The 72089-nt window shown below is 40.5% G+C and overlaps 1 protein-coding gene across 1 annotated transcript; it reads right to left on the bottom strand.

Annotated features, from left to right (window-relative positions):
• Window positions 1-37827: 37827 nt before the first annotated feature.
• Window positions 37828-48370, bottom strand: LOC148037120 (uncharacterized). Its single transcript, XM_087676054.1, has 4 exons — window positions 47577-48370; window positions 46570-47092; window positions 46200-46413; window positions 37828-38632 (listed from the first exon to the last, which is right to left on the bottom strand). Exons 2-4 carry the CDS (start codon window positions 46588-46590, stop codon window positions 38361-38363), a joined length of 507 nt encoding a protein of 168 aa, XP_087532180.1. The 5' UTR covers window positions 46591-47092; window positions 47577-48370; the 3' UTR covers window positions 37828-38360.
• Window positions 48371-72089: the final 23719 nt, after the last annotated feature.

The following is a 72089-nucleotide window of genomic DNA, read 5'->3' as shown; positions in this document are numbered from 1 at the left end:
GCTTGATCTAACTGATGCTTTCTTACAAACTCCATCATAAGGAATATGACATTCATAGGTAATAAAGCATCTTGACCATATACTAACTGAAAAGGGGTGAATTCTATACTTGTTTTTTGCATTGTTCTACAAGTCCACAAAGCTTGATGTAGATAATTGTCCCAATCTTTAGGATGATCTTCCACCAGCTTAAAGAGAATGTTCTGTAATGTTCCATTGAATGGTTCCACTAGTCCATTGCACTGAGGGTAATAAGGAGTAGCAAATCTGTGTTTCAAGTTTAGTTTCCCTGTTAATTCTCTCAATAGCTTATTTCTAAAGCCAGGACCTTGATCAATAACTATTTCTAGTGGTATTCCAAATCTGCAACATATGTCCTCCATGAGGAATTGAGTTACATCCTCTTTCTTGCAATTCCTTGTAGCCTTAGCTTCAGGCCATTTGGTCATATAATCAAATGTAGTAATGATGTAAGAATTTCCTATTTTTATACCAAACAAAGGTCCAATAAAATCCAAAACCCATTTCTCAAATGGTCCATAGGCAACAACAGCTTTAGCAGGTTTTGGAATTAGTACCCTTTTTACATAGGATTGACAAGCATGACAATTTTTACACCAATGAGCAACATCAGCACACTTAGACTAGGCCAATTAAGTCCTGCTAATAAAATTTTCCTTTTGGTAAGCTCAAAACCAAAATGACCACTACATGCTTCCTCATGATAGGAAGATAAACAAGCAGGAATCTTGGAACTATGTAGCACCCTTCTTGGTACATTATCAATCCCCTTCATGTACAACTGATCATTTATGAGCACATATGCCCTGGCCTTTTTGATAATGGCATACCTTTGTATTTATCAACCAATGAATTTAACTCCCCAGTTTTTAGAAACTCTTCAATCCCCTCCCTGCCCTCATATCTAGGATTATCCACTCTCATTGCTGCAACATACTGGGAAATAGCATTTTCAGCCAATTCATGAGCTCTATGGTTGTTCTCCCTATCAATATACCAAATTTTAAATTTTTGCAGCTGCCTCATGAGACCTTTTATCTTAAACACCCATTCCTTCAAAATATATTTATTGGCTTTCCACATATTTTGAACCTATCTGACCACCAACATAGCATCTTCTTTTGCAACTATCTTCATGTATCCTAGCTGGATACATTTTTTTAGGCGAGCATGTAAACTCGCATATTTAGCTTCATTGTTACTTTGTATCTCTTTACTCTCTTGACTTCTAGAAAAGACTTCTTGATTTTTAGCATCCATAATGACAAAACCGAGTCCTCCCTTTTTTAGCACTCTTCTGTAACTGCCATCAAAAAACAAGGTAGCATCTTTATCCTTCATCTCCTCATGAATTTGTGGATGCGGAATCAACTTCCGGCTTATAACAGTTGCACTTTCAATAGCTTCTTTATAAGTCAGGATATCAGCTAAGCTAGCTCTTATAGTATCCTCCTTCAAACATGTAAATTCAAATTCTTGCAAAGCCAGCAACCACTTAACTCTTGGAGCATTTTTAGCAAATTGCAAAACTTGTGGAAGCAACTGGGAACCAGTAAGTACTATAAATGGTTTTTGAATCAAGTATGATTTCCATCTTTTAATTGCATATACCAGTCCCCATACAAACAATTCTTCTTCCATCCAACTTTTTCAGTCGCTCCAATGGATCTGCTTATATAAAACACTGGCCTCATATAAGACATCCCTTTTCCCTTCCGCATTAAAATGGCTCCCACTGCATTTTTCCCAACACTGATATTAATAAAGAAAGGTTCGTCCCAGTTTGGAGACATAAGAACTGGAAAAGTGCTTAACTTTTGTTTAATTTGTAAGAATGCATCTTCTTCAACTTGCATCCAAACTAAAGGATCCCTTTGAGTTGCTTTCTGTAAAGGATATACATATTCAACCAGCATATGGAATGACCTTGATAGATACCTCAATTTTTTAGCAAAGTTCATCAGCTCTTTTACAATCTTTGGAGAATCCATAAGAAGTAAAGCCTCAACTTTACTGGGCTCAGGTGAAATACCATTAACAGACACTTCATGACCCAAGAATATCACTCTAGTTATTGATATCTTACATTTATCACGGTTCAACTGATCACCATCCTCATCAAGTCTGTAAAAAACTTCATCAAGTTTTTTAGAGTGTAATGCCCTTGATTTGTACACAAAAAAGTCATCCATAAACACCCACAAAGATTTTCCAATGAAAGGGGAAAATACCCAACTAACCCATCTTGAAAAGCTAGTGTATGCATTCATCAGACCAAAAGGCATCACTCTATAACAGAAGCATCCCCGTGGGGTAATGAACATTGTTTTCTTCTGATCTTCTTCCACTATTCTGATTTGGAAATATCTAGAGTATCCATCGCACACATTGTGAAATTCATGACTAGTCACTTGATCCAAGATCACATCCTAAAATAGAAGAGGATAGTAGTCCCTCTTTGTAGCTCCATTAAGAGGCTTGAAATCAACACATACTCTCCACTTTCCATTCTTCTTCGGTCCGATTACAACAGGAGACACCCATTCTGCATCATCAATAGGATAGATAAATTCAGCATCAAGCAACTTCTGAATTTCAACTTTAAGTACATTTTCTTGAAATGTACCAAGTCTCCTAGGTTTTTGAGCCACTGGTTTATACCCTTCTTTCAATTTGATATGGTGCATAATGCTGTTAGTACCCCTCTGGTGGTGATATTCTATAGCAAATAGTTTTGGGTATTTCTGAAAAATGGCTGAATATTCATCTCTTTCATCATTAGTCAAGTCATTTCCTAGCATATTCATAAGCTTAGGCAGTCCAACATTCATTTTAGGTTGCTGATCACATGTTTCCTTCATGAAGTCTGTACTTTTTGCAGTAATATTTACCACTTCTTCCTCTATTTTTGAACCCTGGATTGACAACTCAAAGAGGTCAGCATCCCTAGAAAGTAGGCTAGCTTCCCATTCTCTATCTTCCTCATGAAGGCTGGAATTTTCTGAATCACTTCCAACATCACTTTCATGTCCACTTTGAATGACGGGCCCTGTTTTCATGTCAAAGATCACCCTCTTATGAACTGGCTTCTGTAGATAGAGTTCCAATTGACCTCTATACCAATCTTGTCTGGATCTCATACCAATCCACCACGGTCGTCCCAAAATGAGAGGATATGCCCCAAGTTTTGCAGCCATAACATGGAAATCCAAACATGCTCTTTGGCATCCAATGTTGTTCTCCAAGTTCTCAATGACTCCTAAACATTTCACCTTTGAGCTATTTGCCATTTTAACCTTAAATAGTGACATCCCTGTCACTTTAAGATGCATTTGTAACATTTCTTCTTCAGTGATTACACAAACTTGAGCACCACCATCAACATAAACTTGATCAATTTTCATTTCATGTATCCATGCGTCCATGACAAGTATAATGTCTTTCACATCAGATAGGTATACCACTCCAACATGCCCAGTTTGGGTTTTTCCTTTCCTGATGCTAACCAAACCATGCCATTGCCTCCTCAGAGATGAGTTCATCTGCAATAGATGACCATATGTAGCATCAGTCTTTTTACTTTTTAAGTCTTCAAGCAAGTTGTAAGGAACTTGATTGACTCCCAAAACAAAGTCCCCCATTTGAATCTTCCTTCATGGTCTAGCTTTCCTGCTGGTCTCTGGATCGTTTGCAACCTATTCTCCCTTTTGAAACCTTGTTGCCCTTTGAGTTTCAATTTCAGTATCCCTCTCTCTGACTCTCTTGTTAGCAAAAAATTCTACATTTAACCCATCATCAGACATGCTGGTTTCAATCAAATTCATACCCAATGTGCCTTCACCAAGTCTTCTTTACAACTGTTGCCTAGCTGGTTCAAGTGGCCTTTGTTCCTATTGAGATCTAGCATCTTGCCTAGCATTCCCTTATGGCATGGGATACATCTCCCCTCTTGTTCTTCTTGGATAAGGGCAATCAAGATCAATATGACCTTTCTCCCTGCAACTAAAGCATTCAAAGTTTTCCCATCTATTCCTTGGAGGTCCTCTAAATCTAGGTTGCATTTGAGGCTACCTTGCCTGCAATAGGCTCATATTCAAATTCAGATTTGCCAATTTTTCCTGTAATTTATTAATCACATCATCATGAGGTTTCCTATGGCCTTGTTGAGTCCCATTCTTTGCTCTTTCAAATGCCCCATGAAGATTTACAACTTGTTGTCCAGCATATCCTGCAACATTGTCAACTTGATTAGGCCGTAAAAATGCATGCACAACAATACCTCTTGATTGATCCGACCTCAATTATATTTTCCTTTGCTTTTCTTTGGCTATTTTGACTGCATCTTCATACGTATCAGGGTCTTTGATCAAAACCTTTTCTCTAATTTCAAATTTGAGTAATGAAACAAACTTGTTCTTTTTCAAGAACATCATGGGAGGTTGCTCCATACTCTGTGCAATTTCTATCCATTTTGCTTCAAATCTTGGAGCAAATTTAGACACTTCCTCATTTTCTCCCTAAAACATATTTTCCAAATATTTCCATAAACTCTCAGGAGTTTGCTTAGTTGCAAACCTTGTAAGTAACTCATTTTTTACTTCATTCCAATTTTCCCTTGTCTCTTCATTCAGTGAGTTCCACCATAATCTTGCAGAGCCTTCAAGAAGCGTGCTGATCATTCGAAGCTTATATGCATGAGTGTCCCTTCGATCTTGGTAAGCCATCCACGCCAATCTCTTGATAAACTGATTAGCGTCCTCATTTTCAATACCAAAGAAGGATTCATATCCAAAAGCCACCATGCTTGAGTTTGTGTACAGGTTGGCATCCAAACCTTACAATTCCCAAGTGATAAGATCAGCAAGATACTTCAACACGGGAGATCCTTAGTGTGGGAACCAATCTATGGTAGGTGAATTGGGTAGTCGGCCTCTAACAACCCCCAAGACAACACCATAGGATAAAGACAGAGGATCTCACCTCAACAAAACCCATGAGACAGCACCACTGAGCACATGATCCGAAATTCCTGATCACTCACTCATTGAGATTTCAACTCAACACTTAAATAGTTTAAGACTTCAAGCTCAGATTTTACCACTTTTAAAGAGAATCTAATGCTGAAACAACCATGGTAGAGACTCTGACAACATGAGCTTTTAGATTCACACAACTCCTATTTTTAAGGGATGGCAACCCCACACAACAAACTGCTCCACAAAGCATGATTGCTTCAAACAGTACAAAATCAGTTGTGTAGACCCTCTCTATTCTTCTTTCCTCAGAGCACACATAAATACAAACCAAATACACAGGTAATCAAAGCTTTATACGATAAATTTTCATGTCCATTCAACTGCTACAAGCATTTCACTGCTGTAGACATTCCATTACTGCATTAAAACCAAGTTTACACTGATATATCAATGGATAATCATGATGACTTCCATGGGAAACTAAGTTGGTGCTCTAGAAGCTGTTGAATTCACTTGTTTCCTCATAGAGCACAGAAATTGCCTCATGAAGCATTACACAAAACTGTTCATAACTTTCTAACCAGACATTGGATCACCAAGCTTCAAAAAGGAAAGTTTTAGCTCTCTTTCCAATCTATAATTCTTCAGAACAACTTCAGAGTCAAATTCCTTGATTTGTTACCTTGAAACAGCTCTACACAATCTGCAGTCATAAATTCCTACATGTACTTCTATACATCAAACACAAATACTATGTTCCAAAAGTACAATCTTGCATTGATGAAGAGTCATGGGACACCTGCCCATAATACATATTCCGTGCCTCATAGCTAGTTTTTTCAGATGTGGAGACCCTTCACCTCCATTCTTCTCTGTCGACGGGAAGCCTCACTCAAAAACTAACAAACATCACTCTCATCATGAAGAAGAAGAGCCCTCTGTTGACTTTCACTCATATCTATACACCAGAACCGATCTGCAAACTTTCTTCCCCACAAAGCAATACAAGAAAATAAGACAAAAGGAAGACTCTTACTACCATCATGTGAAAACTAAGAACTCGCATGAGCCCATTGACTTCCGTAGCTCTGCCATCCTGCTCCTCAACTCAAATAACTTCAGCTTCCCAGTCTCTTTCTTTTAGAAAATTTGTTCTTCTTCTTTTGAGCTTCAGATTTCTCCCTTGTTCTCCCCTCTCTCTCTCTCTCTCTCTCTCTCTCTCTCTCTCTCTCTCTCTCTCTCTCTCTCTCTCTCTCTCTCTCTCTCTCTCTCTGTGGTTGTGTTGAACACTTCTCTTCTCTCTCTTTTTCCCAAAAAACCTACTCATGTTTTTTCTTTTTCCCTTAAATTTTCAAGTTTCCCCTTGCTTCCTCTTAATTGCTAGATGGCAAGCATGCCCCTTGCCACGTAAAATTCCACTCATGGACTCAAAATAAAAAATAAGAACACATTTTATTATCTTTCTACATGAAGCACGTGTCTCAAAACTAAAATATCTCAACCACGTGTTGAACATGCATGAGACCACTTGGGATTTCCATTTATCAACCCAACTCCCGCTACGAGTACATGTTAGAAAGATAGAAAATGGATATTTGCATGTGTTACCCCACGATTTCATGAAGCATCATGTCCCTGGTTGCTCATTTTCACTCACCACCATCACCCTCTAAATCATTGCTCTCATCATCCTTATTGCTATATTGCTCCTACTCATGCTACTTTTCACTATGATCCACATCACACCCTGCTTTGCTTTCTGTCTCTCTAGCCATCTTATTAGGGTGTTGTTCCTACAAATGCAAAAGATTAAAGCTTATAATAACTTACTTTCAATGCATTTAGCAAAAGAGACAATCTAAGCCTTTCTCTAACCTCCTCTTATTTTCTATTGCCCTATGTTTGACCATGGCTCTCTTGTTGTGGAAAGCACCTTTTTTATTATTTCTCAAGCCCAATGGTTTCTAAATCCCATATGTGGGGGATTAGGATACTTTTCATGCACTATAGAAATGGTTGCGTACAACAATGCATTCGGATCTTGGTTTTTGAAGGTTGAAAAGCAAGCTCTATAGTTTTCCCATGCTACAATGCTCAAATAGCCCAATACCTTTCCCACATAACCTTGGAGGATCGCACTTCTTATTGCTATAGCCAGATGGCCTCACATCCTTATGACTTCCATCGAGCACAGGTGGACCTTGGGCATGCTGCATCTTCTTCATATGAGATGTCTTCCCTTTCCTTTGTCCACTCTGCAACTGCTTAGCCATAGGAACCATGCTTTTACTAAAAAGAATAGCATCTACTCGAAAGCATGATTCATCACTAAATTGAAAAGGCTTCTCAAGAGCCTTACTAGTAGCACAACTAGAACCACTCATAGCACACTTATCCATACTCATAGGCTCGATGGTCCTATCAATGCCACCATCACAACTACCTGTCATGGGAGCATTGCAAGCCTTGAAGGGACTTCTTGGGCTTGGAATATTTTTATCTCCATGGGATATATTATCCCTACTATTTCCATTTTTTGCTTGGAGATTTTGGCTACCAAGGTTCCCCTCATAGGCTATCTCGGTATCAACAAGCGAGCTATCTCCTTGTAGAAATGGTTGGAAGCTAGGATGCACTTGTATTGAGTGGGAAAAACTCCAAAAGTTTCCTCAACATCTCTGAATATGTCCCTCATAATCAATGGCATGCATCTTTTCTTCCGTTAATGACTTAGGGTTCTGCATTTCCACTTGGATTTGCACGTTAATCTCTAAGCCACTCAAAAAGAGCTCACATAGCACATCACCTGGCAATGTAGTAGCTCTTCTTGGCCAAAGCCTCAGAATATCATCAAAGGATCTAGCATATTCTTTAACAGAAGGATAGGACTCTTGCCTAATCTGCATCAGCTGCCCTAAAACTTGGGTCATATGCACCTTCTTCTCATATTCATCTAAAAATCGATCACTCAACTCCTCAAAGGATTTAATAGACCCCCTTGGGAGGCTCCAATACCATTTTCTAGCCTCTCCCTTTAGGGTACTTGAGAATACGAGCATCCGATGAATATCATCATACCCACTTGCAAGGCAAGTTAGGCCGTATTCTCGTAAATGCACCATTGGATCCTCATTAACCAACCCATTAAACACTTGGAGATCCCTAAAAGGAGGAGGGCATTTAGTCCTTTCCTTCAGGATTAGCACTGGGCCATTAAAACCCTCGTATTCCTCTTGACCTAGTACCAGCGTATTAGGGTCTTTAATTTCATCCACTTCCGCCTTTACTAGTGTTGAAATGTCATTGCCTCCATGAACTTTCCTTTCCGCCAACTCATAAAGTGGTTTAGGGAGGCATATAGCTCCTAGCATGTCATTCTGATCCTTTCTTAGAGGATCTTCTATATCTTGCCCCTTCCTAGGTAGTTCCATGATGGCTTTATCTAGGAGCTTCTACCCCTCATCAAAAGGATACTTATCCTTAGCACTTAGGACCTAGGGACCGTGCCTTTTAAGCAACGGCTTTCCCTTTAAAGCCTAGGGCTTCTAACATCCTTGTGATACCTAAAATCTTGGCACAATGACCCACCACATGGGATGTTTCATCCATAATTTCACTCCATTGTATGCCAAGTTTTTTCCATGGCACTATGGATTTAGCTTCCAACATACTTGTTCCATGGCCTCTAGGTTGATGGATGGTTATACATGATTTCTCTTGGGTAGAGACCACACCAAGGCGAACCTCGGCCTATGCCATTGCATTAGAGGATTGGGTAACTATTAGCTATATATAATTAGTCTATATATAGCATCCATGGTCCCCTCTATATATTCCAACTATGTGTGCTCACTTGATGCACTTCTAGGGTTCCACTTCCGGTGTCTCGTGTCTCTCTTCTCCTCTCTCTTCCTCAGTTCCTTGTCTCCCTCGCGTACTGTTCAACATGGTATCAGAGAGAGGTTTCACAATTACGCAAAGGTCTATGTCTCAGTAGTCAAAAGCACGTGAAACAATGCATGTTTTCTCTTTATCGAGCGCAGTCCTTCAAGGACTTTGATGCCCGGAGCATGGCTACAGTCTGCTTCTGGCTCTGGATGAAGCTCGAAGAGGAAGTCACCTCCAACCGTGGTGAGAAGCGATCTCTTCTCCAAGACGTCCTCATGACGTTCGACCGCATTTGTGTGTGCAGGAAAGGTGATCTGCCTCTTCCACCCTTTGCATCCCATGTTATTCCATCTCAGGTGAATGCCCTTTTCTCCTCCACTTGTGGAATTCCCTAACAAACCCACCTCTCGCAGGGTCCATTCAAGCCTATGGCTTGCGCCTTTACTCCTCGAACAACAAAAAGGGGGGGGGATTGCGATAAAACGGTGCCTCAGACTGCAAAGCAGGGGGTCAGAGCGGCAATAATGGCAAGAGGAGTGAAGGATCGCAGCTCTGCTGTGTTGAACTGAAAGATATTGAAAAGCTAGAGTATGTGTCGACTACCTCAAGGACGCGGTGCTTGACCAGGTTTTGCAGAGCTCCATCCCCCTTTCGCTCCCAAACGTGACCAAGTCCATCGGAATCCCTTTTGGCGGACAAATGCTCATCGCCATCACGAATGTCACCCTCATTCGGCTCATTGTGCCTGAGCTTGTCGTCTCCCTTGGCAATACCAGTGTAGCCATGCGGGCCTCTAATGTCCAAGTTGACTTGACTCTAGATTGGAGATACTCGTATAGCAACATATGGCTTTCTCAACCCTTGTCCGATGATGCAAGTGAAGCTGACATCCAGGTGCTTGGGATGCAGGCAAGGTTCTCAACAAATATCAAAGAGGAAGGAGGATCATTGCAATTCACCATTCTTCAATGTGGGACTTACATTCAAGATCTGAATGTGCAATTGCATGGTGGTAGTTCCTGGTTTTATCAATGGTATGATGTCTCAACCATTTTTTGACCTGTTTTCTGTAGTTGTTTCTTCAAACAGGGCAATGTACTGTTTTCTAGTTACATGTATTAGTTTACATTTTACGAATCTCCCATACTTATGTCCTTATGCAGCTGAAGTACTTATAGCTAGTACAGTGGGTTTGTGGCTAACTCTCTGAATAGGCGTGCAATTTGAATGAACATCGAAACATTTGGTTCACAAGCCTAAAGTCAAAGATCCAAGATCCAAGTGAGTTGTCATATCAGGGGCTTTGGCCACATCAGGGTTAATCAGTGACAATAGAAGCAGTTGGATGCAAGAGTAAATGCAAATAAATTATTGAGTTTGGCAGCTGAATTTTTGAAGATTATGTCGGCTATGTCATTTGTATTCAATCCAAGGTATAAGAGCTTTATCGTGCTCCTACAATTACGGACTCAAGGCTACTCGACAAGATACTGGAAGATTAGGCAGCAGATAGGCGTTTTTTTGGAGCATTTTTTATCAAAGACTCCCCATGACAGTGTTCCAGGGTCCCTTCATCATGGATAGTGGAGGTTGTGCACATGAGCCTGACCTGACCCACATCAAGTCACAATTATTGTGTACTAAATGCTCATGTGATGTCTGACCCACATCAAGTCACAATTATCGTGTTAAATTCTCATGTGATGTCTGACGATTCAGAAAAGTCGGTGAGGATGATAGTGAACCAAGGTGGTTGCATGCATTGAGAATGCCCATATGATCACACAGAAAGTAGAAATTATAATCTTGTGCTTGTGTGCTCGAAACAAAACACACTATTTTGGTAGTTACCAAATTGTAGGAGTTGTTGATATTTTTGATTTTGAGGTCCCAAAGATGGCCAAATATTTTCATAGTTTGTGGCGGATTTTGATTGATATGGACTGTAAAAAAATTGACTATCATTTTGAATACCGGGGTTAGAAAGGACCATGGTTTTGCCCATGAGTCGCAATACAGACTTTCCAGCAGCATAGAGAATAGCTGGCCCTGTAGATGCATCCCTGCTCGATAAGGGGATTTCAGTTAAGGATGATTGATCTTAGGCTGTGACATCTAGAGATGCAAAAGATGCAGATTTATGATCATTCAAAGCTGCTTGCATCCATAGTGGAAGTTTTGGTGTTGAGTACCGTTCAGGCTGCATGATACACTTAAAAGTTACACATATATACTTCTGATTTGGTTGCATATTTCAAGCATAGTTAAAAGTAAAAATAACATGTGCCTTTTCATAAGGAGCTTCTTTGTTCACTGGTATATGATCTCTAACCTGAGTAGCTATGTGATGTGTTGCTGAATTTTGGACCTTGCACTATCTCTTTGCACAAGAGATACACACATTATAGCTTATTTTATTCACAGTTCCCAATAAGCATGTGATTAGAAAAATCCATGACATACCTGCTAGAACCGATTCTTCTTTTCTAGAGTGTGAAGCAAGGTGCTTAATTCCAAAACCTGGACTGGCAGAAGCATGGGCCTTGGAATATATCTCTCGGGACATTCCCTGGGAAAATTTGTTTGCTGAGATTGTTCTAGCAAATAGTTTCTGTTAGGCATCCATGATTGCCGCTGACAAGAAACCAAACCATTGTAATTTATTACTGCATGAGAGTACGCTCACATGGGGAATGTAGAAACTGGACACATAGCTCAGAAGCTCCTAGTTCATTGATAAGTTATAGGGAGCTGCTTTATACAAGCAACTGTATGAATATGGCACTCTGTGCAAGGGAAGGTGATCCGCCTATTCCTCCCGATTCGGAGGCTTACATGAAGCGAAGAGATGAACTATTGAAGCTAGAGATGCACCTTCTAGTGGAGCTAGGGTTTGTCTGCCACATGGAGCACCTTCATAAGCTTCTTCTCAGCTACCTCAACCTTCTTCGCATGAACGGGGTGCAGGAGTTTTGTCAAGAGGCTTGGAACATGGAATTGCATTTAACAAGGCAGTACTTATAGGTGTTGTTATAGTTGCCACTTGCTCAACACATCAGAGTGAAGATTCGATGGAGAAAATCCCCCACAACCAAAGTGAAGACAGATAAAGCTCTAGCATAAAGCGTGATTCCCTTAGGCACAACAATGGATCAAGGAAAAGGTACCACAGCTGTGGATCAAGGAAAATTTGATTTTTGGCTCTTCATGCTACGTTTCATATCATTTCATCTATATTACAGCTAATGCGTTGAAATTATTCCACGCTTTGTTTATAAGAAATGTTTCAAGCTGATGGAATGATATTTCATGTCATTCTTATTCCAGTTGTTGAAATGTTCCAGTTGATGTTTCATTATTATTCCAGTTGTTGAGTTGTTCCAGCTGATGTTTCATTCCTTATTCTAGTTGTTGAGTTATTCGAGCTCATGTTTCGTTCCTTATTATTCCAGCTATTGAGTTGTTCCAGCTGATGTTTCGTTCTCCATCCTCCATAGCTTCCGCCTCTGCCATGCTCTAGATCCCGCTCATTCCGACATGGTATCAGAGCGCAGCTGAGCATGGCTTATCTCTTCTCTGCTCTCTCTCAGTTCCTCTTCAACTCTGGCCACCACAGTTCCAGCCCATGACTTCATCTCTCAACTCTACCTTCACTTGAGCTTCCATGGCAACCATAGCCAGGATCACCGTGTCAGCTTGAAGCTCTTATATCTCACTCCATAGGTCAAATCTCCTGGAGCTTCCTTCTGGAAAATTGTTTCCTTGCTTCCAGAGCTTCTTCTTAACACATCAATCACTAACTTTGGGGAAGCATAGCTTCAGCATTGTGAAAATTCTCAATCTCTGCCCTGTGTCTGCCATAGCCAGATAGGACCTACCTCATTTGGAGCTTCCATAACTCCTCAATCAGGCCAGTTCAGCTCCTGCTTCCTTCTAGGAGATTGTTCTCCTGCTCAATGCACTCCACCCTGGCACATCAATCGATCACATTGTTGTGCCCTGACATCGGCATTGCAGAAATCGTCGCCTCCTGTCCTGATCTGCACCGTTTCTGATTAAGCTCTCTGTGCGCGCCGTACTGCCCGTGATCTGGTCGATTGCTATGGGGATTTGATAGCCCTTGAAGTAAGCTTCATTTTCATAAAAAAACTTTTGAAAATGATCAAGTATTGAGTTCACAGCAGCAGCTGAAAAACCAGGCCCCTGTCTCAAAAACCCTAATTCCACCATAGCCAAAATCTCCCAAGCTCATTTTTCTTTCATTTTCTCTCTCTTGACACTCAACCCAAGCCTCTGCCACTCTGATCCACTATGTTACTAAAGTTCCCAGCAAGAAAAAGATTCAAGAAGATAAGCATCAACAAAATCAAAGCATCAAGAATCATCATCAAGTTCAACCATAGTATCTTTTGATACTACATAGTGTGTTTTCACACTGCCATTGGTTGTGTCTTTTGACACATTAGATTTCAACTCTGTGCTCAAAAGTTTCAGAGATTTTAAGCTGATCTCATCATGGAAATGCCAAGCATGAAGTCTCTTGGGTGGTTACCTGTCATAAAGAGTAACATTACTCTTGTTGCCCATTTACATTGCATGCAAGACTCGGCTATCTTACTTGCAGAAAGACATGGAGTTGTCTACATCAAAGTTCAATCAATGAATCCATCAGAAGATTTTGAAGACATTTCCATTGCCTCAAAGATGATACCTTTTCTTGAGGGGGACGTGGACATGAAGATTGAAGCTGCAAGCAAAGCCAAAGAAGAAGCAGACCAAAAAGACCATGAAGAAGAGAAGAAGGACAAGAAGAAGATCTGCCATGAAGACCAAAAGACCACATCATTCAAAGCTAAAGAACCAAAGATGAAAGACAATAAGATTTTCCATGCTGACAAAGAGAAAGCATATGCTGAAAAAGACCACAAGGGCCTATCGGCCCTTGTCTCTCATTTTCTGTTTTAAAAGCATTGTATCTGCCTTAATGTTCCTTTCATAAGCTTGTAAAAACTCCTCATGTAGCCTTGTATTATAGCCTCTGTACACTTTGTGAGGCCCCTGTTACAGCCTCTGGATGTCCACCATGTTTATGGTACCCACACTTAGCCTTTTTTGTGACAGCCTTTGGTGTTTTGCCATGTTTGTGGTATGCCCACACTTTGCAGGTGTTGCTCTCACTAAAGCCTCTACACACTTTGTACTTTCAGGTTGTGATTGAGGAGGGGTGTTGAGAATCTACCAATCACACCCTATGTATGCCCCTTTGTATGGAACAGCTAGGCTAGGGAGATACAGTTCATTCTAGGAAGAGAGACAGATCCCATAGGCACAGTGGATGTAGTGTGCTACCAAGCAATCCTATATAATGATGTACTTGACTATCACTTTCATATGATGATAATGCAATAGTACTTGTCTCTTTCTGTGAAGTGTCTGTGTCATTGTCAGTCCTACACAAGATTGTGTTTATGAGTTCAAGTCTCAATCTTGAAACCTAATTCACTTGTGTAACAGTTGTCTACATTGTCAATGTCAACATGAGTAATATCTTCATCTTCCATCCTCCATAGCTTCTGCCTCTGCCATGCTCTAGATCCCGCTCATTCCGACAAAAGTTTGGTAGCTAAAATTGGTAATCAACTAATGACTATTCTAGAGCAAAAAAAGCCTCTTTGGACCTCAATGCTTGATTCCACGTATGTGGGCCCTACCTCCCCTAACGGTGCAATCAATTGTAATGTGAAGAGAACTAAAGAGGGTGAAGAGAGAAGAGAGGAGAAAAAATATTGTAAAAAGGAGGGGGAAGCTTAAGTCCATGTGGAATTGGCAAATATAAATATGTACATTATATGAACATCATGTGATATTTGGTAAATTATACATTTGGTCTTCAATTCTTGATAGTTGGGGTCCTACAAATGGGAGCATTCTTTCAGTCCATATAGGCTACACTTGGTTGCATTAATGCAAGGTAAAATATTTTTCAAAATTGTGTGCTATTTATAGTCCAAACTAGGCCAAAAATAGCTAATCTTCAACAGAGATGCCATCTTTGAGATAGGAAAAGTACTCCAAAATAGATATTGGTCTCCATGAAGCTTGTTTGAAGGGTAATCCCTACCATTTAATCAAATATTCTTTGACTGACCAAGCTCTAATACTTTTTTCTCATCCCAATGGCTTCCTCATGAGTGTACTAAATAATGCCTTCTTCATCCATGGGTGGTAGCTCTTTCACATTGTCCTTGGGAGACCGAATAAAATATTTTTGCTAACTCACATAAAAGAAATCATGAATCTTTGTGGAAAAAGTGAGTTGAATTCAATAAGCCAAGTCACCCACTCTCTTGACTATCTTATATGGCCCATAATAGCAGTGTGCCAACTTATTCCTAGAGCCATCCTTGAGTGTGGAGTAGCTTGACTTGGGTACTTTTAGGAGTACAAACTCACCTTGTTTAAACTCAAGGGATTTCCTTTTCTCATCAGCATAGAGGTTCATATGTTCTTTGACTTTTTTGAGATTCACTTTACATTAATAAAGTTGGGCATGTCTGTAGTCGAATTATTTTCTCCCATGAGGATTTAACTTCTCACTGAATATGACCATAGAAAGGGGCACTCTATAGTCTTACAAGGCCTCAAAGGGGAGCACTCAAATGCTAGAATGACTATCTTTATTGTAGGAAATTTGAGGAAAATGGAGCCATGAATCCCTCACATGTTGTGCATCATGATAAAAATATCTCAAGTAGGTCTCAATCCACTTATTGACCTTCTCAGTTGTTGAGATGTCAAACTCTACATGAGCTGCCATCCACTACATGCCTTGGTGATGTGATATGATATTGCTCACTAGCATGTTAGGTGATTGACACATGAGGATATGATAGTGATTCTATAGCTGACTACACCCATGTATTCTACCCTTGGTAAAGGCACATTCATTCTGCCACCTCTTCTTTCCTTAGCATGTTCACACTTAGTGACAGTGTGTATATACATTGTGGTACTTTCATATTAGTCTTTTATCATGTTCTAGACTTAGTTATTTTGAGTGGAAGAATGAGAAGAAGATTCTAACCATGTCTCTATGTGTGATCAAGTCTTCAGCATTTTTGTGTGTGTACTTTTGGTTTCTTCACCTCTCTCCACTCTCGTTTTCATGGTATCAAAGCCAAGGCTCAAACTTCAGTTTGAGGCTCACTAGCTAATATTACAACATTATATAGAAATGAGGTTCCAACTTAAGATTGAGCCTCACTTGCTAGTATTAAACTAGCATATGGAGTTGAGGTTCAACACATTTAGGATTACTTGTAGAGAGCCTTATATTTATGTTTGCAAAGATTACTTTGTTGCACGCATTAAGAAGAGTAAGGAAAAAACATGTATACATTCATTCCTAAGCTTTAGCAAAGAGCCAAAAGAGTACCTTCCAAGATTCAAAGTCTCTCTAGATTTGGTTCACATAAGGTGGAGGTTTAGAAGGACGTCCATTTGCATTCCATTATGCTCGTGATTGCATCACCTGATCGAGAAAGGGCTCCTTTTGCATTGACTTGGCAATAGATATGTTCACATCTTTGGAGATTTCTTATGAGATCTTGTGAGGGAAATTGTGAATCATCTTAGATCTCCTACACTTGAATTGATGATGCAATTGAGGAATCACCTTTGGAAGATTTACATTGTGCAACCATTTTGAAGCACTAATGGAGTGCTGACCAAATATTATCCAATAGTCAACCTTATTTATATCTTCTTTGGCAAGTTTTTCAAGGGGAAGTTTAATATCACTATCAAAGGGCATCAATATTGCCAAAACATATTCTTTATTTGTGTCTTCAATTAGATCTAGTGTTATAATCTTAACCCAATCTACATTTAATCTTCTATTTTTATAGTTTGAAGGAGTGGGGAAACATCTCATCACATGAATGCAAAAGACATCATCTACACCAAAAGGATAATAAGCTTGCTTGATTTCTAAGGAATTCATTGCCTTGTTATCTTCATTTGAAGTCTCCACTATTAGTAACTCCTCATCAGAAACCTCAACATCTTTTGACCCACTTGTACTTTTGGCTCTTTGTCTCTTTGATAAATTCTCTTTGACCTGATATTTTGAATCACTTGCACTCTTGGATTTTTTCCTACTTCATAACTTTTCTTGAACATGTTTAATACTAGAAACACCCTTTGCATTTCTCTTCTTAATCGTGAGCACTTGCACCTCTTGCTCTTGGGAGCCTACTTTTCCATCACCTTCAATTTCACTTGCATGAGGGACTTTAGGCACCTTGTTTTCTTCACCTTCTTCATCATGCTTTGAAGAGACTGTAGTAGTCGCATTTTCTTTGCCTTTCTTCTCCACATCCTTCTTAGCTTGAGTCTTTGTGGTCTTCTTGTTGGGAAGAGCATTCTTTTTTTAAAGATCTGAGGCCCACTTTTCTTGCTTCACTACTTTCACTAGGTCTTCCAAACTATTGACCCTTGAATCTTCTTCATCGAAGAAGTTAGTGATTTTCAATCATAACTTTACTATAGAATATTTCTTCCCTTGTCTACTACCACTCATGTATGTTGGACTGAAAGTGTCCAATGATAAACAAAATTTTTTTGCTCTTGTGGTCTCTCCTACTCGTAATACACAACATGTAAAGCATGGGATTTCTTTCCCATCCACGTCATCTTTGGCAGCAATAACAATCCCCATATCTCCATATATCATATCACATTGAGAAGGTAGAGATGAAGGTCACCTTTGAAGTTTCCAATGACATCATAGCTATCCACAAACCACTTCATTTCTTCTTCTTTAGTCAATTCATAAGTTTTATCCACCTTGATTCTAGGAGCAATGCTTTTGATTTAACACACTGTTTGAAGATCATCCAATGTAAAGACTTCTCCACGTAGCCATTCTATTGCTTCTCCAATCCATTCTTGTGAAAAGAAAGGAGTATTTCAAGTTGTACAAATAATATTGTCTATGAAAACTTTCTAATTGAATTGGAAATCTAAAAATAGAAAACTTCAATGAAGGCTACAACTCATGAGGAGCTTAAGTTCAAGCATTATCTGTATGCGGTAGGTTTATCTAGTATTAAGATTTAGCCTCACTTTCTAGTTCTACCGTTGCACATGAAGATGAGGTTTGAACCTCACTTACTACATCTACACTAGCATGTAGAGGTAAGGCTCAAACTCACATTCGAGCCTCACTTGCAACCTCTAGTGTAGCACACGGAGCTAAGGCTCAATCACCCTCACTTCAAGAGGGAGGTGAGGCCCAATCTCAAGTTCATGCCTTAATTCCTAGAGTAACACAAGAACATAAAAATAATCCTTGATGGAGGCTCACTTTCTAGCTCTACCCTCATGAATGTCAGGCTCAAGCTTAAGTTTGAGCCTCACTTGCTAGCTCTATACTAGAATAGGAGGTAAGGCTTGAACCTAAGCTCTGAACATGACTTAATTTCTCTATACTAGTAGAGGGAATGGATTCCCAAACTTAAGTTCATGCCTTAGTAGCTAGAGCTACACTAGCACATGAAGGGAACACTATGCCGAGGATCACTTTTTGGCTCTACCCTTGACCATGAATGTGTTTGAGTCTCACTTCTTATGGGTACCCTAGCATATGGAGGTAAGTCTTTGAGCCTCACTTGTTGATTCTACACTTGCACATGAAGTTGAGGTTTGACTAGCCTCATTTACTGGTTTTACACTAACAATTAAAGGTAAGGCTTTAACTTAGGTGGCTCACTTACTAGGGTTCCACTAGCATATGGAGTGAGGCTTGAACTTTGACTTGCAATTATAAACTAGTTAGATTGGTAGATTCAAAGTTAGGTTTTATATTTGGGCTAGTTTGATCCCTTAATAGCTACAATTTGTTGTTGAGGACCATACATAGACTCAAGCCACACTTGATATTGAGCCTCACTTTCCAATTTATGTTACCTTAATAGAGGACAACACATGAGTTTGAGCTAGTATAGAGATGCTAAAACTCCCAAACCTCACTCAAAAGTGTAAGGATACTAGTTGTCATTTGCTAAAAGGTAGTTATATAGTGTGGAAGCTTCACAATATAATCCCAATTCTATGTTATCATAAATACTGGAGGAGTCGAGGAGATAAAACATTGAAGACAAGCAATCACCATCAAGAAAAAACAGCACACACTATGTCCAACCAAGTGAGTTATTCTAGCTTGTTACTTTTGAATAGTTATTTGTTAAGTTAAGTTGTTGATAAAACTCATTTTTCTTAATACTATTAAATGAAAACTTAGATTTGAGATTAGTGACTTGTCATGTTGTGGCCTGCTACTAGAGCAATAGTATTAGGTTATTATGAACTTGAAAAAGAAGGCTAGAAAGCGATAACAAAGATTAGGGAGAGATGAGAGAGGAGGGAAAGTGATTAGGAATGATTAGTTATATATTAGTAATATATTAAAAATAATTAGTGATAGATTAGGAAGAAGAGAGATAGATATATTTTGGAGTAGAGAGAAGATGAAGAGAGATAGAACGAGACAGATGGAGAGATATACATAGGTTGGAGAAAGGAGAGAGACAGACACACAAATTCGTGACAATGTTGGAGGAGAGAGATGGATGGAGAGAGATAGACGTAGGTTGGAGGAAGGACAAAGAGGGACACAAGTTAGTGAAAAAGTTGGAGGAAGGAGAGTGACGGATGTAGGCAGACTAGGTTGGAGAAGTGAAGCCAGTCATTAATTAAAAATTCAAATAAGGGGGGAGAGACAGAGACGGGTAGATGCAAATAAGGTTGGAGGAGGCAAAGGCAATGCTAAACTAGCTCAAGGCACTACTCTTGTGCATTGAGAGAAAGAAAGGAAAAGAAAATGGAAAATGGAAAAGGGAAAAGGGAAAAGAAAATAGCATTAAAACTCCCACATGTTGGAAAAATTGAAGAGAGAAAATGATAATGGCAACTAATGGGTTCTTAACACATCCTTAATTTCCATGTGTCTCTATGATTTGACATCATGATCTCATGGATCCTTGACATGTCATTAACTGCTCCATGATTTGGCATCATGATCTCGAATTTTCCATATTTATTTATTTATTTATTTAGACTAAAGAGATAGTAATTTTGATGCTATCTAAAACACATTATAGAACGCTATCACTGAGAGCGGAATTTAGGTGACGGGAAGTGCTTAAAAATAGCTAAAAATTATGAATATCAAGGGAAAAATATTCAATGTCAAAGGCGGCGGCTCGATCTAGGACGATTTTAAGCGCCAAAGTGCTTTAAAGGCGCCCGAGCGACACTTGTTGATTTTTCATAATTTTTCAGAAAGTCGTGCAGGTTGACACGAGCTACTGGCCAATGCGGGATGCTAAGCCGGACGCCCAGGATTTTTCAGAGCTTGATTCCGAGACCGGACGGGGGAATAGCCACAAAGTGGTCAAGATTTGAAAAGGTGGACCAAAGTTTGGCCAAATGGGTAAGTGACCCTTGGGGCCCAAAATGAAATGCCACATGAAATGCAACAACCAAATCGTGGAGAGAGAAGAGATGAGGAAACGTGGCCTGTAGGCGCCGAAAAATGTGCCCTCTTGTTGATCATGCATCATGCAGCCTGCAAGTAACCCCTGTCAATCATCATTGCCCCTCATTCCCCTCTGGATGCTGACTCTATCGCCGCCCTTCGCCCGTCGAATGATACCCTCTTTGAAGATCTCTGATTTCAGTCTTTCTCTCTCCTCCTTCTCTCTCTTCTAAAGGCAAGTTCATGTGGGAAGAAGAAGGAAGAAGAAAGAATGATGGAGGCTTGTCCGGCATGGATCGGATTGCTCCACGGGCTGGAAATGGTGATTGGTGATTGTGCTGGACATGAAGTGCTGCTGATTTCCAAATTTACAGCCATGGACATGAAACCCGAAACACGCAAATAAGCGGTAATTCAAAATTTTCAAAGGAAATTTGAGATTCTATAGCTTTTGATTGATGAAATGTTGTTCATGTGGGATAAAAAGTGTTCATGTTGCTGTTTTCTATGAGTTCTTGCTGGTCATAATCAAAAAATCAGAAAAATATGTATTTTGTGGTTCAAAATAATATGCTAAAACACGTAAAACATGAAAAATCAAGGAAAAATGAGGGTTTTTGTCATAAAAATGGGAAAGTAAATAGGAACATCAACTAAACTTTCATTTTTCTGCAAGAAGGAACTAAGGGCCATAGCCCATAACCTGTTCTTAATTTTTAGTAATTAAATAATGCAGGAAAATAAGGGAGAATACAAGAAAAGGGTGGAAAAACCCTAAAAAATAGGGGGAAAATACATTTTAGGTTCCGAAAAATAAGGATAAATAAGAGCAATGTTTGTGAATGTTTGTGGGGACTGAAGCATGAGGATTTGCCTCAGTTCAACCCCACCTTCTTGTTCTAGTGTGTCTTTTTCCGTTTTCTACACATAAAATGATGTCAAAATACCCTATAAACCTATCCAACGATGCAATACTTAAACGGGGAAGGGTAGAGAAGTTGAAATATGTCTAAATGCCGTGTAAAATTATGGGAAAGTTGCTAATTTCTATGCATAGCATTTAGGACGGATGATAATTAAAATTAAGAGCTTAGTAGCACAAGGATCACCTCGGTGCTAGGCCCATGCAACGAAGCACGAACGGTAGTTGGAAACCATTAAAAGAATGTTTTGCACTTGTGCACAATACTGTTTTGCTAAATGTTTGAGCACTAGGCATCCACCAAATACATGGAGCATGAAAAAGAATTTAAAAGTATCAGTGATCAGCTCCTGGACGTGCATTGCAATTGGTTTATGAGGACATGACCTACGATGAGAGGCAGTGAGATACCCATGCTGTAGGTAGATGCGGGTCCCAGAGGGGAAATCAAGTAAGGACAATGGTACATTCCTGGACACGCTTATTTGGTACCTTGAGCGGCTTTTGTGCGAAATGTCTATATGTTGAGCGATGCATCGAGGGGCCAATCCCCAAGGTGTAGGAGAGTCACAGAGGGTTGACGACATTCAGCTGTAGGAGGAACCCCATGTGTATGTGATTCGAGCCTGTTGGCTATGTGAAAGGGACTCCCTCTGAGGAGTAATATTGGGTTAGGATTAGTTGGACTACAACGTATTACAAACGCAATGTTTAGGAAGCCAGAGATTTTGATAGACACTCCTGGCCGCGAGGCCGAGGGGTTGTCTTGTGCGTAGTGACGAGGTCCAGCTAGTGCATGAGCCAGTGCCGGCCCGTTTTTAGGTCCATCAATCACCATGTACAATTTAAAAAAATTATTATGAGAAATTGGTTTGTCATAGCCACGCTCGAGGTCCACCTATAAGAAATCATCTATGTAACATGTGTTCAAAGGATATTAAGAAATACTCTTTTTTTACATACTATAAGGCCTCAAAATGATACCTTTTACTTGATTAAACTTACAATTTTTTTTCAAATTGTAATTAAAACCCCCCTTTTGTAAATAAAAGCCTATAAATTTTAGTAAATATAATACCCTTTCTTTTGAACTCACTTATATCTTACATGCTCTATAAGGTGGACTCACTGGGTAGCCATATACTATGATACACATCCAATGTTAGTAGTCCATTATTGAAAATGCCACGCAAATCTAGTTTGCTATAAACTTTTATCATTTAGGTGATACTTTCAGGCTCGAAATCAAGTTCGAGTAATGAGCAAAGCCCATGGTTATCTTGGATGGAACTAGAGTTTGGGCCGAGAGGCCTTTCAATAACCCAACCCAAACATAAGTTGGAGCTTCAAAGTGAATTGCATGAACATATATTGCTCAAAATCTACAACCATTCTCTACAAAGTAGTGCCACCATTCTCTAAGCCTCCATCTAAAGTTTGAGCAATACCTATCAACTACTAGGGTTATACTTGGTTCTATCTACTTTCTTGAAAAGTACCATGCAACTCTTGTAGGCCATAGATTCTCAATCCTTAAATAGAATTAAATCTCAAACTTGAATTCAAGCCTCTCAATGAATCTCATTCATATCCTACCTACTAAGAATATATTATGAGCCTCAAAGAGGTCTTTAAACCAACCAATAGGCTTAAGAACTTCAAAGAGAAGTATGATTGTACCCTACACAAACTTGATAACCATTCTCTAGAAATAGATGCAAATTTGTGACCATTGTCTGAGGCTCAACCTAAAGTTCAAGCTATGAACCTTGAAGCCATAACCCTCCTATGAGGCTCAAACAAAAGTTTGAGCCTCAATGCAATTTATGGCTAACAATCAATGCAATTTGATTTTGAAACCTCATGTTGAGGTGCCATGCTATAATCAATAAGCTAAAATGGAAATTTTAGTGCATGCAATTCTATTAATGAGATTCACTCATTTCTCTTTGGTTTTTTCAAGGTTTGAAGAGTCTAAAACAAGCCGATTTAGTGTTTCTTGTTGATGGTTATTCAAGAAGAATGGCACATGGGGCTGTTCATTCTCTTGATCCATCTCAAAGATGTAGATTTCAATTGATCAGTGCAACATGTGTGGCCACACATGTTCTAGAGAGCTTTGATGATACATTCTTGATTCCATTTATGATCATGGATGCAAGAAATATATCTCAAGCAGTTGGAAGCATTATCAAATGGGCATTGAATGGCATTGTCATTGACAAAGACAAAGTTGGTACAAGAGACAAAAAAATTTAGGAACAAAAGATGATGCCTTCATAGATAGAGAGAGTTGGAAAGAAAGAGTCATCCTATGGGATGACAATAGATCGATAAAACTTGGCGAAGGTGTGGTTTGTTGGTCCACCCATATGAGACCATCAAATGTAGTGAACTAGGGAAGAGTAACTTGGGTGTCATTGTTGAAGGATCATTGGAACCATCAAAACCAAGTGAAATGGACGTGTTAAATTTGAATTTAGTTAGATGACCTATTAGTCAAATCACTTTTGAGAATGGTAAACCCTTGAGAGACACGAAATCATGTTCTACTATTCATAGCATTGAAGATAAAAGGATGGAAGAAAATATTGATCTTTTTGAGAACCTAGATGGTTTTAGTGATGAAGATAAAGATGATGCCATTTTTGACAATATTATTGAAACAGTGAGCGACAATACAAAAGTAGGTTTTTCTTTTCAAAATGAGGATGTCATGGAGATTAGTGACTATGATAGCATAGATGGGACACCAAAGAAACAAAGTTATGCGCATAAAAAGTAAGGGTTCAAAAAAACAAATAGGAACCTTGCATTTGATAAAAGATGTGATATTAACACCATATTGGGGAATATGGGAGTTTCCCAGAAGTTTGGGACATGTGGTCAAATCTTTGGATTTGTCATAAATTGAACACTATAACTCCAAATCGAGCGGTCTATAGCTCAATAGATTCCATTTTTCAAGTGCTTTCCAATGATAGGTCACATCATATGGTTTTGAGAAACTTATGGCCATATTATCCTTGTACCACCTTTTTAGTATTCAGAAAAGGGAATTGGGAGATTTCGAAACTCACTAATATTGTGTTTATTGCAAACATCCATCAAGTTGTAACAATTGATTGTTGTAAACACAAATGTTGCCAAATTGGAGATAGATTCAAAATCATAAAAGCGAGGTCAAACTTCTAGAGACAAAGCTATTCTAGTTTATGCACATGTATACTAGATTGTATAAGCATGGCCTACGAAATCACCAAGAGGAGACTACTTTGATTTTACAATTGATGGAAAAATAAAATTATAATAAAGCATGGTATGTAATGCATGGCATAGGGAAATCAACATTCTACAAGCTCAAAAAAAATTTCATAGATGGTGTAAGGAATGTGTGGCATGTGAACACTAGAATAATTAGGAAGGGTATGACACATGTGGAGATGGCAAAATTGCTCATACTGGGTTACATTGATAATAATACAGGTCAAATACCATACAAGTCAAGAATGTCTATGCATGGGAGTTGTAAAACACAATGGGTGCTACCATCAATGTTCAAACTGGTTGATATTTTGCATAAAGTGAATGACAGTTTTTTGCTCACACTCAACTACAAAAGACTATCACAACCAACTTTCTCAAGGTCGTGGAACACTGTCTTCAAGACAATCTCTTTATCATAAAATAGTACGTTCTCTAAATGTGACATTTGCACATCAATAAAAGTCAAGCTAAATTCAACTACGAATCAAGAGGAGCATGCCACATACTTTGCACAAAGGAGAGCACACATGTTGCAACAAATGAGCTATAGAAATCTATACTATGCATAGAGGAGCTCGTAAAAAATGTACCCGAACAAGTTCTTGTGCATTATACATGATAAAATGGACCAAAATAAGATTGCTATACCACAAATCAAACCAATTCCCAAATCACTAGATGTTGTTGAGAGGCTTCCAATATCCTTGATATGAATGCTCAGACATGGACACTGACAAATTGTTTATGGTCACTTTGCATTGGGCTTATGGCAAGTGATCCCAACTTCACAATTGCATCTCTCTCAAAATGCATGAGGAATTTGGAAAGAAAGGAGAAACACATGTATGGTTACTTAAGCTAAAAAAACTCATATATTTCATCTCAAACAAATCTTATTGATTGTGTTTTGTCTACTACAGTGCTTTATCACCACATGAAAGTCACAAAGAAGGAAAACAAGTATTGCAATCTACAAAGTGCAACCAATGATGCCAATCTAGATGTAAGCACAAATGAGGACATACAAAATAATGTGTTTGGATAGGAAAATGTATGCCCCCATGTACAATCAAGCTTGGTTACTATTGCAAATGTATAAGAATGAGAGCCCTTTGAATCAAGGAACCCCTTAGTAGGTTTGACCACAGTAGTGCCCTTCATTTTCATCAAGTGCTCCTTCTAGAATGTCTTTTTTTTGAAGCTCTAGAGTTACACATGTGTGCATATACTCCTTGGCCAAAAGTCACGAAATAAAGTATGCTCCCTTGCTCTAACTATTTACATATCTTGAATCACATTCTCCCAATATGTGAGCACTGGTTTGATCTAAATAACATAGTTAGATTTCTCTAAGTTTGTCTTGCAAGTGGTCTTTCCACCAATTGACATACCTTTTTAAGCCTTCCATAAGCTTCTCATTCTCTTTAACATACTCAAAGGGTGGCAATACTTTTGGCACACCTTTAGGAAGCTTGGGTTTCCCTTGGTCATTTCGTTTCCATAGCTTTAAACCACTTTTTACTGAGGAATACTTTGTATTGCATTAGAGGTATACCATCATTCATGTAGAATCTAAATTGCAATGGCTTTGAATGACCCACTAGTATTTCTAATCCATCATGTAGACACCCATTTACAAATTCATTGAAATGTGTCACCCTTTATAAGAGAAATGGTGTTGGATGCATGCTAACACACTCATTACAGATATTCATCAAATGTGGGAATGTAAAGGTTGTTTTTTTCCTAAGATTTTCAAAAAAGAAACTGAATAATGCATTAATGTCCTTGTGAGTTTGACCAACCAAATTCAAGCTACACCATGTCAAACACCCCTCATGCAACCAATAGTGATAGATAGGAAAATATATATCGCGATTCTTTTTATAAAAGCCAAAATTGTCAAGTTGTAGTGACTTTGCCCTTGTACAACATTGCAATGCAAACTATCCAATATGGCTAGGGGTGACAACAACTAGTGTTTATCAAAACAAAGAGTCGGTAAACTACTTGAGAGTTAAGATATAGTATTGGGCACAAATTTCAAAGAGAACAAATGCCAATGATGTGGAGATTTATAGGAATTGTTGAAACAAGTATCCAGGAGAGAAAAAAAATAATCCATAGCATTGGGAAGACATTAGCTACATCATTTGGGAATGGAAGACCAAGGGTGGAAGACAACTTAACAAAGTAAAGATTCCAAAGTTTGTAATGCTCAAGGCCAAAGAGAATCTAAAATCGAATCAGATTGAGGTTCCATCAAATGTAAGCACTGATGATTGACTAGCCTTGAGGAGGAATGATTGATTAGGCTTGCTTAGAAATGCATGCATGCAAGCTTATAGCAATTTTTATAGAAAATTGTGGAAAATATAATCTTTGAGTAATGTCATGGAATTTCCTTTGCAATTTGTTGAGGAATTTCATGCCATCTAAACTTGGTTTCCTGTTCAAGAAGTTGTCATAGTCACTCGCTTAATTAGTACGTCTCATGTCAAGTTAAAGGAGTGTGTATGGCCATTTATGTGAGCTACTCTAGGGTGTGTAAAAAGTTCATCATGGGTGTGTGTGTGTGTGTGCATGCATGCGCATGCTACAATGTGCATACAAATGCTAGTTTACAATGTTGAGACAAACAATAGTAGTTCAATTAAACACATTAATATCTACTAAACAAAGTGTCACAAACTCCTTATGTGCAACAACATGGCACAATGAAACCTCTCATCAACAACTTGTAACACACAAAATTGTCCCAATTTTGTGAAATTTTTCCACAATTTGTAATGTGTTCACCTGTCCTCTTCGAGACACGTCTTAGCAGTCCATCGGAAAGGAGATCTAGAAAGCTTCGCCCGGCACTCCCATGGAATGTTACGGGGTTTGCGATCCAAGACTTTTTGCGTCTGCCACGTAGCGGAAGTATTCTGGCCGTTCCCACTTAGGACTGACCTGAATCGGGGTTTCCCCTACTGGTTTCTTCCTAAACGGCAACTAGCATCGAACCCCGAGTGAACTACTTTACGCAGAAATGCCAGGGCCAAAGTGGATTCATGTTGCACTTGGTTCAAGGAGAATGGGAAACGAGAGGGATGCAAGGCTGGACCTCACTGCCATAAGGCATAGTCCCATTCCATTCCCCTAAAACAGCATAAACCGGGATTATTGTATCCTAGACTCTAGGTCAGTGCCCTTGCTATTCATTTCCTTTGAACGATCTTCTTGCTATCCATTATGATTGAGAAAAGTTCCCGGCCAACCGAGACCACCCATCCATAGGATGGACCCATGGCCACATCCATGGCACTTTCCTCAAGTTGTTTTAGTTGACTAATTACCTGCCACATTTAGTTTAATATGCATCAAGCAGCTTCCTTAATTAGCCTGTTAGGGACCGATTCCTTCACGTAATCTTAGCACTTGACATAGAAAAGCAATGTCAAACAAGTTCCTTTTCAATAGGTTATCATATTTATCCTTGGAATACATTTATAAAGTCCATCGCGTAGGCTTTTATCCATAATCCGCCCGAAGGCTATCCAGCAATCCACATGGATTACTAATCCAAGTTTCCGCCCGTAGACTAGTATGCGGGCCTCAAGATCCAATCGTGAGTCACATTGGCCTCTATGCAAGGCCCGGAAGGTTAGGGATTTATAGCCAAAGCCCCCCCGGCACCCAAGCGTCCTCCTGCTCCAAGTAGCGCTGTCAAGCGTTTTTGTGAAAACTGAAAAACCCTAGTCAAACTGTAGTTAGGTTTGATTTTTGCTAGCTTAGTTGTTTGCGTGACAGTTTGTTTTGTTATTTCGTAGTTGAATTTCTTGTGTTTGTCTAGCTTAGGATTTGTTTCTATCATTTTGTTTGATTTGTTGAGTGTGAAACTTGATAGCCTTGGTCGAGCTTGGTATTTTTTTAAACAGAATGAAGCTTGTGTTTGTCAATAGCTACCGAAACTTGAGAAACAAGGTATGTTTTTTTGTTGAGACTCTTGCACATCACAGGGGATAATGGATTTACAAGCACTTCACGTTGTACTTGTTGAAGCACTGCACTCGAGGGTCATCTCCTGTTCTTATCAAATACTTTCATGCCATGGGTTGGGATTATGCACGCTTTGCACCATCATTGAGCACTAGCACGGCATGAGGTCCGCTGCAATTATATGCAGTAAATTTTAGATGCACGCGCACATGCGAGAGCACCTATTATTGAGCACGCACATTTTTTACACACACCATTTGGGATCTTCATCACGAAGCTAGGAACCTCTGGTTGAGAATGTAACGTGGTTGGAGAGTTCGAGGGTCGTGAAGGACACCATCAATTGTGAGAAGGGTTGTTCATGTTTGGTCAACATCTTGAGGACCACCATTTTCTAAAGTGATGTGAGATTATGGGCAAGTGGAGCGGAGTATATCATATCTTCTTATAAGAGTTGAGAGGTGAGGATAAGGAATTTTAAATTAATAAGGAATTTTGTTTGCATTTTGCATGACACACGATCACATCTAGATAGGCTAGGCACGATTCTTCAATGCATACATTATTTTTGTGTGTAGCATGGATTGATTGATTGCATATCATGGATGCAACATTGCATATTTTTCCAAATCATGAATGGTTGAGCACAAAGTTCTATTTCATACCATATTCCTGCTAGGGCACACTGCATAAAAAACAGGTTCATATCCAGAGAATGTTTATTTTGAAGACTCAAGGATCGAAGGAAAAGATCGTACGCTTTACATCGTCAGCGAGTATTTCTTGAAGAGAAAGAGGACATGTGTGGTGAAAGTGTGTGCAATTACAATAACAATAGGCTAAGGAAGGGAATAAGTCATCCAAGATAAAAGATGGAGAAAAATGATGCGATTTACGAATATCAGTATTTTTACCTGATTTTGATGGATTTTTGTAATTCTACCCGCATTGGCTTGTCGAACAGATGCGTTCCAATTGTTTTGAGTATGTGAACAACTATATTCGGAGTTCAAAGGACGAAGTTATGATCCAAACAAGTTGTAAACATGCATAAAGCAGAAAAAATGAAAATAGCGAAAAGCAGTAGAAAAGCAAAAGCCAAAAGCTGAAAGCAAAAGCCTTATGTGTGTGAGTGTGGATAGAAAACTATATAAGGAGAGGACATTGAAGAGTTAAGGGCCTTCCCCCTCATGTACAATTTTATTTTATGAGAGAGGAGAGAGGAGGGTCGCATGCTAGAGTGAGCTCTTGTCATGCCAATTTGGAAGTTGGAGCTTTTGGGTGTCAAAGCGCCGAGCATTGGCTCAAGGTTGTTAAGGTACGAAAATATATCTCACTTGGTTTGTTTCGAATTTTTGGTATTTTCATTATGTGGTTATGTGATGCTCTACCCGCATACAGGTTTTTGATTTTTGAGTTATAAGAGGCATTGTGTTTTGTTTTGTTTTTATACGTGGCTTGTGGTGTTTTATCGAATATTTGAAAATTTCAAATTGAGTTGTGCATATGACAAAGCCAATTACCCCAACCGGCACTCCTTAACGTCTCGTTATCCGGTTGTGAGTGAGGCTTGCTCTCGATCACCGCTCGCGTAACAACGCTCAATAGAGAGACCTCTCGCGGGGGGTTCGGTCCACCTTCCTGGCGCGGTTGACAACCCCCTTGGTTAGGGTCAGGTAGACAATCGGGGGTAACTGAGGCTGCCTTTCCCTTCAGGCCTTCAACCTGAAGCATTAGATATCTTTTCATCCTTTAATTCCTTGAGCAAACAAAGCAAACAGTGTTCTCTAAACTGTTACAAGCATAATCATTTCCAGTGGTCATTAATTTGGCCAATTGCTAAGGATTGAATCCTTCTCTCCGAATGCATCTAGCATTTGATCCGGGATCAATTGCGACTTGGCAAGATCCCCAAGGGATAGATTGTTAACCCTTATGTCCTTAGGTTAGGGTTGTACCCTATTAACCCAATTTAATCAATACCTTAAGTTTTATTAACAGAAAATATGTTGCTCCAAATTATTGATTGGTCCTTTGCTTCTAAGCAAATATCTAATCCCCTTATCTTGGTCACTTTTCCTAAGAAACGTGCTATATCAGGACGACTACTCATCCTCTTGCAAGATAAACTTGCACAAGAATCTGCCAATCTCATTCCAAGGAATTGGCCATTCCCTTGTGATCAAATCACAAGATCATGCGACTTTGCAACTTGTTGCACAAGTGTTGCATCTAATCCATGGGACTATTTTACCCAACGAATAGTGTCTTCTAATCACGAAATCATGATTAGATAGGAAACAAGGTTTAGGGTGTCTTCATATCCAATCCACTTCCGATTGCATTAGGCCAACTTCGTCGGTCCTAGGGTTCCAACTCAATCCAAGTTTCATCTTTTTAATCAAGTGATCCTTAGGGTAGAAACCATAGATCGTTTCTTGCAAGTATGTCCTATTGTCCCTACATTCCGTGAATGTGGGCAATTCTTTAGGGTATGAGAGTTTCAACTTGGCAATAAGAGCAACTAGGTTACGCCATCAACGTACTAAACCCTAGTTACCACTTGGGATATGTTGCATCGATTTAACCAATCTTAAGCGAGTCCTCTGTGGTTTAGGTGTTTAGGGTAAAACAATGTACTTGTCTATTCCTAAAGATATTGTCTTGATCAAAGAGGGAAAAACTAGTTGCATTATGATATCATTCTCATAAGCACATGATTCATTGCCTACATATGATTAGATTTACAACCCCTAATTTTCCTGATTAAGATTAAAGTGTATGTTAAGTTACGGCATAATTCCTATTGATCCTTCTAAAACATGTATTCAAATTCCTACGATTGTTAGCAATCTTCTTTAATGAATCATTGCAAAGAAAGAGATGTCTAGTAATGCAACATGTAATTTTGTCTTTCCATACATAATTGAAGTGTACAACAATAATTTCAACTTTGTAATGATGATTATTACTTGATCCAAATTCGTTACTTTGCAATGCATAAAAACAATTTGCTAAGAATGCATAGACGTCTTATGTTCTTCTTTCATTCATTTCTTTGAGAAATACAAATGATCGATTCTTCAATTGTGAGTTATTTCCTTTAAGATAGCCAATTAACCATGCATAATTGTAATATTACGACGTAAATCAAAAATAGGAAGAAAACCTGGACTTGTGGGTTCGGTGAAATGTCCACATGAATGTTAGGAGATGATCCTCCTACGTTTTCACCTTGTGCCTTTCTAGGGGCCATCGAGAATTTGACCTTCTTGCCTTGGCCACAGACTTATGATCTTGGCCCGTCTCCCTCGTACGTGAAATTCCCTTTTCGGTACAGCTTCCTTGACCGAAGCACCGTCTTTCGGAATCGGACTTTAGAAGGCCTTAGGGTTCGGAGCCTGGGTCTTCTTTGTTTTAAAAACAATACCAGGGGGTTTAAGGAAATTATGGGGAAAATCGAGTGGAAAGGGTTTAGAGAAACCCCTCTTCTTCTTACAAGAATCGGGGGTGAAGAATTTTGCTTGTGGTGCCTTCTATGGGAAAGGGACTTGAAAATTCTGGGTTCTGAATGAACTTATGGAGATCAATATGAAGGCTTAATTCCCGGGGAATGCAAGGGGAAAAAGGGACTTTAAATCCTGGTTACAATGGACTTAATAGGGTCTCCAACGGATAGGGGCTTTAATCCGAGGTTAATAGGGAATTATAAGAGTCGCAATGGGAAGGGGTTTAAGAGAAACCCAGGGTAAAATGGGCTTGTGTGGGATGCAAGGGGGGAAATGGAGCTTAATTCCGGGGTTGTAAAAACCCGCTTGTGAAGGATACAATGTGGGGAAGGGGGCTTATGGAAGTCCACAGGAAGGGGGGCTTTAAAAAGGCCCCTTAGAAGCTTCCAAGAAGCTTCTTGGAAGCTTCTCTGGCTGTCAGTAATCCACATGGAGGAAGAGGAGATGATTTTTGATGACGTCTTGTTGGCGGCAGGAAGCGAAATGATGGCAGCGATGGCTCATACTTCAAGCAGCGGCTCCTCTAGCATGGCGGCAGCTGGCGCAGCACCTCGGTAGCATCAATCCTCCCTCCTCTCAAGACAACGGCAGCGTAGTTGTACTTCTTACCTCTCCCCTGTCAGCATCACTAGTCCTCTCTTCCTTACTCCCCCCCCCCACAGGGGGTTTTTATAGGTGAAGGGAGGGGGACCTTCCCTCCCCACGCGGCCTGATGCATGGCCTGATCCCCCCCCACATCGTCTAGCTATAGTGCTTAATCATCAGTGCCTTACTCCCTCTCCTCTAGCACGGCCTTCAGCTGGGGGAAAAAGAAGGGATAATATAATATTTTTGATTTTTCATCCCCTTAATATCCTTTTATCCTCCTCCCAAGAGGAGGTTCACATGTAAATATGTGGGTTTTTTTAAACCTTAGTCTCGATTTTTGCCAATGGAGGGTCATGTTGTGTACAACATAAAGATCGCACCGTTCATATCTTCAATGCTGGAATTGTCATTGCATGAGACTCACGCGGGCTCGTAATATTTTTCAATAGAAATATTACAAAATTCCTAAATATGTCTTTGAGTGATTTTTTCCCATCTATTATCATTGCCTTGAGATTATTTCTAGATGATAAATTTTCTAGATAACAAGTGTGAGGAGTATTATGATGATTAATTACATTTAATCATTTTAAAAAATAAGTGAGTGTTAATGATGCCAAGAGGCATATTCCACGGTGAATTTCGTGAGACCATGGTGGATTCCGTGAGGTTTTGCGCTGGATTCTGTAAAACTATATTTATCTGCCGAGGCTCATATACAAGGTGGATTCCTTCTGCTAGAAGTTGACGAGGACGCCTGTCCTTTTTAGGCGTCATGCTAATTTAATATGCACGTGGGTGATCCCATGGCAAGTGATTTTGCAAAATACATATTTAAATTAATGGACGTATGAGTTTAGAGTGCACTGGTATTGATTTAAGGTTAGGACATAGTTCCAACCTATTTATTTATTTTGTAGGTGAAGACTACTAAGTATTCACTTTTGTCGGTTTAATTTTATTATTTTCTAACAATTGTGAATGCTTCAGTTAATGTGTAGATCAAGCAGTGGTGGCATTGCGAAGCACTGGGCGATAGCGTGTATTCAAATTACTTAGAAGAAATTATAATTTTTGATGGGAACATGTCTTATCATTAAAGACGTGGCGCTAATATTTATTTAGGCACGCTTATTTATTGAAGCGCTTGATAAATATTTTTTATTTTTTATGCGCATGGACGAATGGTTTATATATTTCATTATGGGACATTGTATTTGGGCACAGCCCGACTTTTGGGCTGTCCAACTGCTTTATTCTTTATTTGAACAAAAGAAAACACAAAAACTAAAGAATGCTAATTATAAACTTGGGCTCTTTTTCAGCTTTGAGATCAATAAATTTATAAATACATGCCTTCTAAAGTGCTCACACAAGGCATGGGGGGAGATTGTACCCAATTGGTCTCTTTTCTTCATGTTGTGCAAATCTATCTTCTTGCTTTTTGAGAGTAAGTAGAGTTCTTTTGTTCTTGGGGACCTTTTGGCACTTGACACGCATGCATCGAGCATCCGATTTGCACTCCAGTGGTATCAGAGTGAAGCTGAGATTAAGGGATTTCATTTGCTTACTATCTCGCGCGAAGCTGGAGCTCCTAGAACGAACAGGCTCTACAGTAACCGTCAATATCAGCATGTACTAGTGGTGAAGAACCCCTTGATGTGCTATTGGATCACGAAGGACCACTCTATATCTCAACGAAGGACAACTTGAGAAGTTGCAAGACATTTTCTTCTCAGAGAAACAGATAAGGGAGTTTTCATTAGCTTGAGTTTATAAGCTTTAAAGCTTAAGAAAAAAATTTTAAGCACTTGGAATTTTAGCAACGACGGTGGTAGCATGTACTCGCGGGCACCGAATCCGCCGTTGACGTCCTTTGGTCCTATCGATTTTAAAAAAAATTATTAAGCTTTTATAAAGCTTAAAGTTTTTAAACCTTACTAAGGTTTAAAGCTCAATCTACAATCTTTTCTCATAGTGGGCATTCACACTGAGCTAATTCCGAACTCGTTTCCAACCTTCAATAAGCCCCTGTTCATACCTGCACTCTGACAGAGATAGTTTCCAGCAAGCAAACTGACACACGCAGTCTATTTCTCACTTCAAGAATTAGACATTCATCAATTACTGTACCCGCAAAAAAGAAAGATCGCAAAAATTCATTATTTAAAAAAAAGAAGCAAGCCTTGTAAACCCAACCTTGAGCAATGCTAATATAGAGGTATGAACAATGCTAATATGAGCAATGCTAATATGGAGCAATCCATATTCGAGTGTTTGAGGTTGTTTGAAATTTTGCAGGATGTTCGATCAAAATATGGAAGATTTTATGGCCGAAGGTGATTTACCGAAACCAATAGTTGAGTAAAAATTGGACCAAATTATGATGCAGCTTCAAGAGGAATGAAGAGCACATCAAACTTTGCAAGCTCAAGTGGCTACTCTTCAACGATCTATTGTCGATCATGATGGACCACAACCCGAAGATGTTATACGACATAAGATCAATGTGACACTCAAAGCACAGTATATCAAGAAAGAAGCCAATATAAGTAAAATAAATTTCAAATTTTGTACTTTTAAAGGGTTACGTGATGGAAAAACTATTCTCGCTTTTATCAGTCAGTTTGATTATTATTTCCATGAAGAATAGTATGCCAAAAAAGACAAACTCAAGTGTGTCACTAACCATTTAGTGGACAGAGCATCATTACGGTGGATTGTTGTCTGCAAAAGTATTGATTGTCCTACTACTTGGGAGGCTTTTCAAAAGCAAATTTTGCAGAATTTTCTTCAACCTCAATTCCATGAAAAAGCAATCAAACAGTGGGATCTTCTACAATAAAGAGAACGTAAGCTTATTTCTCAATACACTGAGTGTTTCTGGAACGCCTTATTGCAACTTCCAATGCTTGAAGATGTACATGAGGCAATCCAAAAGCGTAAGTTAATGTCTGGTCTGCTTGGTCACTTCTATGCGGAGGTGAACATGTTCAAGCTAAAGACTTTGAAGGATGCGATTTCTTTGGCCCATGATGTTGAAGACAAAATTCATGGATGAGAGAAGCAATCGTAACAATTTCCAACTAACGGTAACTTTTGTACAAAGCAATTCAATTCTAACTTTCAAAGATTCAATCAAAATCACTTTGTTCCATTTTCTTTCCGTAAATCTTGGACATGGCCCCCTGCTTTACCATCAAACACAAATTCAAATCCTAAGCCATCTTTCCAGCCAAATCCCAACATATCTAAACTCCCAGCCATTACCATTAATGTTTCCAAAGCCAAGCCTATAGTCTGCCTACAAGTGCCACCAACCTGGACATCTAGTGGTAAAATGTCAATCCAAAAAGCCAACTATTCACATCAACTACTTGGGAGTGACTGAAGATGAAGACCATGAAGAAATTCTAGATCTCACGGAAGACGATGATGATATCGATACTACTTCAGATACTTTACCAGGTATGTCGAATCTCATTCATTATTAATGATGAAATGTCTTGTGCATGGTAAAGAAAAGATTGTTTTTGCATGATGATGGGAGCACACATGATTTTATTTATGTAAAATTGTCAAATTCTTTGAATTTGCGTACTATTCCAACTCATTATCATATAAAAGCTACATTCTTAGGCACTAGATACAATGGTATGCAAGAAGTTCATGATTTAGAAATTAAAATTGGCGATTATGTTGAGCGCAGAAATTTCTTGGTTGTGCCTGTGCAATCTAGTGACATTATCTTAGGAATGCCTTGGGGTCATGAATACAATCCTGATATAGATTATTCCACACATTCAATGAAAACTCATTCTAACAGAAAACAAATCACATTACATGGTGCACACACTTTAGATAAATTTCCATTGCTTAGTCACGCACAGGCTAAATGTGCATTAAGAAAAGGTAGCAAATCATACTTAGTATGGATGAATGAAATTGAAGCTAAGGAAAATTAGATGCATCCTAGGCATGCACACTACAAGATATAGGCCTTATACCGACGTTAAAAGAGAAAAAAATATAAATAACAAAATTTGCCCCCGTTGTCGCAAAAAGCATCGTTATTGGCAACACCATAGAATAGTTGGTATCATCGTCGCTATTTGCGTCGGTATCTGCATCGCTATTTGCGTCGGTATCTGCATCGCAAAATGCGACGCAGATACCGACGCAAATAGCGATGTTGATAATGACGCTCTGCGACGCTAATAATGACGCGTATAGGTAAATTTGCGATGCTAATAGCGACGGTAACAGGGAAAAAAAATTTGTGGCATGACAGATATAACACTATATGCTTTAATTGGGCCATACAAAATAGTTTCTGCACTCTGTACAATGCTCATGTAAACAAAAGCAAAGTGTACTTAAATCATAACACTGATACATGAAATAAATACATGATCGCATAATGAAAGTGATTGGTACAATTATGACAAGATATCACTACTACATAGAAAATGTCTACACAGATCAGGCGACTAAAAAAGAAGGGTGTGTGAGCTCCAGGGATCCAAGGGAGAGCTACATATTCTCGCCATCCGAAAGTTCGTCCCGCCACAAAGGAGCATCGAACGGACTCTGCAAAAAAAGAAACAACTACACATTAGTCCACCATACAATAATGCATTCTAATTAAACATAGTAACTACGAACAAGAAAGATGAGTGACTTACAGGGCTGTCGCATCTATGCAATTGGTCGATCAATGCAGTGAGACCATGCCTCTCTGCATATCGAGTCTCAAGGCCGGTTGGATTGCCATTTGTAATGGAGTGCTCCAAAGAAAACAAAATACTAACTATTAGAAACATGATTGTCAGTACAAAGGATATTGCAAAAAAATAATCAAGCAAAACAAAAGAAAAACTTACAAAGTCCTCTAGATATGTCCTGTGGCCGCCACTCCCAAGATGATGGACCACTTTGGCCTCTAGTCGTGCCCTCTCCGCCTTGCGCTTCTCACTCCAACGTTCTGGAGAATTTGTAGCCTCCTCTCTCATTCGGTGCCAGTCGTCCGCATCCAGCCATTCGGGCTTTGCAACTCCACTCTTAAGTGCCTTGCATGTGTTCGATCATCTGTGTAACATATATGCATACATACAGTCCATCATCGAGCCCGTAGAAAATATATCTGCTGTGGCTGGAACCAGAAACTCCTCATGCAAGGATGCTACTATGTAGTCCTTGCTCCCCTCCGGTATGTTTTTCCAATGATCTAAGACGTGCGGAAAAACTTGTTGGCACAACTCTCTCATGCAAGCCATCACCCTCCTCCCCTCATCATTCATGATTATGGCTCCTGACCTATCATCGAAAAGATAGGCATATCCCTTTGGGGTATGCCTAAGATGGGTCCTCTCCCACTTGCGTCCATGCTCTTGGGCATATCAAGGAGATCCATGTACATTCTGTGTACTGATTGGGGTAGTATTTATCGATGTAGCATCCATAGGGATGCCACCTGCAGACAGCTGAGCAAAAGCTCGAGTAACTGGAGTAGACATCCCCATAGGTGTAACAAATCCTAGAGGTGACGCAACTCCAGCAGAACGATGAGACGGAGACAATGCGTCCGTGCCTCCACAGCAACCACCTGAGCCACGCTCCCTGGAACTGCCACGAGAGCGAGGAGTCGCACCTGTATCCTGTGCCGACTATAGGCTCACTGCCTCCGTATCTCTACAACATCCCCCTGACCTTGAAGCACTCCCTCCCTCTGGCCCAAGTTTGGAGCGTTGATCTCGTCTGCTCGAAGCTAAAGCATCTAATCGCACTGAAGTAGATCTAATAGAGCGGCCTAACGATGTCCGAGACAACTCCTGGTCCGCTATGTCTCTAAATCTCGCCATCTGATCTGGAGACATGTGCGTGAAGATATCCTTCAACTCCTCATCGCTCATCCCTCGACTCATCCTAAAAAGGTCACCTGCACAAACAAAAAATGATGTTAGCATAATCAATTTAAATCATACAAATCACGATAATATAAATCCTAAAAAAATGATCTCACTTAAAATGCATATCTTATGTACCCTTATAAATGATTAGTCAACGAATTGAGTAAGTGGATGCTCCAAGTATGAAGTATCCTATGGTCCCATGTCAATCTCCTAACAAATTTTTGCATACACTAGAAGGTCGATAAACATGTCACCATAAAAGGATGAGTCCATCTCATTCTAGACTCCTATATTTCCATCATTGTTAGCCAATATTGGCTCATCTACATGCTCCAAGCTTTCAATGGCCTCCACCCCTTGCAATATCGACCCCTCTATTTGCATATTGTCCTCATCTATGCTCAGAACATTGCTTTGATCATATACTCTTGCACTTCGGGGAGCTCAAGGTATAACATACCACCATCAAGGTTGTTGAGGGTTTGGATAGAAAATTACCTATTCAAAAACATGTACAAGAGAGATTAAACTATTGTGACATGTACCATGTCGTAATACAATTAACAAACAAATGAGTTCGTGCACCTGTTTACAATGGGCCGGCAACACAAAGGTGTTGCACAAATCCGTCCATTTTTTTTTGAAATCTATTTCGAGAAATCTAGATGGACCTCGTCGAACTGTTGCTCTTGCTCCTTCAAGTACCATCTTGAACCACTGCATATCGAATAGTATCATGGAGAAGCTACGGTAATCCACCGTAATAATACTTTGCAAGTTTCCAAAATACTCCATCTCATCTATAACCGTGTTTGGATTTGTTGCTCGTCGTTAGCTCTCCTACTCGAACCTTGCCATGATACCACAGTCCATTGTGGAGCGCATTTTATCAATACATTCCACGCGAAAATGTCGTCTGTGTGACCATGCTGCACTATATATTTTGTACTATACATTGAAACTATCGCATTGACATCGAATAATATCATGGAGAAGCTACGGTAATCTTCTCCATCGCATTGAAACCATTGAATAGTGAGAGCAGAATTTTGATGCCGAGAAGTGCTTAAAAATAGCTAAAATTTACGAATATCAAGGGAAAAATATTCAATGTCAAAGGCGGCGGCTCGACCTAGGACGATTTTAAGCGTCAAAGTGCTTTAAAGGCGCCCGAGCGACACTTGTTGATTTTTTATAAATTTTCAGACTGCCGTGCAGGTTGTGAAGTATTACAGGCCAATGTGGGATGTCAAGCCGGACGCCCAGGATTTTTCAGAGCTCAATTCGGAGTCCGGACAGGGAAATGGCCACAAAACGGTCAAGATACGAAGGAGTGGATAAAATTTGACCAAAATGGACAAGTGACCTTTGGGAGCCCAACTTTTAATGTGGCATGAAAGTTCATGCAAATGGGATGAACAAAATCGTGGAGAAGATGGGACGCCATCAGCGCCGATTTTTTCGCTTGGATCTTGGAGATCCATCCTCCTCGCTGTGAGCAACCCATACAAATGATCATTGGCAGTGATTCCCCTCTGGATGCTGATCTTATTGCCGCCCTTCGCCCTTCAAATGGTGGCCTGGTTGGAAATCTCTGATTCTAGTATTTCTCTCTCCTCCCTCTCTCTCCTTTAAGGGGCTGTTCTTGTGTGGAAGAAGACAATGAAGAATGATGGAGGAAAGCTTGACTGGATGAGACCGGATTGCTTTCGGGTGGATGAAGACATGAAGAGTGTTGTTCCTGAAGATGCTGAACATTGAATGAGGGATGACACGCAGTCCCATAGCAAAACCGAGATCCCGAGACACAAAGCCTAAGCGGTAATTCAATTTTTATGAAGAAAAAATGAGTTTTTATGCTATTTGGTTGATGAAATATTGTTCCCATGGGCTGATTATGCATTATGTTGTTGTTTGCTATGAGTTTGATCAGTTTATACTCAGAATGAGATCTGGCTAGTGCTATAGCCAGTGCCGGACTGTATTAGGTCCCATCAGTGGTGTGTCTGCCGGGAGCTGCTTATAAGTGGTGGTTTTTGGATCTAGGGTTTCTAGGGACCAAAAGGAAGTTTGTTTATGTCCTCTGACAAGGACCGTCAAGCCGAAATCCAGAAAACAAAACGTGCTGAGAGGGCTAGACGGCAGTTAGAGATTGTAAGCCGTTATTCTCCTCAAAGGAGTAGCCCAGTACATATATGAAGCAGTGGTCTTAGTCATTTAACTACTCCACCTATTCTATTAGGTGCAGGAGGAAGTGTAAGATCTTCCTCTCCTCCACCAAGTCTACCCACTTCAAGTAGGGGTGTGAATTCGTCATTTCAAGCTCCTATTGCTAATCCGACTCCACCTATTCCATTAGATACAGGAGGAAGTGTAAGATCTTCCTCTCCTCCACCAAGTCTACCCATTTCAAGTGGGGGTGTGAATTCGTCATTTCAAGCTCCTATTGCTAATCCGATTGTCATGCAGGAACGCCGGATTTACCAGCCTTAGGAGTTCCCTTGCCCATTTTTAATGGGTTAGTGAAAGAGGATGCAGAATTTCACATTTGTGAATTTCAAAGCTTGATTTTCAATTATTGCATCCAAAACGAGGGACATCTCATGATGTTCTTCAATATGACGCTAAAAGGAAGGGCTGCGGTATGGTATCACAGCATAGAGTCTGGAACCATAACCACCATTGATCAATTCTATGTAGCTTTCCGAGTGGAATATGTCTCTGAAAGAGGTGACCAATATTGGTTGCGGGTCTTGAATGTAACACGTCAAGATCCTCACGAGAATGTAAAAGCATATGCCAAGAAGTTGAAGGAAGTATTTCGTAAGTTGCAAACTTACATTCCCATTCCACCAACTACCCAATTGCAATACTTTTTGAATGGGTTAGATTTTAATATCCAAGTACAATTGAGCAGTGTGGCCTTGGCAGACATAGACACAGCTATTACGTGGGCAGAGGGAGTAGAAGTACGATTACAAATGGCCTACTCCTCTCGAATGAATGTTAATGGGGGTTTAGTACCTAGTGGCAATCCAGCATTGACGAATGGAAATCAAGGGATGCCTATGACTAACCCTATTGGGAGAGGGAGTATGGTTTCGAATGTACCTTTAATACCGGCTCCTCCCAATGTGACTATGTCTATGGCAAGTCAGTTGGCTCCACCAAATGTTGGAGACCAAGTTTCAAATTCTAACATTGTTCCTGTGGGTCAACAACCAATGCTAAATCAGATTGTTAGGCCAATGGAACGACGGGTTGATGATCGAGGCTACGAGTCGAGGGCATCTAATGTCCTTGGTGAAGTTAAGGACATGATGAAGCATTATACCGATATGATTTCCGAACAATATCGACAAATAGCTCTGTCGACGTTAATTTCTTGAAGAAGCAACAAAATCTGATAGGGAGTCGACGCCCTGAAGAGGGTGGACCCTCTAGATTCAGTTATAAATGGTGTGGTGGACAGCACTTCCCCAGAAACTGTCCAAATGTGAAATGTGACATTTGTGGGAAGTCAGGCCATTTAGCTGCTACCTGTTGGAGTAAGATTAGTTTCCTCCAACAAGGGAGTAAACAGCCAGGCCCAGTGAATCATAGAGCGCAAGGAAATAACTTATAGCAGAATGATGCACCTAGGTAAATATTGCAGAGGGGAAAAACAACTATAGAAGAGTTGCCACAAGGCAACGGAGTCAGCCTTATTGAGGATGTACGAGTCAATGATGCTGAAACCTCTAACTTGAGAGCCGTGACAAGAGGCCAAAATTCTAAAGAGATTGACAAAGATAATGCAAAGCCGGTCGAGGTAAACCCTAAACAAGGGGATAAGGGGACGCAAGTCCAGAATCCCAAAATGGAAGGGGGACCGCTAAGACCGGTTGACAAGAAAGTTGACCCTAAAAAGGATGAGGAAGTGCCAAGAAAGAAGGCAAGAGCTAAGAAAGAAGCATCCAAACCAGTCCAAAGACTAAAAGAGAGGATGGTTTGGCGAGAAAAGAGAGCTTTGGCTACTTATCATGACTTTGATTTAGCAAGTTCTCTTTGCGAAGTCAAACCAGATGTGAACCTCTTGCAATTGATCAAATTATCTCTAGGAGTACGCAAGGAATTTAAGAAGATTCTGCGTATTGGGTATATTGTAAAACCCTTGGGCATCGCGCGAGTAGGAGAAGATTGGTTTGACCATGCTGAAAAGAATTGCCCTAGGGTTCCAGCTTATGTAGATGGAATATTAGTGGAACATACCATTGTAGACACTGGATCCTCCCTCAATATCATGAGTTCAGAGTTGATGGAGAGGTTGGGTCTAGGCATCCAGAAAGACAGCTCCACCCTTCTGAGAATGGCTGATGAAAGTCTAAGACAACCAGAAGGTTGCGTTACTAAGGTCCATGTTACAGTTGCGAGTGTAGAATTTTTCTTGGACTTTAGGGTGATAAGATTTGCAGGACACCATAGCTATCGAGTTTTGCTAGGTAGGCCTTGGATCTTACAAACAGACTGTCAAGTCGATATACCCGTCGGTCAAGTGGTTCTAGGTTGAGATGCTAATCAAGTAATAGTCGATGGTTATCTTGAGTCTCCTCAAAGTGAGAGAGCTCCTTTATCTTCTACTGAATTAGAGACAGCAGACGATCCATCTGGTAGTGAGACATCATCCAGTGATGAATCTAAGGAGGGATCCACTACGGAGGATATCTATCAGATAACTCTAAATGAGCCGATAGAGCCTCAAGATAGGATAAGAGATGCGGATGTGATTGAGTTGAACCTTGGCACGCCGAATGATTCACGGCCAATTAAATTAGGTTCCATGCTCAGTTCAGTAAAAGAAAGAGAGGACTATGTGTCCTTGATTCAAGAATTCTGTGATATCTTTTCTTGGAGTTATGATGAGCTGAGAGGTATTCCTCCCAGCCTAGCTATTCATACTATTCCTATAAAAGAAGGCAGTCGTCCTGTGCGTCAAAAGGTAAGGCATATGCCTTTTGAATTGAGGGACGGTCTGTTTGAAGAGTTACAGAAGTTAAGGAAAGCTGGGTTAATCTTCCCTGTACAACACACAGAATGGTGTTCACCAGTTGTTATCAAGAAGAAGAAAAACAACCAGATCCGATTATGTGTGGATTTTAGAGAGCTAAATAAGCATACAGTTAAGGATTACTACCCGTTGCCATTTATTGACCAGATTTTGGATCAATTAGCGAGTAGGGAAATATATTCATTCATGGATTGCTTTGCGGGATATAACCAGATGGCAATTGCAGAAGAGGACAAGTTGAAAACAACTTTTATTACGGTCTTTGGTACTTTTGTGTACCATGTGATGGCCTTAGGTTTATGCAATGCACTTGGATTGTGGAAACGAACAGCAGACAAGACCTTTGGTGACATCTCCCCAGATGAGTTGAAAGTATTTATTGATGACCTGGGGGCAGCCACTGTGAGGGAAAGGATGTTGATTATTTTAAGAAAGTGCTTTCAGCGTTGCAGACAATTTTGTATCGCTCTTAACCCACGGAAGTGTCTTTGGAGTACCTTATGGGCTATTACTGGGCCATGTGGTCAGTTCAGTAGGGATAGCAACTGACCCTGAAAAGATCAAGGTTATAGTCGCTATGAGTCCACCGCGCACTTCGAAAGAGGTGCATAGCTTTCTGTCGTCGATAGGGTACTATCGAAGGTTTATAAATGCCTTGGCAGAAAGGACATTACCATTAACGAACTTATTATCCTTTAGCTGTTCATTTGAGTGGAGCGACCCTTGTAAGGTAGCTTTTGAGGATGTGAAATAGGAGCTAGTAAAAGCACCTGTTCTAAAAGCACCTAAAAGAGGCAAGGTGTTCTATATATTTTCAGTAGCCACCATGCATAGTATTAGCTGCTGTTTAGCCCAAATTTGGGAGAAAAAGTGGTATCATCCAATAGCTTTTGCTAGTCGGAAATTGGGCATTTCAGAGATCAATTATACCTACATGGAGAAGTTGTGTCTTGCGATGGTCTTTGGGACTAAGAAATTTAGGCACTACATTCTCTATGAAAAGGTAGTATTCTATACGAAGGCGGAAGGACTCAGATTTCTTATGAACAAGCTACAGCCACCTAATCGTTTGGCAAAGTGGTTAATCACTTTGCAGGAGTTCGATTATGATATCAAGAGTAAGCCACCGAGACTACAGGGTATTGTGGAATGCCTTGTGGATTTCGAGGAGTCGAAAGAGACTTTGGCTGAAGGAAGTGATATTGAGGAAATGTTTAAAATTGATACAGCTTCTATCCCATCTTGGTATGCTGCTATTACGCATTATCTATCAACAGGAGAGACGGGAGCTGGTTTGTCAAAGTCTGAAAAGAGGAAAATCAAACAACAGGCATTGAATTTTTCCTTAATCGCAGGGACGCTATATCGGCAGGGTGTTGATGATATCTATCGCCGATGTGTGATGCCTGACGAGGTTCCTTTCATCTTGGAGGAGTGTCATGACTCTGCATGTGGAGGGCACTTCGCGGGACGATTGACAGCGCAGAAAGCTTTAAGAGCTAGATATTGGTGGCCGTCCATCTTCCAAGATTCCTTTGAGTATGTTAAGAAATGTGATACATGTCAAAGACATGACAGCCGTGAAAATAGAAAACGTCCACTTACGCCTATTATGGATATCCTTCCATTTGAGAAGTGGGGCATTGATTTTGTGGGTCCTATTACCCCGTCGTCTACTACCCAGAAGAGATACAATATAGTAGCCACTGATTATTTCACAAAATGGTTAGAAGCGCGGGCGACGAGACAAGACAACGCAAAAGAGACTGCAAGTTTCTTGTTAGAGCAGATTATCTGTCATTTCGGTCCACTGAAGGAATTAGTGTCGGACCGTGGAACCCATTTTTTGAATAAGGTGATCAAAAGCTTGACAGAAGCTTGGCAAATCAAGCACAATAAAACGACTCCTTATAATCCACAAGCAAACGGACAAGTTGAAAGTACTAATAAATAGCTTGTGGGTATCTTGTCTAAGATAGTCTCTGAGAAGAAACGGGACTGGGACAGGAAGTTGTATGTGGAAGTATGGGCGTACAATATAACGTTCAAGCGAGCTACCAGCCATACTCCATTCAAATTGGTTTATGGGGAAGAGTGTGTGTTACCCCTCGAGATTGAGTTGCCAACCATACGGTTTGCAATTAACCACTCTTTGGGAGATGAGGATTCCCTTTTTGAACATTTCACGACTATAGCCCACCTGGATGAGCTGAAGTTGTAGAGCTTACTACACCAGGAGGTAGCTAAATGTCGAATGAAGCAGTTGCATGACCTTAGAGCGAAGAAATATACCTTTAAAAAAGGACAATTAGTCCTCTACTATGATGCGCGTAGGGAGTTGTTTCCACGGAAGTTAGAACCTAAATGGGGTGGCCCCTACAAGATTGTTAGGTTAGGGAAAAATAGGTCTATGACTCTATTAGCTGATCTACAGGGAGTAGAGTTTAAAAAATAAGGTTAATCTTAATAAGATTAAACCTTATTATTTCTAAGTATGCTAATATAAAGAAATGCATTGCAGGTCCATGGTAGGGATGATTTGAGACCTGCAAAAGAGCTTAGATTTGGCTTATGGAAGGCTTTAGGGTTCGGAGTTTGGGCCTTCTTTCTTTCGGAAAAAGAGGGGGTTCGCCTTGCGGATTCAATAGAGGACATCTTAATCTCCTTCTGTGAGATCCATTGCACCAAAGTCGACAACCTGTAAATGGCCCCGCGTATTTCTGGAGTAAGACATCCTGTGATCGCGATCGGTAGTACAAACTGCCACAAATGAGAAAGCATTATGAACAATGGCTACACTCTAAATAGTAAAATCCGCATGCCAATAACAATCCATTCGTAGTAAAAGCCTCACATATCTTATGCCAGTCATGGGATTTTAGCCCTGATAATTAGTCGTCTTTAGAAAATGCATACCTGAGAGAACGCATCATACATGTCGGAGTGCGGATAGACTTGACTACTTGCTTCACAATGCGCTCTTCTTTAGTGGACAAAACCCAAGGAGTGCGAGGTAGCTCCATGTGACAATCAACACTCGACTGCGGCCAAAGCGCCTCCATCTTGCCTACCTCCTTCAAATCCATTCGTGCCCCTATAGTGTCCCTTTTTCCTTTGATGTGGTCCCATAGCAAGCTGCTTACATTCTTGAAAATATGCATGAAATCCAAAAAAGTGGTTAATCTGTAAGTGGGTCCAATATGGCAACTCGTAGAAAACTGAGAACCATCGCATTCTGTTTGGATGTGACTCCGCGTGGACCATTTTCAGCTCGTACCAACTTGCAGCATTCATATGTGTTGGAGGTCATCCAAGAAAACTTTCCCTGAGTTCATGACCCTCCTCCATAGCTTCCACCTCTGCCATGCTCTAGATCCCGCATCTTTAACACTCCAAGCATCCGATCGTCCTCAAATGGTCCTTGGCCATTGCTAAGATCCTGAAAATGCATTGCTATTGTCAACTATGGACTGTTTTCCAAACAATGCTTCCTGAAAATGATTATCAGCTGTGGGACTGCTTCCAATCCAATTGTTACTGTTGCTCAGCTAAGCACAATGTTAATGCATCATCTATTGCAGCTCCTGTTGCTGTACCATCATCGCAATGCATTCACAACAGCAACCACAATCACAAATGAGCTGCAACCACAGCAAGTCAACAGCAGATCAATGCATTCACTTTTTCTGCTTCAATAGTGACCATACAACCCCAAGCACATGCATTTACTGTAGTTGTGAACAGTCTGATGTTCTTTTGTGACGGCGGTTCTTTACCCAACCCAAATACACCTGAAAGAGGCCTCCAACCGTGGAAAGGTAGCTTCAAGTGCTAATTTTCCACTTGCTGCTACAACACAGACTGTGCCTAGCTATGCTGAACATGTTATGTCTACTCTTGGAAAATATGCATGAACCACTTACCCTTTTCTAGTCTGCAAGTAGCTTGGATCATGGTCACAACTTAATCTGCAATCACAGGCGACTATCAAAGAACAGCTTCTTTACTATGTTCAGCCGAGAAGAAAGCCAGAGTGTCCTCAAAAGGCTATGTGACACTGTAGCAGAAGTAGCAGCAAATGTTGCAGAGGATGCCCCGTGGTTGGAACTTCTTCCTTTTTTATTTCAATGTGTGAATTCTGCTATGAGCCGATTGAAAGTCAACACTTGCTTATATTTGGCCAGTTGTCCCAATATATGAGTCCGCAGTTGCATGGCTGCTGAGGAAGCACGCTGTGAGGGGAATAGAAGACATACTGCCTATTTCAATAGTAGTCCGAACAGGACAAATGCAACACTGCAGAATTGGGTAGAGACCTTCCGAACTCACTTGATGAGATCACTAACCCAATCCAGGCCCGGTGCTTGCTGTTCTATGTTCTCCCTGTGAACTTCATTGAAAACTTTAGCTCTTAAAGGAGAGCCTTTCCCAAAGCCATGGACTCTCCACTGATCAACTTGCTGCCCACCAGAGAATACATTATCTGAACTTGGTAACTGTTGAAACTGTGAGACTTGCAAACCATAGAGTTCTAGTTATCAGAGAAACCAGAGCCTCTTGATCATCCGAAGAAAAGGCTTGGGGCTCTGGAGCGTGCAACTACCCTTGAAGGAAATCCTTTGGATGTCCCATTGTACAGGATCACTGAAGGAAATGAGTCTTTCTTCTTCACCAAGTATTTTGATGATTGGGACCTAGGAAAAGCTGTTGTTCAAGGAGACTCCTTTTAGAAACGATTGTCAGCTTTATTGGGCTCGCCTGCACAAGCTGTGGATGGCCCAAAGAGGCGCACATCATCTGTGGAGGCAATTGATACTAGTTCTATTGGGAAATTATCTCCATCGCTTGCACAGATGGCTTCCCACCATCAAGGCCAGGATATCTTCTGGACATCAGTTCTCTCAAGGGGCTGCTGGAGAATGGTTGCATACGGCCGAAAAATGGCCCGGTGATCCAAATGACAAAGGGATACAAACAAGTCCAGAATCCCGCTTTTTTGGCATCTCTTCAGAGTTCCCAGAGTTCAGTAACAAAGACAAGACTGGTGCTTCGATTCTCTATCAAGCATGAACAGGATCTTGATTGTGGTGGCGGTTATGTGAAACTATTAAGTGGTGCTGTCGATCAATCAAATTTTGGTGGGGACGCTCCTTATAGCATCATGTTTGGACCTTGGTATAGAGCTATGCCAGGTCAAATCAGGCTCTCTATTTGACAACATATTGGTGACCGATGACCCTGAGTATGCGAGAACTGTGGTGAAGATGAAACCATCTCAGAAAAAGCAGAGGATATCGGGAAAAGCTTTTGAAGAAAAACACAGCTCTGATGGCATCTTTTTTTGTTATGATCCTCTTATGGATGCTTACAAGGAACTTCACATGCAGGACTATGATAGAACATTCCAGAACATGTGGGTTACATGGACTTTCAGGTCACATAAATGCTTATGGCCTGGTCCAAAATACATGTTTGGATTTAAATATGCTGCATATAAAGCTGCAAGGAAACACTTGGACAAAGCACAAGCATCCTCTGTGGGTACAAAGTCATCATCGTCCAATCATGAGATTGCCAAAGGTGTACAGCTCAGTCCAACAACAAGAAACAAAGCCATTCAAGCATGGATTGAGCATGATCTCGCACCTTATGCTAATGTAGTTATAGTGAATTTCAATATACTTACTACCTGCACTGCTGTATTGGTAACCACTCTTATGTGGATGTTAAGGAAATTCATGGACTCTTCTGTTCACCGGCATAGAAAGCCTGCGATACCCAGGCAACATACCCCTAGTTAAGGGCCCAAGAATCACAGCCACATGGGATTCAAATCTTGTTCCATGAGTAGTACCATTCTTAAGCCCCTCTACTGGAAATGGTCCACATAAACCTTCAAATGCTGCAGGCCCAAATTTTTCTGACACCAGAAGCAACATATCCTGAGAAGTTATGCGATAGGGAGAGGTACTACAGACGTGACAGGCACCATAGCTCGGGAGTAGAGGACCTTGAAGGGAGTTGTTGAGGAGGCTGAGGTGCAAGAGGAGAGTGGAGCCTTCAAATCTGATTTGAACCAGCAGTTTGTCTCTGATCTGTGACTGCATATACCTTCAATCCATCATCCACGAGAATAGGAGTGATTGTGGCCATCAACACAGAGCTTGTCCTCTTCAATGCAGGCTGATCCTCAAACCCTTATTTAATGCAAAATAGAGGAGTTCAAGCTGGGGCAGCCTTGTGCTTGGTAGGAGTGACAGACAATTTCAAGGATTACGATCTGCAAATTCGAGTCTTGGTGGCACGGATGATGATCTTTGTGCTCATGGGAGTGACATAGACCTCGACGCCTGAGGCAAGAGTTGAGAGCTGAACCTGAGAATGGCGGTTAGAGTCTTCACGAAGATCTACATCTTGCACGATGGATTGGTGGACGGATTGATGAGGGAAGAAGAGGCTAGGGTAGACAGACGGCACAGACAAGGGTTACGAGCTGAGGATCTCAAGCTGCTTGCCAGCAAAGATCAGCCTCTGCTTGTCTTGGATGCCCTCCTTGTCCTGGATCTTGGCTTTAACATTATTGATGGTGTCGGAGCTCTCAACCTCGAGGGTGATGGTCTTGCCGGTGAGGGTCTTCACGAAGATCTGCATCTTGCACGATGGATTGGTGGACAGATTGATGAGGGAAGAAGAGGTTGGGGTAGACAGACGGCGCAGACAAGGGTTACGAGAGGAGTGACAGACAATTTCAGGGATTACGATCTGCAAATTCGAGTCCTGGTGGCACGGATGATGGAACAACTCTCATGCCATGAGGAAATAAAGACCGATCTGGATAGTGACAAAAATGCACATTGAGATGAACCGCTATCCCCTCTGGGGGAATGTGGCCGAGATTGACTCCTGGGTTAGTGCCTCTGGGAAAAATGGGATGCGGAGGGACTTCTTAGTCCAAGACTACAACAATGGTCACATCCTTTCACGCAGTACTACCAATTGGGCCATGATGAACCAGGACACCAGGAGATTGTCCAAGATGCCCGATACTGTGAGAGCAGAAATCGTTCCTTCTTTCTTGGACAGGTCTGTCATGGAGAATGACAGTGTCAGTGGAAGGGTTCCCGCTCTTGACAGCTCTGCTCCTTGTAAAAGAGGTAGTTTAATGCTGAAGCTTCATGACCTGGACATGAATCGGCATGTAAATCACGTGAAGTACATCGGCTAGGTCCTCGAGAGTGTTCCGCAGTCAATGCTGGTGTTGTACAAGCTGAGGATCTTCAAAAATGGCTTGAAATGAGCAATGAACTGCTAAATTTAGCCTTCCTTTCTCCACACTCTCCAAGAAAGGCTGCCATGGTCTGTGTGGTCTTCAAGAAAGCTGCCATTAATGCTCCTGCATGCAGTCCTTGTGGTTCAGAGATCTTTAGAAACTCCCCTACTGCTCCTTGTACCTGTGTACCTGTGACTCAAAATTCCATGTAATAGAAAGTTGTAATTGGGTAAAATGAGGGATTAACTGGGACCAAGAACCTAGGCTCTGATACCAACTGTAATGAAGAAGACCTAACTGTCCTAACTAAGGGGAAAGAGAGAAAGAAGGACTGCAAAAGAGGAGGGAGAGGAGAGAGAAAGGTAAGAAGAAGAGAGAGAAAGAGGGTGACGAGGAGAGAGAAAGACTAAAAGTAGAGAGAGAAAGGCAAGAAGAGGAGAGAGAAATAGCTAGCAGCCATGGAAGGACAGGGAAGAAGGTGAAGAAGGTGAAAGGACAAATGTGTATTCATCAAATGGTGCCATGCCAATGTCCTTCCCACCTTTTATACCTAGGTCAGTGTGACACTAGGTATTTCCCTCCATTACAGTGCAACAATGTTTGCACATGGGACCGGTATAGTTATAGATATTGATATCTTGCATAAACGCATTGGTCATGTTAATGTACAACGACTTAAATCAATGCAAGCCCAAAATATTGTTGCAAGATTGCCTAAATTCAAGGTTGCAGAAATGCATAAGGTATGTGAAGCCTGTCAATTTGGAAAACAGGCAAGGAAACCATTTCCTAGACATGTTCAAGAGAGTAAGAAGCCATTGGAATTAATCCACTCTGATGTGTGGACTACTAAAGTTGCATCTATTGGAGACTGTCATTATTTTGTCACTTTTATTGATGACTATAGCAAAAAAGTCTGGGTGTATTTTATGAAAAAGAAAAGTGAAGTTTTTGGGCATTTCAAAACTTTTAAAGCTATCGTTGAAAAAGAAACAAGCCTATAAATAAAATGCCTAAGGTCAGATGGAGGGGGAAGTACCTCTCAAATGAGTTTGCAAGGTTCTTGCAGGAGCATGGCATAAAGCAGCAATATTCATGTAGTCATACCCCACAGCAAAATGGAATTGCAGAAAGAAAAAACAAGTATATTGGAGAGGTATCTCGTGCCATGCTCAATGAAAAAGACCTGCCAGATTTTTACTAGGCTGAGGCAGTTGCTACAGCAGTCTACATAGTGAACATGACTCCCACTGCAGCAATACATGGCATGACTCCAGAGGAGAGGTATAGTGGTAGGAAACCATATATTTCTCATTTGAAAATTTTTGGTTGCATTGCCTATGTTCATGTGCCAGATGAGTTGAGATCCAAATTGGATCCAAAAGCTGAGAAGTGCATATTTATTAGTTACTCTCTGCAGTAGAAAGGGTATAGATGCTATAACCCTTCTACTCGTAAGTTTACAGTGAGCAGAGATGTTGTTTTTGATGAGATGAGTAGCTGGTATAAACCAGTAAATGTGATTGATAATGTAGATGCACAAAATGGTAATGCTGCAAAGAATTCACAACAGTAGTCACAAGATATTAGTGGACCTGGAGTGTCCTCTAGCAGTGGTTCACATTCTTCGCCATGGATAGGCAGATTGAGATCAGGAGAATTTTCTCAAAGCAATGCAGATAGTGGTATTCAGGTATCACGAAAAGGAAAAGAGAAGGTAGATTAGCCCATGTTTGATGTGAATGCAGGTCACTCTTATGTGGATGGTGAAACCAGTGGCTCTAAACAGAGCATTGATGATGAGTTGGGTATTTCTTCTATTGTTACACCTGGAGTAAGGAAGACCAGGGATGTTTTGAGAGCACCTGAAAGTGAGTGTACTTTGCGTAGGTATACCAGAGCTAGGTATCTTGTGGATAGGCTGAAATATGATGGATTTACAGCCATTCACTATGCTTGTATAGTCAAAGTGATACAGGAACCAAAACCCACTTCTTTTGAGCAAGCCATGGGAAAAGAAAAATGGGAGAAAGCCATGGATGAAGAAATGGATGCTTTGGAAGCAAATGATACATGGGAATTGGTACATTTGCCTAAAGATAAGACTGCAATTGATTATAAGTGGGTTTATAAGGTGAAGCACAATGCAGATCATTTTGTGAACAGATACAAGGCAAGATTAGTAGTCAAGGCATATGGCATTGATTATGAAGAAACATTCAGTCCAGTTGCAAGGATGGCAACCATAAGAGTAGTCATTGCTATGGCTGCATCAAAGGGATGGTCTTTACATTAGATGGATGTAAAGAATGCCTTCTTGCATGGTGATTTGCAAGAAGAGGTCTATATGGAGCAGCCACCAGGTTATGTGTATATTGTTCATCCTGAGTTTGTTTGCAGGTTGAAGAAAGCCTTGTATGGCTTGAAACAAGCACCTAGAGCATGGTCTGACAAGATAGGACAGTATCTTGTCACTATTGGCTTTCAGATTTCCAAGGCAGATTTCTCACTTTATGTGAGAAAAACAGAGAAGGGTATTATGTTGCTTGTCATTTATATTGATGATTTGATTATCACAGGTGACAGTGATGAAGATATCCTTCATGTGAAAATGCTATTGAAGCAGAAGTTTGAGATGAAGGATTTGGGAGAGCTGTGTTATTTCTTGGGCATTGAGGTGATTAGATCACCAAGTGGGATATGGCTCTTACAGAGGCAGTATGGATTAGACATGCTATCCAAATATGGGATGACAGGCTGTAAGCCTATTTCAGTTCCTTTGGAGCAGAATGTGAAGTTGAGCGCAGATGTAGGTGAGCTTCTCGAAGACCCTACTATGTACAGACGCATAGTAGGAAGTTTGATTTATATGACTATTACCAGGCCAGATTTGAGTTATGCTCTTGGATTGGTAAGTCAATTTATGCAGGCTCCAAGGAAATCGCATTTGGATGCGGCTAGACGCATACTCATGTATGTGAAGTCCACATTGCAGTATGGACTATTTTATGAGACTGGGGTTCAGATACAGTTGCATGGATACACTGATGCTGATTGGGCTGGTAGTATTTCTGATAGACGATCTACCAGTGGATATGTGTTCTCTTTTGGGAGTGCTGCAATCACTTGGAGCAGCAAGAAATAGCCTACAGTTGCCTTGTCAAGCACAGAGGCTGAGTACAGGGGTGCAGCAATGGCTACATGTGAGGTAGCTTGGTTGCATAAGCTACTTCATGATATGCATCAGCCTACAGATGGGCCAGTTGTCATTTATTGTGACAACATGAGTAGTATACACTTGGCAAATAACCCAATATATCATGCTAGAACAAAGCACATTGAGGTGCATTATCACTATGTGCGGGAGAGGGTTTTACTAGGTCTTATTGATCTAGTTTATGTCAGCACAGAGGATCAGGTAGCTGACATATTCACAAAGGCATTGGGCGTAGAGAAGCTGCGCAAGTTCAGAGGCCTGCTTGGTGTGCTGGAATTGGGATTGAGCTCGAGGGGGAGTGTTGAGATATCGAGCTCCACTCCATGATATGCCAGGGTGACCGTTGTGCATTTATGTCACCGACTTGTTAGTTACAGATACGGTTGGTACACCGCCATGAATAATAGCTAGATGACAGCTATCCTTATCTACTCTAGTTCGTGGTTCAATTAGTATGCCACCTTAGTTAGTTGAGTTTGGTTTGAGACCCATATATAGGGTTCTTCTATTTCTTTGTATGAGTGTTCTTTTGGCTTACACAACTAAGAAGAGGAAAATTGTTTTCAGCCTCCACCTTTGTGTGTATTCCCCCATTGTGTAAGTAAGAAAGCTACAAGTGAGACTCCTTCCTTCTCTCCCACAATCTTGACATCAAGGTCATGTAAAAATGACTTCACTCTATTGTTGCTACCAACTTTCTCACAACTAATCATACAATGCTCTAAGTGTGTTGAGCAAGTTTTACTCTCTTCCAACTCAAACTTGGTCACATCATAATCAACAACATCCTTTGGAGTCACACTCAAGATTCTCAACTTTACTCAACTCAATCTTCTCAACATCACTACTTACATGGAAACCCCCAATTCTTCATCGCATTTAACTTCATCACAATAGTAAATACCTTTTGCATTTGCATACTCTACTCTCCATCCTACACTAAGAGACTCCCTCCCATGCACATCTTCATCAGTATTCTTCTCAAAAGACATTACCTTAGAGTGTATCTCCCCTTTTTCAAACTTCTTTTCATCCAAATTCCCTAGGGTTCCATTGGAAAAACACCCAAGTTCCTTCTCACAATGTTCATACATCTCACTTAGCTCTTTTTTTAGGAATCTATGCTCTAAGCCCACCCCTTGTGTAACACCTCAAATACATCTCCAAAAGAGACTCTCTTGGCTTCTGACACATTTTATATGGTTACTTGAAAAGCATCCAAATTACATTGGCACATAATCTCGTAAAAACCAAAATCACATTCAACATGGTCTTTCTCATTTTGAATCCTTCTCTTTTCTAGGGTTTTCTCTTTTAGCTATAGAAATTTCATGCTCATCCTTTGAGGTTTTCACCTTGAAAACATGAGAGTCAACTTTACCAATCAACCCAGAAGGATTTATGAGTAAGTGATCATCTCATAGTCCTTGATTCACAAGAAATGTCACAATGACTCTCCAACATTATCCTTACCAAGTAGGCTACCTGATACTTCTTGAACTCTCTCTTTATCTCCTCCTATTCCCATTGTAAGTTGGGAAATTTCTTGGGTAGAATCTGATTCCATCTTACATTCTTCATTTTCCTCTTCCTCACTTTCAAAACTTTGTGTTCTCTTGCTCATTCACATCTTCCTCGCTATCATCATCCCAAATTGGCTTCCTTATTTTCATATCAAACTTTCTACATAAGCTTTGCAGATTGTAAACTCTCATCATCCTGAGTTGGCTTCCTTCAATCATTTAGATTCAAAACTTCTTAATACACGCTTATGTAATCAAACATATGTGTGCTTCTCCATCAATATAAGCCTCTCCAATATCTTTGTCCTTGGACATTAATAGTTGGGTAGATGTCAAGTGATTATTTTGTGTTATCCTCAATATCCCTTTCTTATTTTCATTTTCTTTAGGATTCACTAGAATCTTCCACTCTCTTCTCATCTTTGGACAAAGATCCATGAGTTGAGTAAAGAAGATATAAGCTTTCCTTTTGAGTAGATGCTTTTACATTTCATAATCATCTTCTCCTTCCCCTAGAGGTATGTCAATTGCATGGTAATGCCTTCTAGGAGCTCTAGCCTTCACCTCTCCTTACTTTGCAACCTCCTTGGTCTTCCCTATTGTAATGTCTCCTTTCTCCCCCCCGGTGACCCCCGTGCTCCCCCAGGCCTCCTCCATAGGAACAGTCCCTCCCCTTAATTTTTTTAAAAAAAATTATCTCTCTCTCTCTCCCCCTGCCATGTGCATGGCGGGAAGAGGGAGAGAGAGAGAGCGGGGGGGTGAAGTGTGGGAGCTGGGGGGCATGGAGCCCCCAGGTCACAGCGGGCAGCTATGCCCCCCTTATAAAACCTCCCCCTCCTCCCTCGCACAAAGGGCAGCCCCCCCTCCAGTGTCCACAGGCCTCCTCTCTAGCAATAGACGATGGCCCTCTCCTTCGTCACAGCACAACAAACCCCCCCCCCCCAAGCTGACGTACAGGTTCCCCCCCTCCTGTTTGCTACAGGAGTCACCCCCCTACCGTCATCTGGTCAAGCGGCCCCCTCCTCATTCGAATGGAAGTTGCGGACCCACTGTGGACAATCTGAAGAGGGAAGAAGGGAAGGAGAGAGAGAAGGAAGGAGTGGGAGAGGGAAGAGAAGAGGGAGAGAAGAGAGGAGAAGGAGAAGAGGGAAGAGAGAGAAGAGAGGAGAAGGAGAAGAAGGAGAAGAAGGAAGAGGGAGAGGAGAAGAAAAGAGGAAGGGAGAAGAAGGAGAGTAAGGGAGAAAAAGAAGACAGAGAAGAGGGAGAGAAGAGAGGAGAAGGAGAAGAAGGAAGAGGGAGAGAGAGGAAAAGAAAAGAGGAAGGGAGAAGAAGGAGAGTAAGAGAGAAAAAGAAGAGAGAGAAGAGGGTGTGAGAAGGAGGAGAAGAAGGAGAGAAGGAGGGGAAGAGGGAAGAGAGAGAAGAGGGAGAGAATAAGAGAAGGAGAAGAAGAAGATGAGGAGAAGAGGTAGTAAGAGGAGGAGAAGGAGAGAGAGAAGTAGAAGAGAAAGAAGAAAGGGTAGAAGGAGAGAGAAGAGTCGTGGAAGAAGAAGAAGAAGAAGAAGAGGCAGTATGAGGAGAAGAAGAGAAGGAGAGAGAGAGAGAGAGAGAGAGAGAGAGAGAGAGAGTAGGAGAATAAGAGAAAAGAAGAAGTGGAGGAGAGAGAGAAAGAGTAGGGAGATAGTAGAAAAGAAGAGGAAGAGAGAGGGAGAGAGAAAGAAGGAGAGGGAGTGAGAGTTGGTGAGTAGCTGCAAGGAGCCGCACCCAAACCACCCTCTCGGCGAAGGGCCCCATCAAGTGGTCTGGATTACCCAATCTCCTTGAGGCAAATGGCTCCCAAGAAGAAAGTTGCGGGAAGTGTAGGCGCCCAAGCTAGCAGTAATGTTAGAGCGGCGAGCGGAGTGACCAACACAATAAACATGAGTCAAACCCAAGTTCTAAGTTTTAAAATTAATTAGGTATTATTTCCCGTGGAAGAGATAGACGGGTTGGTGATGAGCATGGAACAAGAACAAGTCTTAGGGTTTTTTTAAACTCTAAGCACTAAGTTGCATGCGTAAAATGGTAGAGTATGGAATTCACATAAGATTATATGCATGAAATGATAGCTTTTACGCACATAAAATGATAAGATCTTTGCATTATTTCACATAAAATAATAGCTTTTAACCTTATTCAGTGCAAACATGATTTAAAGAAACACATGAAATGATAGTTTCCGATGGAGAGACCTAGACCTTCATGAGATCCGGTGCATTAGGAATAAGTATAGTTGCCTGCGAATTGTTTTATTGGTCTTGCGGTAGACTATCGCAAATGGATACGCTCCTAGCCTAATTGAAGCTGGTGACCTAACCCCAAATGGATTGTTAACCCAAGTTATGCTTGGCGGTTTGAAAAGGTTGTAAAGCCCTTAAGCAAGTGTTTTGATACATCCAGTTAAATTCTGGTTGAGCATGCAATGGGATTGCGATGCCTTGAAGTAAGAGGTTGTGCATTCAACTGTTTGTTGATGTGGTTTTGGATGCTAATCCAAGCTGTTTATGAATGATGATTGCATGGCCGGGTCTGAGATGAGTGATTGCCATGGAAATAAAAGGGATGTTTTCCCTAGTAATTGTATTAAGTTGGTGGCTTCAGCTGTGGTTGATTTCTTAAAGGGATAATTAAGGAAGGATGGTGCTAGCTACCCCCCACAAACTACCAAACCCTAACCAAGGGGGTTGTAAATCCGCATTGGGAATGTGGACCGAACCGTGAGAGGTCTCTCTATGGAAATTACTTGGCGTAGGGGGCTCTGGCCGTAAATCCCATTGCCTCCAAGCCCTACACAAGTGTTCTATGTGACTCGAGATGGGATCTCGAGGCCTTGATACTAGTTACAAGGAAGAATCTTGGTAAGATAAACTTTCGGGTTTTGTTGTCGGGAGACGGAAGGATTTTTCTACGGAGGCGGAAAGGAACACTTAATTCTCCTATATGGGCAGGAGACAAACATTACTCCCAAGATAAGTTAAGGAAGTGTTTAATCTTGTTTTATCTTGTCTTCGTGTCTGTGCTCTAAATTACGTAAAGGACCTTGTGACTAACAGGTTAATTAAGGAGGGTGCTTTTATGTGTCAAACATAATGTGGTAGGTAATTGAATAACTAAAACAACCCTCGAGGGAAGCGTGGTGGATGTGACCAATGGGTCTATCCTACGGAAGGGTGGTCTCGATTAGCCGGGAGCTTTCCTAAAAGGAAATGTTAGGAAAACATCGATCTATGACCTTAGACAATGTTGACTAGGAATTATCCGGACTTCAGGTCTCGATCCTAGTGGGAACAGTCAGACAAGTTCCGTTGTGGGGCAGACTCGAGAGACCCTAGTTGGCAAACCTTGTGTCATTCCTTGGGAGTGCCAAGCCACGTCTTTTAGATATATCTCTCGATGGACTGCTAAGACGTGTCCCGCGATTTGAGGAGTGGGCATGTTACATCTATTTGGACCATAGCATCTTCCTTTCCCTTTTCTCTCCATCTCTCACTAGCCTTACTGGTCTATGGTTCATTTCTCTCTACTTCTCTCCTTATCTTGATAATAGGTAGTACATCAACCCTTTTTTTAGTAGCTAGACTACAATTCCATACACTCTTTCCTTTCTCCTTAGTGGTTGGACCTCTTAAAATGGATGGCTCATTGATCTCAATCAAGTAGTCATTCTACTTGTTAGGAAAGTTCTTTGGGAGTGGACATATATCACATCCTATCTTTCTAGATTGTGGACAGTTTGGACTTATGTTACCAACCTCATCGCAATTGAAACAACCTAGAGGTCCTTTCGAAAAACCTCTATCATTTCCTCTAGGTAGTTCTCCTTATACTCCTTAACTAACAAGCCCTTCATCTCCTCTACCCTATTGCCTGTCCCTCAAATTTATAAGCCTCATATTTTGCATTTATCCAGCCAACTAGTCCTCAATCTTAGGTGCTAGATGATCTCCATGTATTGTCAATACTTGATAGTTCTATCCATTAACTTCTAGGGAAGGCTCCTCAGTACCAATTCTAGGTCTCTCATATCTAGGTCTTTCAAACCAATCTCTCTTTTTTAGCTTTTCTATTTTCCTTTCTTTCTCAATTTCTATCCTTATAGCCTCTTCAAAAGTTTTTGATTCCTTAACTTCTAGTTTTGTTCTTACTCTCCTTGAATTTCATACATAAAATGTTTTTCTTTCAACATTGTTGGTGCTCTCGTTCCATCTCCCCAATGAACTATTCCAATGGTCCCACAATCCTTCAAAGTCTAGGGAAAATGACTCAATGGATTAGTCTTCCTTCCTTTGGCACCACTCAATATTTTTCTAAAGGTCTTGTGGGGTCTAAGTCTCTCAGAATGGGTCTAAAAAAGCTTGTTTTGTTGCTTTTTACTCCACCTAGACTAGAGAGTTTCTTAGGTTCAATTGTCTCTCATAGGTCTCTATCCAATTTCTACCCTCACTTAAAATCTAGCAATTCAAAATTTTATGCTTGATTGTAAGTTCAATAAGTATGTGGATGATACAACCTAATTCTAGCTTGTCTAGTAGCCTATGAGGATCTTCACACTTATTTTGGTGAAACTTAGGTAATAAGTTTTCCATTTTATCCAATCAAGTTTGATATGTTTTTTAAACACTAAAATCACTCATAGCACTCCTGAACGGGAGCAATAGGATGACACATGCTCTCAGCTGCTGCTAGAAAAATCCCACACATGCACGATCAAGGATACTAAGGAGTGTTAGTAGGGTGGTTTAGTTACCTATTGTCTAGGGTTTGATAGATTTAAGCTTTAACTAAACAAGACCAACAACAAGAACAAAAGTCTCAAGAGGACAACACTCTCTTCATTGGATCACAAAGGAGCAACTCAAGTCTACCTCTTAACTCAACAATCAAAATCTTATGGTTTTGCTCTTCATTCTAAGGTCTCTCAATGAAAAGTAGATATTTATCCAACGACAACTCAAAGCCTCATCCAAAGTGCTCTCAAACATGTTTCAAACCCTCCTCAAGCATACAACCTCAAACATCTCTATCCAAGTAGATCTCTCTATCTCAAATGAGTAAGACAAAAACACGTCATCAACCAAGACAATCATTGGAAGCGTTTTTTAATTAGAGATTCCAAGAGGTCTTCTTTAGGGTAGATTGAAAGATAAAAGAACCCTATAATGTACCAAGGATAACAACAATCCCTTCATGAACACCAATATCTTCCACTAGCTCTTCATGGCCTCTATGTCCTTAGCTCAAGGCTAATCATCCCTCACCCAAAGTTGAGTTCCATTTCTCCCAAGGTCTCTCAAACCCCCTAACAAAGTCCTCAACACTTTGAGATACTTCTTGTTCATAAGTGTCTATCCTTGCCCAAAGCTCTCTCCTTCTTTTGGAGCCAACAAAAAAATGTAGTCCTTGTAGTCTCATTGTAATTGGCACCTAGGTATTTGGAGCTCGTCAAAGGGATTGTTCATTCTATGCACTAGAAAATTTCACTCTAGCTTCTCCAAAAACCTTTGAGATTTTCTCCATTTATCTATGAAACTCAGGAAATGTGTAGGCCATCTTTCCTAAGTCAAGATTTTTCTAGTAAGAGAAATAAAGTCAATGTCAACACCCCTCACCAAGGGAAGCAAAAAAGATGACATGTGTTCAACTGATAGAGGAAACTCTCTCTAGCATGCATGGTTGAGATACTAAGGAGTGTTGATAAGGTAAAGTGAATTAATTGCTAGTTTGAATTTACTTGAAATCAAGCACAACAATCCCAAGAATAGGCTTGTATGAAACCTCTAATGACCTAAGGAAAACTACTAGTTTTACTTTAATGCCTTGGTTCTCTAACAATTGTTATTTCCTCTATGCACTACAAGTTAGTGGGGAAAAGTTCTTGACGTACCTCTATGCACTGCAAGTTAGTGGGGAAAAGTTCTTGACATACCTCACCTTCTTAAGGTTTTTCTTACAATTGTCAAGGTTTACAAACAACACTTATTGCACAACATCTTAAGCTTTCACTGTCAATTTTTTTTTACAAGAAAACAATTTGAAACTTCTCAAGTCAAAGAACAACCTTTCTTCTCCTCTCAAGGCTCCTATCACAACACTCTCTACTTGATTATAACTCACATAATATGTCTCTTATCTCTCTCTTGAAGTATTATTTTTTCCCAACCTCCATTATCCCAATATTAGCCATCATAGCATTAAAGGATTTCTCATTACAAGGAACATCTTATGTATGGTTGAGCCTAAGATACTCAACTATAAAAAACCTATAACTCTAAGCATAGCTAAGGTTCTTTAGTACATTGCTTGTTTGACCATAATCTCCCTTTATTTATTTGGATGCATTAAGGAGTTTTTAATTATAGCAACAATTGAAAATTCCCATAATCAAAACATCTCCAAAACCACCTGGCAAGCCTAGCAAGCTTGAGCTACAACCAGATTGTATGGAAAGGGAAAAGGTAAAAAGACAAATCAAGGGTCTCTATCTTCATAAACCCAAAAAAACATTGCATCTATGTAAGCAGTAATGCACAAAGGGCAAGCCCTAGGCCCTCCTTATCTCTAGAAATCTAGACATATTCCATCATGCATTTATCAAAGTCATAAACACAACTTGTGCTTATCAACATAGTCGGGTGTTCAAAGCTTCAAGAAGATTCAAAAGCATCATTGATTATTCTATCAAAGTCAACAATCCCCAATTCCATAGTCCAAGCACCCCAACCATCCTACATGAGCATCAAATTTTTCTTTAGCATAAAATCTAAAGGTAAGACCACCAAAATATTCAACACATGACTTGTTGAGTCACACAATCTTTTATCTTAGCAAAAGGAATTTCTTCATGAAATGAAAGGTGTTTTATATAAGCATTATGTTGATTAGACCTTCTTGATACAAGGTGAATAGATGTAGTCAAAAGCATACATATGGCCAATGTTAAGAAGAGAGGTGAAATAAACCTCTATTTTGAATCCTCAATGTTTCTTTGCTTACCTCTTTACAATTGTTTCTACTCTCTAATCACTTGCTTGGTTTCAACTTCAATAAAGAATAGCCTAAAGAAGACTATCCTCTCAAATATTCATGTACAAAGAATCATAATGATGCAAGAAATCCAAAAAATGTTGTGTTGCATGACCTTCCATAGCCAAAGAGGCTAGTTAAGATGAAGTTTAATGGCTTGAATTGTCATGCTCAAAGCCCATTGTTGTAGTGTGATACATCCACTCATGCAAACCCAAAGGAATCTCTATTTTGACAAAGAGCCTTGTGATGCTTAGTTGAAAGTTAAGTTATTACACGTTCAACATCGTGTCATTTTTCACTTATCTTTTTTCTCATTTTTCATTTTTCAATGTTGGACATAAATCTATGTTGGCATTCAACTTTTCGTTGTTTTTTAGCTTTCATAGCTTTCAAATGTCAAATTTTCTATGGAGCCTTTTTACAGAATGCTAAAGATAATAAAGTAATAGTAAATAAATAAGACAGACATGCCCAACAAAGCAAGAGACACAAGAGAGAGATTTCACAATCAAGACATCGAATGTATGCTCCTAAATATGTTTGTATGTTCTCTTGTGTATTATTATTCTTCTTAATCTTCTTGTGCTTCTTCTTCTTCTTCTTCTTCTACCTTCTCCTTGAGTTGGTTGCTTCTATTTCTACCGGTCATGATGTAGTTGAGAGGGGGGGGATCAAGTGCTACTGTAGGAGTAGGTGGAGACAAATAGGTGAATAGCGGCAAGGGTATAGAGAGGAAGGAGCGATCAACAGGAGAGGGACATGATGATGGCCATGGTCTCGCACCAGAGAGAGAGAGAGAGAGAGAGAGAGAGAGAGAGAGAGAGAGAGAGAGAGAGAGAGAGAGAGAGAGAGAGAGAGAGAGAGAGAGAGATCCCTTGCACACGCCACCTTTGCCTCTACCTTAGACTAGGTTATGTTTATTAATTAGCTATAATTAATTAGATTACCCACCTTTACCTCCACCTTAGGCTACATTATGTTTATTAATTAGTTATACTTAGATTTTTTAAATCCTTATTGATTGCTACTTATTACGATAGTTTATTGATTACTAATTATGTTTATTAATTAGCTATAATTAATTATTTTTATGCTTATTTTTTATAATTATGATAGTTATAATTATAATTAATTAGATTAATATTTTACACTTATTGATTATTAATTATTTTTATTAATTTTTAATTATTAACTATATTTATTAATTAATTATAATCAAGTAGATTATTACACGTTCAACTTTGTAACATTTTTTCTCCTTGAAAATACAAACACCAGTCGAACGCTATCGTTACTCTGCTTTTCATTGCTAAAATTGCTCGAAAGCTATGCTCTTTGCTTTTCGTCGATTGACAAACCTTTTAGGGTGCTCGTGTTATAAGCCTTACACTTGTCTTACATGCTCCTATTATAAGCCTCACACTGGTTTGGCACCATCTTGTTTGGAAGCATTGCAATACACAAGATCAAGATCATTGATGCCGACAATAGCAAGTCTAGTCAGAGTAGCATCACACAAGCATGCTTATTGTGGCAATTAGGCCGCAACTGAGAGTCGCGTGGGGCAACAGAATATGTGGCATGCAATAGCAGCCAACCATCGGCAAGTAGGTCATATTAATGCACGTATTAACACAGTTAGCTAACATAAGTTAACGTAATTATTTAAAGGTATTTAGTTACTCTAGAGAGAGAGAGAGAGAGAGAGAGAGAGAGAGAGAGAGAGAGAGAGAGAGAGTTACATTTGTTAGTTTTACATGTCATAGTTTTATGTTAGTTAATTTAGTTAATTAGTAGTATTAACTAATTAGTTAGAATTATTAGTTTATTAGTAGTTGTAATATTATTAGTTAATTAGTTAGACTTATGTAGTATTCATAGTATAAGTTGATTAGTTAGACTTACTAGTTTATTAGTAGTATTAGTTACTTAGGCTTATTAGTAGTATCAATAGTTGTACTTATATTACTTAATTAGTTAGACTTGTGTAGTATTTGTAGTAGCTAATAGTTAATTATTAGTTGTAGTATTAGTAGTATTATTAGTAGTAGTTAATTAGTTAGACTTATGTAGTATTAGTAGTATTTGTAATAGTTAATAGCTAATTAATAGTGAAACGAAAGGAAAAGAAAACGATCTTTTGAACATATGGAAAAAGCGAAAGCGTAATGATCTTTCAAACGTAATGAGAAAAATGAAATAGTGTTTCTTTTGAACAAACATTATATTTTGAATGGATAGGGGAATGGCACCCTTTCCATAATTATTTAAATACGAAGAGACCTATGTCATCTATTCAACATGCTATATAGCATGTTTTTTCATTTCATTTAGTTTTTGAAGTATTGTTAATATATATTCATTTTAATGTTTATTGATTTTATTTACATATTTGAATCACTATTAAGTGAAAAATTTAAAAATCATCAGTCTTGCACGTGAAAGAGATAAACTAGGTTTTTTTCTTAATATGTAATTACGAAGTATAGCGTGTTGTTTTCATGAACAAGTGTAGTGTAGTTGAATGATAAAAATATATTGTTCTCATCAGCATCAATGGACACTGCACAAAAACAAAGTCATAGGACATCCTTCAAAACTTTTAGAAAAAGAAAACTATGGCTTGTAGAAAAACATCATTAAAACCATTTGCTACAACTTGGTCTGACATAGATAAATTTGAATCACCTTGGGTAATAAAATGTGAAACCATCATTGGAACACTAACAATGTGTGCATCCTATGGTATAGTCACAATGCAACATCATGTTGTCTTCTCACAAAAGAACAATGCATCTACATTAAAAATACAAGTAACAATGGCTTTGTCAAAAAGCACTATTCTCATCCTTGTATGCCAAAAATACGAAGTCAACATAATGATAATGAAATCCAAACCATGTCTTGCAAACAAAGAGAGAAAGAAATATGTGGTCTCACTAGTACCAAACTGTAATATTTCTGCTGAAAAATATTACGTGCGCACATGAGTCCTGGGCAAATGTCAATACTGGCATTGTACACTCCCCATGGGCCAATTGAGACTTAGGACTATGGTTTAATAAAAACCCGCGTTCTTCATAAGAACCTCCTCTTGGTAGGAGGCCAAAAGAATAATATTGGAATAATGGAAATTTTCTTTTAAAATCCCCTCCTTCCCCCCCCAGCCGACGGTCATGCTGGAGGAGAGGGAGAGAGAGGCGCTTATGACTAATCACCGCGTTGGATGCCATGGGGGGCTAAATGCCACGCAAATGGCTGTGTGGAGGGAGGGAGGTCCTCCTCCCTTCACCCTATAAAAACCCCCTGTGGGGGGGGGGGGTGAGTAAAGAGGAAAAAGGACAGGACACCACCAGAAAGAGTAGTGGTGGTCGTGTGAAGGAGAACGGAGGACCAGAACGCTACGGCTGAGAAGAGTCATGGAGAAGCATAGAGTGTGGGAAGACCGCCAACTGCTATCGTAGGCTAAAGGAGATTGTGAAGAAGGAGGAGCTGCCGCCGAATTCCGCCACGGCCATCATCTTGAACCTGCCGCCACACGCCGCCAGTAGAACTCATCGCCTTTCCTCCACGTGGGCCCCATAGAAGCTTCCCGAAAGCTTTTTGAGAAGCTTCTAAAGCCCTTGGGAAGCCCCCCTTCTTGTGGGCTTCCATAAGGTCCTTTTAAGTGGGTTTAACCCCCCCCCCCCCCCCCCCCCCCGGCGGAATCCAAAGCCCCCCTGCCCGTGAGGTCCCATCCAAGCCTTTAAAAGCTCATTAAGCCCTTTTCCCCCCTTGCGTTCTTACATAAAGGGAGTCTTAACGTGGGTTCCTTTAGAACTGCCTTTCTATTGGCCTTCCCAAGCAGTCACTTATATCCCCGGAAATTGGACCTTTTTTTCTTTGCATCCCCCACAAGCCACACAAGTTAGATTTTAAAGGCCTTTCTCTATCCTTCCCACACAAGTCCTCAAATGCCTTCTCGTGGATTTTCCCCTTCCCTAGCCAGTTTTAAGCCCTTTCATAGCATTTCCACAAGGCTATTTAACCCCGGGTTCCTTTTAAATCCTTCCCACACAAATAGCCATTTTAGCAATTCCTGTGGATTTCCCCCTCACAAGTTATCTTAAAAGCCCTTCCTAGGGACTTTTATAAACCCTTTCCAAAGGGTTCTTTATAACCCGGAATTTAAGCAACTTTTCCCCCTTTGCATACCACAAAGCTATTTCCCCTTTCCGTGTAGACAAATTGCATTCCCGGAGCTTCTACGAAAGGAAGGGAAAATTCATAAGTTCCATTTCTAAAGCCTGGTTCCAAAAGACGGTGAAATTGGTCAAGAAAGCCGAATCGCAAAAGGGAGTTTTTGTGTGTGAAGGAGTCGAGCCAAGATCATAGGTTTGCGGCCAAGTTGAGAAGATCGAAATCTTGATGGCTCCTAAGAAGGCACAAGGCACAACCACAGGAGGATCATCTCCTAGCATCCATGTGGACATTTCACCTCAAGTCCAGGTTTTCTTCCTAATTTTGGTTTACGTCGTAATAATTCAATTGTGTATGATTCATTTACGAAAATTAGAATGCACTTTTTCGATTGAAATACTTTGGATAAATTAAAGGAAATAGCTTACGATCAAAGAATCGGTCATTTGTATTTTTCAAATAAATGAATGAAAAAAGAAGAGCATAAGATCTCTATGCATTCCTAGCAAGTGGTTTTTATGCATTGCAAAGTAACGAACTTAGATTAACTAATGCCCATCTTTACAAGTCGAAATAATGATAGTATACTTCAATTATGCATGGAAGAAATAAATCGCATGTCGCATTATTGAACATCTTTTCTTCAAAATGATTCATTAAAAGAAGGTTGCTAATAATCCGTAGGAATTTACAAGGCATGGAAATGGTTCTTGAGCTGCATGAAGTAGATTAAACTCTAGGCAATTCGCATAAATCTCAATCAACTACGAAAATAGTTACGAAAGGTTGTGTAATGCTCATTCAGCATACGAATATCTCATTTAGAAAAGAAGTTAGAAAAAGCTGCATGGTTCACATAAAACCCTAAAGTTTAGTAGCATGAATCTTGAATGCATGTTATAAAAGGATCAATTGGAATTATGCCATAACTTAACATATGCTTTAATCTTAACCAGAAAATGTAGGGTTTGTAAATCTACTCATACGTAGGTAATGAATCATGTGGTTACGAAAATGGTATCGTAAATATATTCAAGAATAGTCAAGTAAATTGGTTTACCTAAACCGCAAGGGACTCATTTAGGAATGGTTAAATCGATGCAACATATCCCAAGTGCTAACTAGGATTTAGCACGTTGAGGACATGACCTAATTGCTCTTATTGCCAAAGGTGAAACTCCTATACCCTAAAGACTTGCCCACATTCAAAGAATGTAGGGACATTAGGACATACTTGCGAGAAATGATCTAGGGTTTTTACCCTAAGGTTTGCTCGGTAAAAGGATGAAACTTGATTTGAAGACACCTAACCCTATTTCCTATCTAATCATGATTTCAAGACGCCATTCGATGGGTAAAATAGTCCCATGGTTTTTGATGCGACGCTTGTGCAACAAGTTGCAGAGTCGCATGATCTTGTGATTTGATCATAAGGGAATGGCCAATTCCTTTGAATGAGATTGGCAGATTCCTGCGCAAGTTTTTCTTGCAAGAGGATGAGTAGTCATCCGGACATAGCACCTTCCTTGGGAAAAGTGACCAAGATAAGGGAATTAGATAATTGCTTGGAAGCAAAAGACTAATCAGTAAATTGGAATAACATATTTACTTCTAATAGAACTTAAGATATTGGTTAAGTTGGGTTAATAGGGTACAGCCCTAACCCAAGGATATAAGGGTTAACAAACAAAGCCTTGGGAATCTTGCCATGTCGCAAATGATTCCGGATCGAGTGGACAGTTGATGGTGCATTAGTGCATCCAACCCGTCCGGCATAAGTGCAAGGAGGAAGGCAAGGGAGCCTTACAGTGCAGTGTACAGAACATGAACAGGGTGACGTGTCCTGTGATGACAATAGAGACCCATCCCGTAGGTGCATAGGGAAACGGGAACATACCTGACTCCAAGTGTCGTAACGTCCCTCAATCTCACCTCTCGGTAATTGATTGAAGAAACTCCAGTCACACTCAGCCCACCCTTTGTCTCACGCTCTATGGATAGTTACAGGAGGGCAACCATGTCCTGAAACCCGTTGATGTAATCCTCACGGTCACTTGTGCAAAGGTTGTATGCCTTGTGCGCATTTGATGGTGCAACGGTGCATCCTGCCCTGTGCCGGCATACGGTGCGAGAAAGAAGGCCAGGGAGCCTTATAGTGCAGTGCACAGAAACAAATTGTGCTTTGTGCATTGAGAGGCCTATCCCGTGCGTGCAACACTTCATTCACACTACTCACCTCTCATTTGATTTGAAGGGAAAAAACTGGTCACTCGCCCCACCCTCTGTCTCACTCTCTATGGATAGTTACAGAGGGAAACCCATGCTCACGTCCCCATCCGGTTAGGATGAAAGCTCACGTCACTCGATTGTTTGTCGATGAAGATCGTGTCGAAGAGGCGTACCCAGGGAGGTAGGGATCATCCTGCTCCTCATCTGCAATTTGTGGGATACGCGACAGATGATCAGCCAAAACATGGGAACGACCAAGCTTGGTAATTACCTCAAAGTCGAACTCCTGGAATAGAAGGAGCCATCTCATCATTCGTCCTTTCACATCCGCTTTGTTCATCAGGAAGGATAGGGCCTCATGATCCACATAAAATTTAAAGTGGGTAGATAGGAGGTAGTGGCGAAACTTTTCTAGGGCAAACACCATTGCCAAGCACTCCAGCTCTATCACTGTATAGTTCTGTTCCCTATCAGTGACTTTTCGGCTTGCATAATAGATCGGTTGATCCACCTTCGAGGAACCCTTCTGGCAGAGGACTGCGCCTAAGCCTTCAATAGATGCATCAGTGTGTACATGAAACTCCTTCGTCCAATCAGGAGGTTGCAGAATGGGTGCCTCAATCAGACACTGCTTCAGAGTGTGGAAGGCTTTGTCACATTCTTCCGTCCAAGTAAACTCTGCATCTTTCCTTAGAAGCTTGTGCAAGGAGGTTGCCTTTGTTGCAAAATGAGCTATGAACCTTCTGTAGTAACCCACATGGCCGAGGAATCCCCTCAACTGTTTGAGGTTGGTGGGTGCTGTCAGAGCTGCTATCTTTTTGATCTTTGCAGGGTCTCTTGATATCCCTTGTGCAGAGACAATGTGGCCCAACAGAACTCCAGAAGAGACCCCAAAGATACATTTGTCGGGATTGAGGGAAATCCCATACTCCCGGCATCGGTCAAAGCATTGTTCCAGGTGTTCCCAGTGTTCACGGATGAAACTATAGACACAGAAGTCATCCAAATATACCTCAATAAAGTCGTGCAGATGATTTTGAAATGCGGCCATCATGACTCGATGGAAAGTAGAAGGGGCATTGCAGAGCCCAAACGGCATCACTCGGTAAGCGTAGGTCCCCCATTCTGTGGTGAAGGTTGTTTTGGGTTGGTCCTCTTCTGCTATCTGCACTTGGTTGTATCCGCTGAATCCATCCAGAAGGGAATAAAGCTCATGTCCTGCCACTGTGTCCAACAGTTGGTCTGTGAAAGGGATAGGAAAATGATCCTTCTTCATCTTGGAATTGAGCTTCCGGAAATCCACACAGATTCGCAATTTGCCATTCTTCTTGGGTACAACCACGATGGGTGAAACCCATTCACTATTTGCCACTAGATAGATGAACTCGGCTTCTAGAAGCTTCAGCAACTCTGCTTTTACCAATGTGGAATAATTCGGGTTCATTCGCCTCTGTCGTTGCCGTACTGGCTTGGCATCAGGCTCCAAGTCAATATGATGCTGACATATTGTGGGATCAATTCCCTTTAGGTCTTTGTAGGACCATGCAAGCATGTCCAAATTTTCTTTCAACAAGTTGTACAAGGTTGACAACTCCTCTTCTGGGAGGCTGCTACCCACCTTCAAGTGGCGTTCAATGCCTTCTGCATCCACAAAGGTTAACTACCTTTCACCTTCTACTTCACGGATGAAGGTCCCACGGACTGCTTCTGGATACAGATCCGACTCCTTCAAGGGAGTGATGTCCTCTTTTGATGTCCCACTAGACCCAACTTCTTCTTTTGGTGGAGACTTAGGTTGCTCCTTAAGATGTTGAAATGGGATTAGAGCCGTTTCGGGTTTGGTTTCAAAATTAATTACCTCTTGGCTTGAAGACTCATCTTCTGATGACGCATCCAGGAACGTTACATAATAGGGACCCTCTGATGCCTGTTGGGTTTGTGGAACTAGTGCTTGTTGGCACGGTGCATCATCATCATCTTTCTTTGGCAAAGATGGGTTAGGATGGCATGAGCCACTGCTGAAAGACGGCTTGTTCTTCTTAATCCATTTCTTATAAAGATTTTGCATACGAGAAGATCCATTTACCAGACCAAATGGTACCATTGCCATTCTGTCCCATAGCATGAGCTCATCTGCTTCTGATGCTTCTGGAACTTCTTCTTCATATATATTCTCTTCAAGTGGGATAGATTCTTCTGGCTCACTTTCATAACCTTCTTCGTCCATATCATCTCCATCCTCTTCTGTCTCTGCTTCTGCTTCTCTCTCTGTCTCTGGCTCTGTAGGAGCTCTGTAAGAGAATAACAGGTTCTCTGTTTTCTCTTCTGCCTTTGCCTCTGGCTCTACTATGGCCATGTAACAGGGAGAGCAGTACATCCATGCTTCTATCTCATTATCAGAAGTGATTTGTGAAATAGTTCCTGGTTCAGGCAGGAAGTTCTTGGGAAGGATTTGTTTGACAGCATCTTCGTCTGCTGATGTTCCATCCGTAGCCTCATTAGGGGAGTCAGAAGATAATTCCAAGGAGGTGGATCAAAGTCCTTTTTGAGAACCGTACAGTTTCAGCACCACTTTGTTGGGTCCTTGTCCCAAGGTCAAGGTTCCTTTGAACCAATCTGTCCTTGCTCTGGCTTCAAAAAGCCATGGTCTGCCCAGTAACAGAGGGTAGGATGTACCATAAGAGTTCGGCTTCACCACCAGATAGGTTAGCCAATAATCTTTCCCAGCCACTATAGTCTTCACATATGGGAGAATGCCCAAAGGCTTGATTCTGCTCTGATCCGCCAGTCTGATGAGCCATTGGGATGGTTGCATACCTTGTAAGCCTAGATCCTTCATTGTCACATCCGTCATAATGTTCACTAATGAACCACCATCAATCAATGCATTTGCAATGAAACAGCCTTCTATCCACACGCCAGTCTCTGGGGTACCTGGATCTAGGAAGGCGTTAGC

This window comes from Lygodium microphyllum, chromosome 4, assembly GCF_053477565.2.
Source record: "Lygodium microphyllum isolate KBCC chromosome 4, Lygodium_microphyllum_v1.1.10, whole genome shotgun sequence".
Classification (NCBI taxonomy): domain Eukaryota; kingdom Viridiplantae; phylum Streptophyta; class Polypodiopsida; order Schizaeales; family Lygodiaceae; genus Lygodium; species Lygodium microphyllum.
This window is presented reverse-complemented; position numbering and strand designations above follow the sequence as displayed.

What these genes read in the sequence shown, in the direction of transcription:
- LOC148037120 (XM_087676054.1), bottom strand. Translation starts at nt 46,590, where the DNA reads ATGTATGATGCGTTCTCTCAG. An exon ending in TGTATGATGCGTTCTCTCAG is followed by an intron (nt 46,414 to 46,569) that starts GTATGCATTTTC and finishes CATTTGTGGCAG; the next exon opens with TTTGTACTACCGATCGCGAT. An exon ending in AAATCTAAGCTCTTTTGCAG is followed by an intron (nt 38,633 to 46,199) that starts GTCTCAAATCAT and finishes TTGTTTGTGCAG; the next exon opens with GTGACCTTTTTAGGATGAGT.